Source organism: Nicotiana tomentosiformis, chromosome 8, assembly GCF_000390325.3.
Source record: "Nicotiana tomentosiformis chromosome 8, ASM39032v3, whole genome shotgun sequence".
Classification (NCBI taxonomy): Eukaryota; Viridiplantae; Streptophyta; class Magnoliopsida; order Solanales; family Solanaceae; genus Nicotiana; species Nicotiana tomentosiformis.
In genome coordinates, this window is record NC_090819.1 from 114,654,018 (window position 1) to 114,726,106 (window position 72,089).

Sequence of the window (72,089 nt, forward strand, 5' to 3'; positions counted from 1 at the left end):
CACCATCGGTCGGCAATCGTCCAAACCACCCCAAAATTACACGAATCCTCTCCTCTCTTCATCCTCTACCCATATCCAAATGCTAAATCCCCGAAATCACCCTCAATCTAGCTAAATCTACCTCTAAATCGAGAACCCCTAGCCGCCGCCACCTTAAACGCGAGATCTAACCTTCCACACCCCGTAATACATATATAAACGGATAGATCTCCTTGAGATCTATCTTTTCCTACCCATTTCACCCCCAAAAGCCCGTCCACCACCGGCCAGCCACCCCCACTGCTGCGACACCATAGCCCCACCACTGACCCCCTATCTTTTAGGCTACTCGACCCAAAGACCCATGTTTATTTAGAGTATGATTCCAAAACTTATTCATCTTGGCGTCTAATAAATGGAAACTTGCGTCTAGACAAGTATAAGGTGGAAAAAGGTTGCCCGTAAAGGTTGAGTTGGAAATTAATTTTTCAGAATAAATTCAGGGTGCATCTTATATATTATCCCTTAAATTTTAAATGCTCATTGATTATCATCAAGAAAACTGGAACAAAAGATTAATTTACATTTACTGTGGTAGAAAAAGTGGGCGTTCATGACCTTTTTTTTTTAAACAAACATCGCATTTTATTCGTCTCCAAAAGAGTACATTGAGCTGAGGGAGTAGTAACATCTCCTCCCTAGTTCATCGTGAAAGATAGACACACCTATCTTTTTACATTTTGAGATGAAGTAAATGCATTTGATCTGGGAAGGAAATAACATTGTGAAGTATACATAAATACTCTACCATATATAAAAGTTACCTCTAGTACTAACTACCTTACTACTATACAAAAACATGATGATCAGGATGGTTGAAATGAAATGTTGCCTTTATTCAATTTGGTCCTTCGAAAGGAAGGGAAAGACTATCTCTACATATTCATCAGGCCTCTAACTTGAGGAGGGAGTTCAACAAATTCATGAAAATTTTTAGAATGAGCGAGAGTATGGCTATAATTGACAAGTTTATTAGTAACTTGATTGCTCTCTCTGTAACAATACTTAAGACTATAGCTTGACTGAATCTTGAATTATTTTAGCTCCTCAACTTCTTTAGATATCCTCTAGGGAACTATACACTGTCCATTCACATAATCAATAAGCAATTTGGAAGCACTCTCAGCATTGATGTTCTGCACTCCATTTAACATGCGTCATTTTATGCAATAATGAAGAGCAAAAGCTTCTGCCCAGTTGCTAGTACCCGTGCCTAAAGATAAGGAGTAGGCAAAAATTACGTACCCTTTTTTGTCCCTAATCACACCTTCACCATCACAATTTCCTTCTTTGCAACTACCATCAGAGTTCAATTTGAGAAAGGGAATGGTAGGCCTGATCCATTTAACCACTATGGATTTTTCAATGTGAATTGAGATCCTCATTATTTGACTGATATCATCCCAATATGGACATAACTTAACCTGCTGGAATTGACATCTCACCAGTTGTGCAACAGAAAAAGCAATCAAAGAAAGATATCTTCTCACATTAGCTCTAACATTATCATATTTGGCATTGCACCTAGCTCTCCAGATTTCCCAAGAAGCAATGGTAGGCAAACATTTAATAATGAATGCTTGAACTGGATTATTTACCTTGCACCTCCACCAATTCACCATAAGTTGTCTGAAAGATATATATAACTGTATGTAATTCCCATAGGACCACATAATAATTTTCATATATTCTTTGCGAATGAGCCGGTGCAGAATAAATGAACAACATTCTCTACTCTTGGGGAACCACAACAACAATATCTAGAGGATATAGAATAACCCAACTTAGAAACTCTCGCATCAGTTGGTATCTTGTCCCTCAAAGCCCTCCATACAATGAAGTTCATCTTGAAGGGAATACCTTTCTCCCAATTCATAGCATTAACCCAAGCCTTTTGTTACTTTTTTCTAAACAAATGCGAGGCTGAGGCCACTGAAAATGTCCCACTGTTATCCGCACTCCATATTACTTTATCAGGAGTAGATGATTTCAGTTGGATCCAGAGACTATTTACTTTAAGCACAATATATTGAGGAAGAAGTTGATCATAACCTTCCCAGTTAATTTGATTGTTCAATAACATATCCAAGAGCTTCAAATTATTAGGTTCATGGCCCGGAGGAAGGTAGTCGTAAAGAGGACCAAGCTCAGACCAATTATCAAACCAGAAGGACACTTCTCCTCTTCCGACCTTCCACAGTATTCGTTTATCCACCACCTTTTTGATCTTGCACATGGCATTCCAAGATTGTGATTGACCTGAATACCATCACTTCATAACAGGATAGACTCTCTGACAATATTTGGCCATAAAAAACTTCTTCCATAGGAACTGACCAGTCCTAAAGTTCCACCATTATTTTGCTATGAAGGCATTACAAATGTCTTGAAGTTTTCTGAAATTTATTCCCCCCTCTTCATAAGGAAAGCAAAGTTTATCCAGGAAGACCAATAATATCTTCTCTTTTTCGCAGACCCTCCCCAAAAGAATTTGTTAATCATTCTTTCTATTTGATTAAGTACACCTTTGGGTGGATGTATAGCTGCCAGAAGATGTGTTGGTAATGCCAGAAGAACATGTCTAATCAGCACTGCTCTGCCACCAGACGACAAAAATTTTAGTGTGCCATCCTGAAATTTTGTTGATGACCTTGGTTATCATTTATGAGAAAATAACTATCTTTTTCCTCCCAACATATAGTGGGCATCCCAGATATTTGATAGGTAAAGCTTTGTGCTCCATCCCAGTGATGCTTTCTACCCTTGAAATTTTATCTGGTTGAGCATTTGGAGCTACAAAAATACAATATTTTTGCTTGTTGACCAGTTGACCTGAAACTCTTTGATAGTCAGTAAGAGTCTCTATTAGTTGTCCTAATAATTTCCTGCAACCACTAGAAAAAAGAATGGTATTATCAACAAAGCCAAGATGATTAATAATATGGCCTTTGTTATTCATATGAAAGGCTTTAAAAGCATTAAGAGAAGCAATGTGATTTAATTTTCTAGAAAGAAATTCAGCACAAATAACAAACAGAGAAGGAGAGATAGGATCTCTTTATCTTAGACCTCTTTCAGATTTGAAAAAAGCTTGTCTGGTGCCATTAACAAGTAGAGAATACCAATTACTAAAAATATATCTGAAAATGATGTCAATCAAAGTTCCACTAAAGCCCAAATTTCTCATTAGAACACATTGATATGGCCATGAAACTCTATCATATGCATTAGCCATATCTAGTTTTAATGCAATATTTCCTTTCTCATTAGTTTTTCCAATATCTTGAATGATTTCCTATGTAAGTAAAATATTTCAGTAATAGCTCTGCCTTTCATAAAATCACTTTGGTTCCAACTTATTAAATCTGGTAAAATAATGCTCAACATGGAGTTAAGTAACTTAGAAAAAAGTTTACTAATAATATTGCATAGGCTAATAGGTCTTATATCATTAAAATGCTGGGAGAGGGGACTTTGGGAAGCATGACTATGCAAGTATGTGTAACCCACTTAGGAAAATTAGCTCCACAGAAAATAGAAATGAAGTCTTGAATAATATCTGAAGCAATAATGGACCAGCAGTTTTGAAACGTTTTTGCAGTAAAACCATCAGGTCTAGGAGAACTGTCTAGATCCATAGAAAGGACACAAGCTTTCAATTCCTTCTCACTAGGTAATGAAGTCAAATTAGAGTTAACATCCTCAGAGATAGAAGGTTCTATGAAATCCAAATCAGAGAAATCATTATGCTCATCTTTCAGACAGAAGAGTCCTCGAAAATATCTCACTGCAGCTTCTGAGACATCTTTAGTCCCTTACACCCATTGGTAATGTTCATTTTAGATCTTGTGTATATTCAACCTCCTTCTCTTATCTTTGATGACATTGTGAAAATAAGCAGAGTTAGGATCCCCGTCACTTAGTCAGTTTACTGTGGCTTTTTGCCTTAAAATAGAGTCTTGGATCTTGAGGTATCTAATATACTCAACTCTAGTTTTATTCAAATTTGTTCTATTGGCATCACTGTTGTCATTTATGGTAAGAATTTCAAGATTGATGATTTCTAATTTCAATCTTTTACGCTCTTCATGAATATCTCCATGAGCCTCTCTGGACCAAGAGCTAAGTTTAGATGCAGTCTTTTTCAGCTTATGATGTAGGATCTATAGTGAATTGTCATTAAATTCTTCTTGCCAGGTGCTTTTAACCACATCAAGAAAGTCGATATGATTGGTCCAGAAATTGAGAAATTTGAAATATTTGACATGAGCCTCTTCATTATGGCTAAACTGAACCAAAAGAGGAATATGATCAGAACAAGCATTGGCCAGATGAGTAAAAGTGGTTCTATCGAATATGGTAAATCACTTTGACTTGTAAACCATCCTATCCAATCTCTTCTATATAGTACCAGGAGACCCTCTGTTATTGCACCAAGTAATAATATTACCAAGAAACCTTGCATCCTGTAAACCGCAATCTGAGAAGCATTCCATAAAGTCGAAGCTTTTGTCAATTCTACAAGGACTCCCTCCTATTTGTTCCTTGGGATCAGAGATGATGTTAAAATCACCTATAACTGCCCAAGGTCCATTGAGGGAACCAATAAAATTATCCAAATTAGCCCACAGTTATTTTCTCAAAATAGATCTACATTTAGCGTACATAGAAGTGACATGAAACTCAGTATTAGCAATGTTGTAGCTAATCTTGCAGGTAACTAGCTGATCAGTGTCCTTGACAATGTCAACATCAAATTCATTAGACCAAAAAATCCAGATTTTGTTGTTGATATTAGAATAACAGTTATACATCCCAAGTTCCTCATGTATTGATTCATTCTAATCACCTTGACTTTAGGTTCTTGTAAGCAAATGAGAAAAATATTGTATTGTTGTTTGAGAGTTTTGAGCCTCTCAAAGGCACTTTGAGTTTTTATACTCCTAATATTCCAACAAAGATTGTTAATCATTAGAGACTATTGGAGTAAAAACTATCTTTGACTTCTTGGTAACTTTTGTCTTCTGTGAGGAAGGCCATCCATTTAGATTGCTATCTAAACCCCTTGGAGAAATATTGTTCATATTAGCAATCATCCTTTAATCAATTTTTAAAATCCTATCTACTTTACAATCCATATTCATTGCATGTTTGTCTTTGGTGCAGGCTTCACCATCTGAAACTGAAGTTTGCTCTTTTTGGAATTGAGTCTCTTCAACTTCTACCTCTGATTCTGTTTCGAAGTGAGAATATTCATCTACTTCATTATCTTCATCTTGTAAATTTGACTCTATTTCTATATTTTCCGTAGCAATGTCCTTATCTCTGGCAATGGTATCAACTTGATTCTCGTCCGGATCTTCTGGTGGCTCTATTCTCTCAGCCACACCAAGTAAATTATGAGTCTGAGAATCATTCATCATAGTTTGTTGAATTTACTCTGTCTCCTACTTCCATGATTCTTCCTTTTTGGGTTTGCTATCCCTTTTGCTACTTGCTGGATCTTGTTGATGCTTGTTCCTCAAATAAGGTGGAGCTGCCTTTTCAAATAGGAAAGTTTTTCTTGATCATTTAATCTTCCTAATGTTCTCGGGTTGGATCATATGGAGCCCTTTATTACATTGATGTTGTTGTTCCCTCAATGAAGTAATTATGATCTGGTCGTTCACTGATGGCAACTCCTGGTAACTTTAATTTCTCTTGAAGCAAACATATTACTTCCATCACTATCCTTCTGAACCTCTTTTGTAGTGTTTAGGTTGGCAATTGTAAGAATTTTGCCTTGAGGATTATTTAAATTACTCCTAGCCTTATTCTTTCCTTTGTTACTTGTCACAGTAGTCCACCCTTACTCTTTATCCACATTCTCTAACTCCATAGAAACTAAATCTTGTTCTTTGTTGGCTCCACTAGAACTAGCCCTATTATCAATTTCTATTTTATTGTTGACCTTTCCCATGTGCCTTCTATGCTCATGTTCTCTAGGATATATGTATTATTAACTTGGTTTCCATATTTTGTTGGAGATTTCCTCAACTCAAGATGAAGAATACCATATTTTGTATCACTATGACCCTGCATTTTGCAATGACAATAATATTTATGAATAGTTTCATATTCAACCTTTCGAATAACAGTTTCCTTCTGGCCTTCCTCATTGAGAATGTCAATTAGGACCTCTTTAAGGAGAAGTCTAGTAATGTCAATTTCAACCTTGATTTTTGCTATAATAGGTCTAGTTTTCGATAAGGTGGCTTTGTCACATATGATTGGAATACCAATTAGTTCCACAATACGACAAAGAGCCGTCCATTTGAAGAATTGCCACCGGAGATTCGGTAAATTTATCCAAACTGAGACCATAATAGTCTCAATTCCAAGCTTAAAATCCATAGTCCATTTTTGCAACTTCATTTGCATACCACCGATTATCAGAGTAGTTCTTCCATAGAAACTTTTGTGATCTTCCTCCAAATCAAAATCAATGAAAATATTTTTGAGATTGTAAGCTCCTATTTTGATGGCACCTTTGACAGGTACAGTTCTAAGAAATTCAGCTTGATTCCGCTCAATAGATGGTCTAGTTCTTGGAAATATGCCCACAATAGTGAGACGACATGTTTCAGCCAACAAATCATGTTTCTTTTTTGTGAAACTGGCCACTATCTTTTCCTCGATAATCTCGTAATGTCTATATTTGAGATGGATCTTCTTCTTAGATGTGTTGCCATGGATGTCGGAACCTCCGAGTCTTGATGTATAATTATATTGATTATCACTTGTCATTGAAGGTCCAATGACCGGAATAGGCCCATTTGGGCATAGCAGAACCTGATTTGGAGCATAATTAGTCTTAGAAATTGTTGGATTTGTGAGGGTTAGAGGAGGAAAAGCATTAATTTGCATATTACATGGATCCGGCGGAGCCGATGGTGGGCCTAGCACTTTTTCTATGGTTGGGATTGATTGCATTATGCCCTAAATTGACCGTTATAAGAACGTTTCTTTTCTTGGGAATATTGAGACAAAGGGGAAAGACTACAGAATGCTTTTGTACTTGGTTTAAAATGCAGGATAACTCAATGGTTAAGAAAGGGCGTTCATGACTCTGTCTTCTTTGATCACCTATAAAGTGAGGAGTAAACTTCAAGTAAAAGGTTATGAACAAAGCCGAAGCGTGAATATCAACATATAGACATCAAAATGATGGAGAAGCGCATAGAGAGAATAATTTATATTGATTAATGGGATCTTTATACAAATAGTCAGCCGGATTTACTGTTTATTTTTTTAATCGGTATTATAAATACATATTACACATTTGCTGACTATTTCTAATTTAAGTGATTGAGTGATCGAATATTTTGGTTAATTCTTCTTACTTTTATGTAATAACTTTTTTTTCTTTTGAGTGGAGTAGGGTCAATTTGTCACATCCATTTTTACCCAAAAATGATATGTATTATGGATTGTGGGTTAAAGAGTTTTTCCAACTAAATTGACAAATTTGAGTAGGGATTATTTTATTTACAGAGTCACCGCTTGGAATTAATTTTGGGTGTTCGAAGTCAACTTTTATTTGAATCCCTAGTGTAACGACCCGACCGGTCATTTTGAGCATTTGTACTTCGCTCGATAATTTACGGTCGTGAGTAGCTCCGTATGATGTATTTTGACTTGTGTGAATCGTCGATTTTGGTTTTCAAGTTATTCGGGATTAATTTGGAAGAATGATTCTCAACTAGGGAGCTTTAAATTTGAAAGAGTTGACCAAACTTGACTTTTTAGTATTTTACCTCGGATTGGAATTTTGATGGTTCTGTTAGCTCCTTTTAGTGATTTTAGACTTAGGAGCGCGTCTGGATTGTGATTTAGAGGTCTGTGGTTGAATTTGGCTCAAAATGGCGAAAGTTAAAATTTTAAAAAGTTTGACCGGGAGTGGACTTTTTGATATCAGGGTCGAATTCTGATTCCGGAAGTTGGAACAGGTCCGTAATATCGAATGTGAATTGTGTGCAAAATTTGAGGTCAATCGGACGTGATTTAATAGGTTTCGGCATCAATTGTGAAAGTTGAGGTCCTGTGGGCCTTGGATGAGTTTCGGATGGGGTTCAGATCATTTTCATTTCATGTTGCATTGTTGAAGATTTCTGGTTCTGGTGTTTCCACTTCTGCAGAAGAGTGGGCGCAGATGCAAGTCCGCAAATAAGGATAATTGGCCGCAGAAGCGCAGCAAGATTGGTTGGAGGTCATCGCAGATGCGGATGAGGAGTCGCACATGCGAGTGCGCAAAAGCGGAAATTGTTCCGCAGGTGCGAGGGGGCAACTGGTTAGTGTGGTCGCAGAAGAGAAATAGTTATCGCATATGCGGTGGTCAAAGATGCGACTATTTGTCCGTAAATGTGTAAAATGTTGGGCAGAGGCTATAGAAATCGAGGTTTTTGGTTCTTTTATCATATTTTGAGATGTGGGATACGGATTGGGGCGATTTTTGGAGTAAATTTTATTACAAGGATTGAGGTAAGTATTCTACACTTGGTTTTGATCTTATTCCATGAATCTATCTTCATTTTTGATAATTAGTTGATGAATTTTAAAGAGAAATTGGGGGGTTTGACCTAAAGTTTCCTAATATGCATTTTTGAGTTTTAAATATCGAATTAGAGTCGGATTTGAGTGAAACTAGTATGGTTGGACTCGTAATTGAATGGGTTGTTAGATTTTATAAATTTTTTCAGGTTTTGAGGTGCGGGCCCGGGTTGGATTTTTGGCCGGTTTTGGGCTTTTGATTCAAGATTTGATCTTTTTCGATCGGGATTGGTTCCTTTAGCATTGTTTGATGTACTTGGGGTTATTTTTGGTTAGTTTCGAGTCGTTCGGATGTCAGAACGCGCATGATGGCATCTTTGGAGTACCGCTTGGCTTGCTAGACATTGGTATTGGCATGTTCGAGGTAAGTAACTCTTCTGATCTTAGTACTGAGGGTATGAAACTCCGAAATACGTGTTATGAGATTGGTATTAAAGTGACGCACATGTTAGGTGACGGGCGTGTGCGTGTGCGCCAGGTGAATTGGGACTCTGTTGTTTCCATGGCACTGTATAATGATCCTACTTTATTGATATCCATGTTTTCACCATGTGATAAAGTAGTTAAGCTGTCAATCATGCTAGATATCATGTTTAGGCATTATGCCGATATTGTGTGGACCCATAGTGGTCGTTTCTTACTGACATCTCACTGATTTTATTGATATTTTGTACTCAGTCATATTCATGCATTCATATCATATCTCAGTCTCAGTTATTTATTGATACATTATATCATTATTGTCGGGCTAGTTTCATGACATTATTAGTCCGTGAGTGAGATTGGAGAGATTGATGACTGAGTGAGGCCGGGGGCCTGTTTGTGAGGATATTGATACTATAGTACGTGAGTTGTCCGTGCAGCACGTGAGTTGTCCGTGCGGATTCAGATATTGATATTGTGGCACGTGAGTTTTCCGTGCGAATTATAGCGCTTGGGCTGTAGGAGCCCCTCCGGAGTCTGCACACCCCCAATAAGCGCTGTTGATATTATTGAGGGATAAATCTTCCCTATACATGAATCTTGTCTGAAGCATTATATACCTGGAGATGGATCTTCTCCACGTGCCGGATTGGCCTTCCTCGGTACTGAGTGACTGATGGTCAGTGATGTATATATTCTGGGATGGATCTTCCCTGGGCCGTATGGGCCATATACAGTACTGAGTGGTTGAGCACGATGAGCGAAAAGTGTGAGACAATGAGATTGAGTACTCTGAGTATGTGAGTACATGATTCATCTCTGAGCTACATGGAATTGGCATGCACATATGACATACGGGCATAGAGATGCATTTTTTCTCATGTTGTACGGTATCACGTCATTCATGACTTTTTACACACATTGATATGTAGGCATAGAGAGATATTTCACACTTGCTATCTGGAAAGAAAATAAAATATCTTATTTATTGTGGACAGGATATTTGGAAAAAAAATTATAGTTTTCAAACTTACTCGTATTTTTCGCTTTTTCGGTAAAAGATTTAGATTTTCACTAAGATACTTGAAAAGAAATGCCTATTTTTCTGGAACTGTGAACGGACTGAGCCTTTTATTTCTGAGATACTCTTTTGTTACGTGTACTATGCTGTTATGAACTGTTGTGGAATATTGGTGTTGGACCTGACCTTTATGTTAGTTCGTCACTACTTTCAACCTAAGGTTAGGTTTATTACTTATTGAGTACTTGGGGTCGGTTGTACTCATACTACACTTCTATACCTTGCGTGCAGATGTTGGCTGCTGATGTTGTTGTGTTCGATGGGAGCTGGATTTGAAGATGTACCTGCGTCCCGGTTGTAGCTACCTCTTGTTCGTGGTAGCCTTAGATCTATTAAACTCTGTTTATGTATTTTTCAAACAGATGATGTATTTATTTCATTTCCACTTTGTAAACTCTATTCTTAGAAGCTCATGATTTATGCTACCAGTTCCTGGAGAATATATTAGATTCAGATCTTCTTTATTAATTGTTATTGGAATTGGTTAGTGGTTAATTGGCTTACCTAGCGGCTTGGGTTAGGTGCTATCACGACAGGTTAGAGATTTGGGTCGTGACACCTAGTCAAAGGATGGTTTGACTCTATTATTATTGGTCTGCAAAAATAAAATCCGGGTAAGGAATTTTGTTGACCATGGAGAAGGTGTAAGGCATTCACCGAGTCTCGTGGTTCTAGCACGGTCGCTTTATTGACATAAATTTGGCTTGAAAGAATTTTGGATAAACTGTGCTTTATTTGATTTTTATATTTGGCCTATGTTCACTTTTATTGTTAAAAAACAATCTAGGATGAGTATCCTCGACTCTAGCTTACACAAACCAAGACAAGTATTTCTGACCTTAGTTCGTATACCGCGCCCTAAAGATTGAAGTCTACACGAATTTAATTAAATAACAAACTTTTAATTACTTGAAATAATTGAAACAAGGCATGTCCTCACGATTTTGCTATTTTATTTATGTCTTTATTCCGAAGTGAGTCTTCCCGGTATCGGTTAAGACGAAATTATTTATCTTAGTTAAGACAAATTACTATTGAGTTAATCATGATCACAAGGCGATTGAGTCATTTTTATAATTAAATAAATAAAGCATCTAACTTTATTGAATTTATTTAGTGGACTAAAAAAAAGTGACGTCAATATTTAAGGAAAAAAAGAAAAAAAAATCTTTCACTTCATTTTTGAAACTTAACTAGACTATTACTATTATTTTCCTAACCAAAAAAAAAAAAAAGAATTGACTAACCTTAGAGATTATGTTATGGAATTAGTCAAAAAAGTATTTTTCTTTTTTGTAGATTGATTGTTCATTTTCCAACTTAAGAAAAATATTTACAAATTCAAAATGAGTAGTGTATGACTAATTGAAATGGTTTTGCGGTTATTATGATAATTAATTTTAAAAGATGAGACTAATGCGGGAAAATTATAAACTTACATTATTTAAAACAAATAAAATGTGGACTTGTGGATCATTTGCAACTAGCTATTGATTTATATATTATACAACATCATTATCTTTGTTTTATATAATTAATATATATTCAAGTTAAAAGGATCTCTCTACGGACATTATTCAACCTATATTAAATGAAGATTCCAAAATTTTAGCAAAATTTAATAGAATTCTTAACCTTCCCTAAATTTAAGCTTAAGCAAATTGACTACAATTCAAATACAATTAAATTTTCCTAAAATATCTCTACATCCCTAAAATTAAGCCTAACCAAATCTACCCCAATTCAAATGAAGCCATTCAAATGAGTGAGAGATGTAATCTATATAATATGGAAGTCAAATATAATAATAAATTGAAATCTGTTATAGCATATTTATCTTATATTATTATATTATATTTGTATAATCTATACAATATACTATATAATGTAAGTATGAAATCTGTTATACTATATATACCATATAGTATATTCATTGTATACTAATATATGAGTATTTAAATAAATTAATTTATTATATTTTTCAAAGTATATTTATTTCTTGTATAGATAAATTTAATGTATAGAGGAAATACGATACATATATATATATATATATATATATATATATATATATATATATATATATATATATATATATATATATATATGTATGTATATATATGTATGTATTTGTTATACTATTGTCACGACCCAATTTTTCCCTCCGTGAACCGTCGTGACGGCACCTAGTCTCTATGACTAGGTAAGCCTAACACTTTGCGGAAATGAAACAAAAACTACATTAACTACTAACAGTAACAAATATCTAATAAGCAACTGAATGTTACTCGGCATATACAATTATCACCTCTGAAAATGTATAAAACAATTCCAAAAATCCGAAATAACGTAAGTCACAAGCTACTAAGAAGTCTTAACCGTTCTATACTTCATTTCTACAGAAAGAAGGTAAAATGAACATAGGGGGATAGAGGGGGACTCCGAGGATCTGCGGGCGCGAGCAGATGTACCTTGAAGTCTCCAATAAGAAGCAGCGACTGCAACTAGTGATGGGGCTGGTAAGATGAACCATGATCTACACACGAAAAATATGTATAGGAAAGGGCGTGAGTACACCACAACGGTACCCAATAAGAGCCAAGCCTAACCTCGGTCGAGTAGTGACGAGATCAGGTCAGGGCCCTACTGGTATAAATATAATGAAATAGGACAGAATGAAATATCGCAGTAAAAATAAATATGAAAAATCTAACAGGAATAGAATCAATGAAAGACAACATCTCAGAACATAATGATAACAATATGGGATCTCCCGAGATACCGTCTCGTAGTCCCAAATGTAAATGTGCAGGGGGATCTCCCGAAATACCGTTCCATAGTCCCAAAATAAATATGCAAAAAAGGAGGATCGCTCGGAATACCGTTTCGTAGTCCCAAAGTAAATACACAGTACAGGGGGATCTCTCGGAATACCGTTCTGTAGTCGCAAAATAAATATGCAGTGCAACCAACCGAAATAACAATTACAGAAAGAAATCCAACAGTTTAGACTAAGTTCAAGTCAAGGAAAGCAGGTAATTTCACTAAACATGCTGCACAAGGTTCAAATATGCAGTTAAACAAGTAGGCATGCTATTCTAGTGTAAACAGGATAGCTACATATGCTAGTGTGTTTCAAATAAAGAGAAAACAAGTTATGACTTAGTAAGAAACAGAGTTTTACAACAAATAGCCCGTGTATGTACTCGTCACCTCACGTATACGGAGCTCATATATCAAATAATACCAAATCCTAAGGGGAGTTTCCCCCACACAAGATTAGGCAAGCTACTTACCTCAAACCAAGCTCAAATCAAATCCGAAATCACGCTTTTGCAACGAGTATCCAACTCCGAGTGGCCCAAATCTAATCAAATCAATTACATAACGTAAATATAGCTACAAGTAACTAACCTAGCTAATGAAATCAAAGCTAAGGCAAGAAAATAGAAAAACGCCCAAAAAACCTCCCTGGGCCCACGTCTCGGAATCAGATAAAATTCACAGATTATGAACACCCATGCACTCACGAGTCTAACCATACCAAATTCACTCAAATTCGATACCAAAATCTTGATCAAAATCCCAAAATTCGGCCTAAGAACTTTCTCAAATTTTCCCCTATTTCCACCCGAAATCCGAAATTAAATGATGAAATCAAGTATAGATTAGTGGGATTTAATCATAAAGGAGTTAGGAATCATTACCCAATATCTTCCTCCGAAAACCTCTCCGAATGTCTCCTTCTACCGAGCTCTCAATCAAATTTTGTGATATGAACCTAAACCCTCGTTTTTGAACTTTAAATTCTGCCCAGTGGTTCCTTAATCGCGATCGCGGAAAAGGCCTCGCGATCGCGAAGAACAACTTCGCTGCCTGAGACATTTACTCTACACGAACGCGCCACACCTCACGCGAACACGATGCACTAGGTTCTCACATCTATGCGATCGCAATAGTCCTTACGCGACCGCGAAGAGTAACACTCAAACTCCACTGCTGCCTCACTTCTTCTTCGGGAACGCGGCATAGCCCACGTGTTCGCAGTGCACTGCCTGATAACCTTACGCGATCATGTCTTCAGCTTCGCGAACGCGAAGAGAAATTTTAGTTGACCTCTAAGATGATCTACACGATCGCGAGATCTCCCTCGCGAACGCAATGAAGAAAAATGTCTGCAATAACACCAGAAAATCTGCCAACTCCCTAAGTCCAAAAATGGCCCGTTGAGCATCCGAAACACGCCCGAGGCCCCCGGGACCTCAACCAAACATACCAACCAATCCTAAAACACCATATGAACATAGTCGATCCTTCAAATCACATCGAACAACATCAAAAACACGGATTATGTATGTATTCAAGCCTAATGAACTTTGAAATTTTTAAATTCTACAAACGACATTGAAACATATCAAATCTCATCTGAATGACCTCAACTTTTGCACACAAGTCATATTCAACACTACGGACCTACTCCAACTTCTGGAATCGGAATCCGACCCCGATATCAAAATTTTCACTACCGGTCCAAATCTCCAAAAAAAATTGGCTTACGCCATTTCAAGCCTAAATAAGCTATGGACCTCTAAAACACAATTCGGACACGCTCCTAAGTCCAAAATCACCCAACATAGCTAGCGGAATTGACGAAACTCCATTCCGGAGTTGTCTTCACATAGTTCCTACTACGGTCAAAATCTTAAGACTTAAGCTTTCGTTTAGGGACGAAGTGTCCCAAATCACTCCAAAAACCAAAACGAAACCCCATGGCAAGTCACAATAGCAGAAATAGATATGGGAGAAGAAGTTAATAGGGTATCGGGGCTATAACTCTAAAAACGATCGGTCGGGTCGTTACATCCTCCCCCTCTTAAAACAATCGTTCGTCCTCGAACGAGTATAGAGAGATACTTGAAGTGGTAAAAAGATAAGAATAATGGCTGCGCATATCCTACTCGGTCTCCCAAGTCACCTCCTCGATTGGCTGACCCCGCCACTGAACCTTTACTGATGCAATGTTCTTTGACCTCAGCTTCCAAACTTGCCTGTCCAAAATAGCCACTGGCTCCTCAGCGTAGGATAGATCCTTGTCCTACCGGACTGAGCTGAAATCCAACACATGAGATGGATCAACGTGATACCTCCAGAGCATCGAACATGAAATACCGGATGAACTCCTGCTAGGCTGGGAGGTAAGGCAAGCTCATAAGAAACCTCCCCAACTCGCCGCAACACCTCAGAGGGGCCAATAAACCTTGGTCTCAGCTTGCCCCTCCTTCCGAACCTCATAACGCCCTTCATAGGCGAAACCCGAAGCATGACCTGCTCTCCAACCATGAAGGAAACATCGCAAACCTTCCGGTCTGCATAGCTCTTCTGTCTGGACTGAGCTGTGTGAAGTCTGTCCTGAATCACCTTCACCTTCTCCAAGGCATCCTGAACCAAGTCTGTACCCTATAATCTGCCTCGCCCGGCTTGAACCAACCCACTGGGGATCGGCACCGCCTACCATACAGAGCCTCATATGGTGCCATCTAAATGATGGACTGATAACTGAATGCCCCGGTCAGAGATGATAGATACCGGTATGCTATGAAGTCTGACAACCTCACGAATGTAAATTCGAGCCAGCTGCTCAGAAGAATAGGTAGTCATCACATGAATGAAATGAGTTGACTTGGTCAGCCTGTCCACAATCACCCAAACTGTATCAAACTTCCGCTGAGTCCGTGGGAGTCTAAACAACGAAGTCCATAGTGATCCGGTCCCATTTCCACTCCGAAATCTCTATCTTCTGAAGCAACCCACCTGGTCGCTGATGCTCATACTTCACCTGCTGGCAATTTAGACATCTAGCCAAATACTCTACTATGTCCTTCTTCATCCTTCTCTACCAATAATGCTGCCTCATGTCCTGATACATCTTCGCAGCACCCGGATGAATAGAGTACCGTAAGCTGTCAGCCTCCTGGAGAATCAACTCATGCAACCCGTCCATATTGGGCACATATAACCTGTCCTGCATCCTAAATGCACCATCCTCCCCAATAGTGACCTCCTTAGCATCACCGTGCTGGACCGTGTCCTTAAGGACAAGCAGATGGGGGTCATCATACTGACGCTCCCGGATACGACCATAAAAACAAGATCGAGAGACCACACAAGCCAATACTCGAGTCGGCTCAGAAATATCCAATCTCACAAATTGGTTGGCTAAGGTTTGAACATCCAATGCCATAGGCCTCTCTACTGCTGGTAGATAAGCTAAACTTCCCAAACTCTCTGCCCGACGACTCAAAGTATCGGCCACCACATTGGCCTTCCCCGGGTGGTACAAAATAGTGATGTCATAATCCTTAAGCAGCTCTAACCACCTCCTCTAATGCAAATTAAGTTCCTTCTGCTTGAACAGATGCTGCAAACTCCGATGATCAGTGTAGATCTCACAAGGAAAGCCATAAAATAGTGCCTCTAAATCATCAAGGCATGAACAATAGCTGCTAGCTCAAGGTCGTGGACAGGATAGTGCTTTTCATGCACCTTCAACTGTTTGTACGCGTAGGCAATCACCCTACGATCCTGCATCAACATCGCGTCGAGTCCAACTCGCGACGCATCACAATAAACTTTATAAGACCCCAAACCTGAAGGCAATACCAATACTGAGGCTGTAGTCAAAGCTGTCTTGAGCTTCTGAAAGCTCTCCTCACACTCCTCTGTCCGCCCGAATGGAAAACCCTTCTGGGTCAGCCTGGTCATAGGTGCTGCAATAGAAGAAAATCCCTTAACAAACTGACGGTAATACCCCGCCAACCCAAGAAAACTCCGGATCTCTGTAGCTGAGGACGGTCTGGGCCAACTCTACACTGCTTCCACCTTCTTCGGATCCACCTTGATCCCCTCACTCGACACAATATGACCCAAAAATACCACGGAATCTAACCAGAACTCACATTTAGAGAACTTTGCATACCACTTCTTTTCTCTCAAAGTCTGAAGCACTATCCTCAGGTGTTGCTCATGATCCTCCCGAGTCCGGGAATACACTAGAATGTCATCAATGAATACGATGACAAAAGAATCAATATAGGGCCGGAACACAGTGTGCATCAAGTGCATAAAAGTTGTTGGGGCATTGGTCAGCCTAAATGACATCACAAGGAACTCATAATGGCCATACCGAGTCTTGAAAGCAGTCTTCGGGATATCTAGCTCCTGAATCTTGAACTGATGATAACCCGAACGCAAGTCAATCTTGGAAAATACTTTGGCACCATGTAGCTGATCAAATAGGTCATTAATACGAAGTAATGGATACCTGTTCTTCACTGTGACTTTGTTCAACTGGCGATAATCAATACACATACGCATAGAACCATCCTCTTTCTTCACAAATAAGACAGGAGCACCCCAAGGTGACACACAAGGCCGAATGAAGCCCTTATCAAGAAACTCCTGCAACTGCTCCTTCAACTCCTTCAACTCAGGAGGAGCCATACGGTATGGAGGAATAGAGATAGGTTGGATGTCGGGCAACAAATCAATGCCGAAATCAATATCTCTATCGAGCGACATGCCCGAAAGACCAGCTGGAAACACATCTGGATAGTCCCTCACTACTGGAAGTGACTCAACTGTAGGGGTATCAATACTGACATCTCTCACATAAGCTAGATACGCGTCACACCCCTTCTCAACTATTCGTTGAGCCTTATGAAATGAAATAACTCTGCGGGGAGTATACTCTAAGGTACCTCTCCACTCTAATCATGGTAAGCCTGGCATAGCCAGCGTCACGATCTTAGCGTGATAATCAGGAATAATATAATTGGGCGACGACCAGTCCATGCCCAAGATGACATCAAAATCTACCATGCTGAGTAATAATAAGTCAGCTCTGGTCTCAAAACCACTAAGAGCAATCAAACATGACCGATAAACATGGTCCACAATAAGAGAATCTCCCATATGAGTAGACACATAAACAGGGGAACTCAAAGAATCCCGAGATACGCCCAAATGTGGGGCAAAATAAGAGGACACATATGAATATGTAGAGCCTGGGTCAAATAATACCGACACATCTTTATGACAGACTGAAACAATACTTGTAATGACAGAGTCAAAAGCAACTGCCTCTGTACGAGCCGAAAGGGCATAATACCTTGCCTGGCCTCCCCCTTTAGGGCGACCTCCACCTCGAGCTGGATAAGCAGGTGGGGCGGTAGCTGGTGCTGTAATCATAGCCTGAGGACCCGGTGGAGCACGTGGTGGCTAAGAAGTCTGTGGAGGTGCAACCCTCCTAAGTCTGGGGCAATCACTCACCATATGGCGAGTGTCGTCACACTGTGGCTGCTGTGACTGACTCGGGCCAGGTCTGCTAGACTGGCTGCTAAAAGTACCCTGAGCAGAAGGCACACTAGATACTGGCGGTGCATAATAAGGCTCATGGGGCCTAGAAGGGGCTAGAACACCACTGGCAGCTGGAAGAGCCGAATGAACGGGGCGACTCACATAACCCCTACCATGACGGGCTGCTGGGGCACGAGCTCCAGAATAAGAACCAGTTTCTCAAGACCTCTTAGCCTCTCTCTCCTCTCGGTCCCGGGCAAGTATGCCCTCCAATCTCCTAGGAATACTCACAACCTACTAGTAAGGAATATCCATCTCCAGCTCCCTGACCATACTAATCCTGATACTAGGGTAGAGTCCCTCAATAAATCGTCGAACCCTCTCTCAAATTGTGGCAACCAAGGCTGATACATGCCGGGCCAAATCTATGAAGCGGACTGCATACTCTGACACAGTCATAGCACCCTAGTGCAACTGCTCAAACTTCGTGCGCCATGAGTCCCTGAGGCTTTGAGGGACGTACTCTCTCAAAAATATGTCTGAGAACTGAGTCCATGTAAGTGAAGCTGCCTCATCCGGACTACTCAACGCATAAGCATGCCACCACTGATAGGTTGCTCCTCTAAGCTGGAAAGTGGTAAAAGAAACCCCACTCGTCTCTGCTACGCTCATAGTATGGAGAATACGATGACACTCCTCCAAAAAACCCTGAGCATCATCTGTAGCCAATCCACTGAAATTAGGTAGGTGATACTTCTGGTACCTCTCAAGTCTAAGCTGCTCCGCCTCAGAAGCGGTTTTCCTAGTCTCATGCTGAACCGGGGCTACCGGCGGCATAAGAATGAACTCTGGGGCCTGATCAAATTGGACCCTCTTCTCAGGAGTGTGGGCTGTGAGAGTCTGTGCCCCTCCCCCACCCTGAGATGCAGCGGGAGCTAACAGAATCAATCCAGACTAAGCTAAGGTGTTGAATATGCTCATGAACTGGGCTAGAGTCTCCTGGAGGGATGGTGCAGTAATAGGAACCTCCGGTGCCTGCCCTCCAGCTGGAACTGCTGGGGCTCCTCTATTGCAGCTCACACAGGTGCTCTGGCTACACCGCGTGGCCGTACTCTAACCCGGCCCTGGCCTCTGGCAGCTCTAGTAGGGGGCGCAGGTGCCTGGTCATCATATCCTCCGGTACGGGTCCTCACCATCTGTGAGAAAGAATAGAATAGAGAATTTTTAGAATTTGATGCCAATAACTCGCACGACAAGGAAATCAAAGAAGTATGTTTGTTCCTAACAATTCCATAGCCTCCCGAAGATAAGCACTGACATTTCTGTACCGATCCACAAGACTCTAATAAACCGACTTGTGACTCACGACTCTTAAAAAACCTAGAGCTCTAATACTAACTTGTCACGACCCAATTTCTCCCTCCGTGAACCGTCGTGATGGCACCTAGTCTCTACGACTAGGTAAGCCTAACACTTTGCGAAAATAAAACAAAAACACGAAAATTAACTAATAGCAATAACAAATATCTAATAAGCAACTGATTGCCACTCGACATATACAATTATCACCTCTAAAAATGAACAAAACAATTCCCAAAACCCGTAATACCGTAAGTCACAAGCTACTAAGAAGTCTTAACCATTCTATACATCAATTCTACAGAAAGAAGGCAAAATGAACATAGGGGGATAGAGGGGGACTCCGAGGATCTGCGGGAGCGAGCAGATGTACCTTGAAGTCTCCAATAAGTAGCAGCGACTGCAACTAGTGATGAGGCTGGTAAGATGAACTTGGATCTGTACATGAAAAACGTGTGCAGGAAAGGGCGTGAGTACACAACAACGGTACCCAATAAGTGCCAAGCCTAACCTCGATTGAGTAGTGACAAGATCAGGTCAGGGCCCTACTGGTATAAATATAATGAAATAGGATAGAATGAAATATCGCAGTAAAAATACATACGGAAAATCTAATAGGAATAGAATCAATGAAAGACAATATCTCAGAACACAATGATAACAACATGGGATCTCCCGAGATACCATCTCGTAGTCTCAAACGTAAATGTGCAGGAGGATCTCCCGAAAATACCGTTCCGTAGTCCCAAAGTAAATATGCAGCGCAACTAACCGAAATAACAATTACAGAAAGAAATCCTACAGTTTAGACTAAGTTCAAGTCAAGGAAAGCAGGTAATTTCACTAAACATGCTGCACAGAGTTCAAATAGGCAGTTAAACAAGTAGGCATGCTATTCTAGTCTAAACAGGGTAGCTACATATGCTAGTGTATTTCAAATAAGGAGAAAACAAGTTATGACTTAGTAAGAAACAGATTTTTACAACAAATAGCCAGTGTACGTACTCGTCACCCCACGTACACGGCGCTCACATATCAAATAATACCAAATCCTAAGGGGAGTTTCCCCCACACAAGATTAGGCAAGCTACTTACCTCGAACCAAACTCAAATCATATCCGAAATCACTCTCTTGCAACGAGTATCCAACTCCGAGTGGCCCAAATCTAATCAAATCAATTACATAACGTAAATATAGCTACAAGTAACTAACCTAGCTAATGAAATCAAAGCTAAGGCAAGAAAATAGAAAAACGCGCAAAAAGCCTCCTTGGGCCCACATCTCGGAATCGGGTAAAAGTCACAAATTATGAACACTCATTCACTCACGAGTATAACCATACCAAATTCACTCAAATCCGATACCAAAATCTCGATCAAAATTCCAAAAATCGGCCTAAGAACTTTTCTCAAATTTTCCCCTATTTCCACCCCAAATCTGAAATTAAATGATGAAATCAAGCATAGATTAGTGGGATTTAATCATAAAGGAGTTAGGAATCATTACCCAATATCTTCCTCCGAAAATCTCTCCAAATTTCGCCTTCTACCGAGCTCTCAATCAAATTTTGTGATATAAACCTAAACCCTCATTTTTGAACTTTAAATTATGCCCAGTGGTTCCTTAATCGCGATCGCAGAAAAGGCCTCGCGATCACGAAGAACAACTTCGCTCCCTCAGAAATTTACTCTACGCGAACGCGTAACACCTCATGCGAACACGATGCACTAGCTGCACACACCTACGCGATCGCAATAGTCCTCACGTGACCGCAAAGAGTAACACTCAAACTCCACTGCTGCCTCACTTCTTCTTCGCGAGCGGGGCCTAGCCCACGCGTTCGCGGTGCACTGCCTGATAACCTTACGCGATCGCGTTTTCAGCTTCGCGAATGCGAAGAGAAATTTTAGTTGACCTCTCAGATGACCTACGCGATCGCGAGATGTCCCTCACAAACGCGATGAAGAAAAATGTCTGCAATAATACCAGAATATCTGCCAACTCCCTAAGTCCGAAAATGACCCGTTGAGCATCCGAAACACACCTGAGGATAGGCCCCCGGGACCTCAACCAAAATACCAACCAATCCTAAAACACCATACGAACTTAGTCGAGCCTTCAAATCACATCGAACAACATCAAAAACATGGATTATGCATGGATTCAAGCCTAATGAACTTTGAAATTTCTAAATTCTACAAACGACGTCGAAATATATCAAATCTCATTCGAATGGCCTCAAATTTTGCACACAAGTCATATTCAACACTACGGACCTACTCCAACTTCTGGAATTGGAATCCGATCCTGATCTCAAAATTTCCACTACTAGTCCACATCTCTAAAAAAATACGACTTTTGTCATTTCAAGCCTAAATAAGCTACGGACCTCCAAAACACAATTTGGACACACTCCTAAGTCCAAAATCACCCAACGGAGCTAACGGAACCGACGAAACTCCATTCCAGAGTCGTCTTGATACAGTTCTGACTACGGTCATAATCCTAAGACTTAAGCTTTCGTTTAGGGACTAAGTGTCCTAAATCACTCCAAAAACCAAAATGAAACCTCACAGCAAGTCACAATAGCAGAAATAGATATGGGAAAAGTAGTCAATAGGGGATCGGGGCAATAACTCTAAAAATGACTGGCCGGGTCATTACAACTATATCCACCGTATACTAAATATGTAATACTTAATATATCATTGTGTCACGATCCCAAAAACTCTAACCTGCCATGATGTCGCCTATCGATGGTACTAGGCAAGCCGACCTTTCAAAATACTTCAATATTTCATAAAAGGATAATTCAAAGCTTTTTCATACTAGAAATATTTACAAAAAACGGAGTTGAATTCAAAATAAAATACGGAAAGATAGCCCCAAATATCGGGGTGTCACCAAGTCATGAGCATCTAGATATCCAGTCTAATAAAAACAGTGTCTAGTATCATTAGAGGAAAGAAAGAAAACATAGAAGAAGAGACAAGGTCTGCGAATGCCGGCAGCTACCTCGTAGTCTCCGATACTCGATCGCGCACGAACTCAACAGCCTCCGTGATCAAACACACCTGGATCTGCACATGAAGTGCAGGGTATAGCATGAGTACAACCAACTTAGCAAGTAACAGAAATAAATAAGGAATTGAGAAGCAGTGACGAGCTATACAATTACAGTTCATTTTCAATAATTCCAGTAAAGAATAGACATGCTTTCGCATCCGACAGTTTAAGTCCAATCAGTTTTATACAGTTAAAGTTTAGGTAATTCAGATATAAAATCTTTCAGGAATTTCACAACAATGACAGATAGAAACTAAGTGCATCAACAAATGAAAAAAAAGCAAGTACAACCTCTCAGGGCAACAGTCACTTAACTCATCATAACAACTCAAATCACTCGGCTCTCAACCCTCAGTACTCACACACAATAGGTACCTGCGCTCAATGGGGGTGTGCAGACTCCGGAGGGGCTCCTTTAAGCCCAAGCGCTATATCCGCACGAACCACTCACGCGCTGCACAGACAACTCACATGCTATAGTATCAATATGTGGAACCGCATGGACAACTCACGTGTTGCACGGATAACTCACTTGCCGTAGTATCAATACCTCATAGACAGGCCCTCGGCCTCACTCAGTCATCAACCTCTCTAGTCTCTCGGGCTCTCGAAAATCACAAAGATCGGCCCAAACAAAGATAACATAGTTTATCAACAAGAATCAAGAAGAGGCTGAGATATGATACGCAAGTAAAACCATGACTGAGTACAAGAAAACAATTAGCAAGTAATTCAACAAGTATGCGACCTCTACGGGTCCCAACAGTGCCATCACATAGCCTAATCATAATTTATAACATGATTTGCAGTTAAATTTCTATAACACAGGGAGAGCATATAGCTAGCAATAAGTTATTCAACTTTATAGTTTCACGGAATGGACCAAGTCCCAATTCCTATGGTGCACGCCCATACGCCCATCATCGAGCATGTGCGTAACCTACAAAAATACTCACATAATCCAATAATCTGGGGTTTCATACCTTGATGAGCAGATTTAAAACTGTTACCTACCTCAAATCGCGCAAAATCCTACTCCGAAATGCCTTTGCCCCTCCAATCAATCTCCAAATGCCCCGAATCTAGCCACAAATTGTACGATATAATTAATATAGGCTAAAAGAATCAATTCCACAAGAAAAACACGAAATTATAAGCCAAAATCCGAAATAGGCTCAAACCGGCCCCGGGCCCACATCTCGAAATCCGACAAAAGTCAGAAAAATGTGAACACCCATCCACTCACGAGTCCAACCATATAAGACTTACTCGAATCCAACCTCAAATCGCCTTCCAAAACTCAAAATTTTAGCCTATGAAGTTTCTACCATTTTTCCCCAAATTTACAACTCAAACCCCTAATTAGATGATGAAAATAGTAATAGATTCATGAAATATAGTCCAATCCGAGTTAGAATCACTTACCCCAATAATCTTCTCGAAGAAACCTCAAAAAATCGCCTCATACCAAGCTCTCAAAGTCCCAAAATCGAAATGGGAATCAAACCCTCAAAATTTCATTTTCTGCCCAGTTCTTCTGCATCTACGAACATACTGTCGCACCTGCGATGCCACAACTGAAGAATTTCCCTTATAGGTGCGGAAATGACTTAAGGGACTGGGTCCGCATCTGTGAGCAAGTGGTCGCACCTGCGTGTGCGCACTTGCGTGTGTGCACCTGCGGATAAAGGCCCGCTTCTGCGATCTTCCCCTCCATCTCACTCTCCACATCTACGGAACTTCGAGCGCATCTGAGGGCTCGCAGATGCGGAAATGTCCTCGCACCTGCGACACCTGGCCATCTGCTCAACTCCCACTTCTGCGCTCCTTCATCCCGCACGTGCGAGTACGCACCTGCGGTCTCCCCAACTTCACCCATTTGCCTAAGTCTAAATTTAAACCGTTAAGCATCTGAAACACCCCCGAAACCCCCTGGATCTCAACCAAATATACCAACAAGTTCTAAAACTCCATAAGAACTTAGGCGAGTCCTCAAAACACGACAAACAATAACAGAAACACGAATCACCCTTCAATCCAAACTTAATAAATTTTGAAATTTCCAAATTCTACAAACGACGCCGAATCATAACAAACCACATCCGATTGACCTCAAATTTTGCACACAAGTCATGTGCAACATTACAGACCTAATCCAACTTCCGAAATCAGAATCTAACCCCGATATCAAAAAATCAACCCCCTGGTCAAACTTTTCAAAATTTGACTTTCGCCATTTTAAGTCTAAATTAGCTACAGACCTCAAATTCATAGTCCGGACAAGCTACTAAGTCCAAATCACTCAACGGAGCTACCGGAATAGGAGTACCTCCATTCCGGAGTCGTCTTCACACAATTCCGCCTACGGTCAAAATCCTAAGACTTAAGTTTCCGCTTTAGGGACTAAGTGTCCCAAAACACTCTGAAACCAAAAACATGACCTCCCTGCAAGTCACATAAGCAGAAAGAGATATGGAAAAAGCAGTAAACAGGGGATCGGGGCTGGGTCGCTATTCATTAATTATGTAATAGAATATTAACATACTAGTATAATATATGGTTACTGATTTGAGTATACTAATATATTATATTTATTAAAAATATATGTAATATAGTACGTTATATATAATAATGTTATATAATTTTTAATATTGGAAAATTAATAGTCTACATGGATTAGGTGAGAGAGAACTGTGAGATTATTTTGAATTTAAGGGATTATGTATTAGTTGGCATAATCCCTATTTTCAAGTTCCATAATGAGATATTTTAGGCATATCAAAAGTTTTATCTAACTTAATTAAAAAGTTAAAAAGTTGTAATAATTTGTATATAAAGTAAATTTTTAAATGTGGTTGTATTTCTTATAAATAATTTTTAGATTGTTGTATTCCGAGTTAAATTCTCATATTAAAATGAGGCATCCCACTGCTGGGATGATGGAGCCAACGGGCTCATGTCCAAGATAAAATTCAAGAGGCCATGTGCTCTTGGACTTCAAATCTGCATATATGGCCTTTTAGAGCCACATTACAAATCTGGCCCTATCTTGCCATTTGCAATCCATAGCCAGCTATTTACAAAAGTAAATTTGTGGAGAATCACTTTCTATTTACAGCTTAACTATCTTACTAAAATAAATCTTTTCAAGAAATAAGCAAGATTATTGGGACTCTAATCAATGAATAAAAAGTTTAGCTTCGCAACAACAGAGTGACAAATATAAAGCTACATGGGTTCAAAATTTAATACATACTCCTTTCACATAACCAAGCAACTGAGGGCAAAGCAGAATTATGTCTAAATCTTTGGCATACGATTAAAGATGCTTGATACAGTTTAATTAATTAGCATATAATCATAACATTATTCAGCATTCAGGAGCATGTAAAAATGAATTACAATAGACGAATGAAGCTACTAATATTTTTCAGCGTTATAATCTTTCATTCCAACTCGATTTTAGGAGTTTACATGGTCCGAAAGTTATCTGGATAGCAGAAAGAAGAACAAATACAGAAAAGTTAGCTCTTTTCAAAATAAAGAAGCGGACACTGAAACAGTTAAATGGGCAGCAATGCAGCAAAAGACAGCGATAACCAGCAGATTTCAACCCCAAGAAAATGAACCAGGAATATCCAACAAAGAAGTTGAAACCAGCAACTGTGTAACTCCAGAAAAAGCTTTCAAGAACCCTCTATTTTTCTTAAAGTTTTGCACTTAAGAATCAACTCACAAAAGCTCACAATTTTTCCAGCTTACTATTAGATATGTTCAGATGATATTTTGCTCTCATATGGTGTTCTTTGTTGTGTAAAAGATTATCTTCTCAGTCTAAGATAGTGTGTGATAATGAGCTCTTAAGTAGGAAATAAAAGTACATTTTGGATAGATTTTGGTTTGCCAAAAGTATGCCCAAAAGGACTAACTTTTACTACCAAATACGTGCCCAAAAGACTCACTTTTGTGTGCTAAAAATATATCCAAGGACTTTCCAAAAAGGGGAAGACAACCCTTTCAACAATTGTGGCAGAAGCATGAGGTGAGGGTACTTTCAGTCACGCTAGTACTAAAAGCAGGCTATCACGTACCTTAATTCATGATCAATTAACTAATCTTCAGCTTAAAACCAATCAATACCAAACCTATACCAAAACGAGAAACAAGTAACTAGAACTTAGTTAAACTACCACAAATATGTAACTAAACCTTAACACTAAAATATTAATCAATCAAGAGAACTTAAAACCTAATGACTAAAATCAAACCAAGAAAGACACATGTTAACAATGAAACAATTTAGTTAAAAAGTTTAATTAAGCGAAGACGAAACTGAAAACTAGATAGAAAATGAACTAAAATCGACCAATAACAGAATTTACACTGCTAAAACAACTACAATAAAGCAGTAGGCAACAGAAATCAGAAATCTAAAGAAAGGATTCAGGTTTCAATTAGAGTCTTCGAAACTTTAGTTAAAGTCCGGAGACATAGCAACACACGACAACTAAACACTATTGATTCTGAACTGACTAATAAATAATCAACAAAGCAAAACTAAAAAGAACCAGAAAGAAAAAACAGAAGCGACGAAGAAATATTAACTACGAATCAAATCAATGTAACCAACTAAAAGATTAATGATTCAAGAAGTAGCTTAATTGATCTTAGTCGCCTACCGATACATCTAAACTAATCTCTACGAGCAATAAAAGGAATGACTGGAAGGAACGTACAATATCATGAAAATAATAGCAAACAACAGATTACTAATTAAATTTATACGAACAACATAAACGTGATTGAAAATTAAACTCTAAGCCTAGTGCCAAAAAACAAAAAAAAAAAATCAAAAAATGGAAAGCGGAGGCAGGATTTTACCATACGAGGCATTCGATGCTAACTCGAGCCACCAAAAGATGACGGAGACCATTCATGAAGCAAGTCGAGAATGTGTATGGTTGATGTCTATAATACATCTTATTCAAGATAAATGTAGTTTGAAGTGTGACAAACTACCCACAATTTTGTATGAAGACAGTGCAACATGCATCGCCCAATTGAAGGGAGGATTCATAAAAGGAGATAGGACAAGGCACATTTCACCAAAGTAAGTTTTCACACATGATCTTAGAATAATGATATTAATGTGCAACAGATTCGTTCAAGTAATAATATGGCTAATTTGTGAACCAAATATCTATCGACATCAACCTTCAAGAAACTAGTATACAAGATTGAGATGCGAAGGCTCAGGAATGTGAATTGATGCCCTCATCAGGGGGAGTTAATACTGTCACGACCCAAAATCCAGCCATGGGGGTCGTGATGGCACTTAGTCTCAAAGACTAGGTAAGCTGATTATAATAACAATTCAAGCCATTTTTTTTATATAAACCAACAGCGGAAATAATTACAAATATAACAACCTCCCAAGACTGGTAATACTGAGTCACGAACTCTAACTGAATACATGGAATGATCTCAAAGATCGAATACTCAATACTGTTTGATTAATAATTAACAGTACAATAAAATAGAAAGACTCCAAGAGACTGCAATGACCAAGTAGCTCTACCTTGAATCCTTGCGATCATACTTTAACTCTGTCCGAGACCGATATCTCCAATACCTGGCTCTGCACAAAAATATGCAGAAGTGTAGTATGAGTACACCACGGTCGGTACCCAGTAAGTATCAAGACTAAGCTCAGTGGAGTAGTGTCGAGGTACAGTCGAGACACTCACTAGTCTAATAACCTGTGCAATATAGTATGCAAAAATAATAGGAAATAAATAACAATGATGGCAACAATAATCCACCAGTAATATATACAGCAGGGTGACAAGAACACCATAAATATTGCGCAACCAATTAATCAAGTCCTTCCAATATAAATCTTTCGCCTATATATTTTTCAAATAGAAATCTTCAGGATATAATACTTTCAAATAAATCTCTTTCAAATAAATCTTTTTCAAATCTCTTTCCTTCAAATAAATATCTTTCAAATAAATCTCTTTCAAATAAAAGTCTCCCTATGACACAACATTTCAAAATCATAAAATACGGGTCTCAACCCACTTTCATATTTCCACGGTATCTCGTGCCAATTTCTCTATCACAACTGCACAGACAACTCATGACCAAATATTATCATCACTTAACCACGGCACCTCGTGCCCACATTTCATATCACAACAGCACGGACAATTCACGTACCAATATCATCATTATTTACTAACGGTACTTCGTGCCCATATTTTATATCACAACTGCACTGACAGTTCACGTGCCAATATTATTATTATTTACTCACGGCACCTCGTGCCCACATTTCATTTCATAATCCTCCCGACAAAAACCACAGGCTCCCAATTTCAACATAGATCAGACTATTATCAATTTACCAACAACAACATAAATTGCACAAGGTATAAAACTAAACACAAGGAGAATTACAACATCACATAAAAATTACCAACGCAATAACCCCACATTATCACATATCATCCCTGACAATAGCCACCCTTATCTCTCCTATAGCCACCCATATCACTCCTATTATAGTCTCTTTTATCCCTCTGCCCTGACAATATCAATAGCCACCATTATCGCTCCTATAGCCACCATTATCTCTCCTATAGCCACCCTTATTGATCCGTCCAGACAATATCCCAACACACATAACAATAGTGAAATGCCATCCTTATACCCACATAATATCAACAGTGAAATACTACCCTTATATTCTCAAAATAATAACTCAAATAACACAGCAATTTACACGGAATATTATCACGGCAACATAACAAAATCAATTCATATCACAATTTGCCCAATGGCCACAACCAATTTCAAATATATAACAAAATCAATTAATTTCGCAACAAATAGCCGAAGGCTCCACACAATGTGTATAAAACCTCAAAACAACAACAGAGATGAAAAATACTCAGTATAGGGCAACGCCTTCATTAATCCAAATTCTTGATAATTATATAACGCCTCGGTTTAAACTTATTTTGTTAATTATTTGAAAATAAAAAATTCATAATATAATTATTTTCAGAAAATATCAAATCACCAAACTCACGTAATTCACATAAATATACAAGCAATAACCACATCAAATTGTCATATAAAAATAAATTCAACAAACGCGAATTGAGGCATGGTAAATAGATGATTTAATAAATGTCAATAATTATTACTACACAATATGCCTAAGAATTTAACCCAATTAATTTTGCACATAAAAGCTCGAGTACGTACTCGTCACCTTGCGTACACGATTTTTCAGATTTCACAAATGGCACATAAGACTCGATGCCTAAGGGGTAATTCCCCCACTCAAGGTTAGGCAAGATACTTACCTTTTTGAAGTTAGGACGATATTCCAAAATCGCCTTCTTGCTTGAATTCACTTCCGGACAGCTCAAATCTATCCAAATTAATTGTATAACTTCATTAAAATTTATCGGAAATAATTTCGGATAATAAAACTTTGACTTAAAATTTTATTCTAAAAAGTCAACTAAAGTCAACGCGGGACCCGCCTCTCGGAACCCGATATAATTTTCATGAAATCCTAACACTCATTCCGATACGAGTTCAACCATACCAATTTTATCGAATTCCAATATAAATCGTCCTCCAAATCTTGAATTTTTTGTTTTTGAAATGTTTTACAAAAATCTCAATTTCCTCCATTAAAACTCGAATTAAATGATGAATATAGCAATGGATTCATGAAATATAATCACTTTCAGGTATAGAACACTTACTTAGATGATTTGTTTGAAACACCCATGAAGAATCGCTCAAAACCGAGCTTTACAACTCCAAAAATGAAAAAATGGCTAACCCTCGAAATAGAGCACTTTTATGTTCTGCCGATGTGTTTGGATATTGCGATCGCGGAAGAACTAATGCGATCGCGAAGAAGAAAATAGCTACTTCCTCAAAATATACTACGCGATCGCGGAATGATGCATGCGATCGCGTAGAAGAAATGACACTATCCACAAAAGGGCTCTACGCGAACGCGGAAGGAGGGAGTACAAACGCGGTGAAGTAAAATTCAAAGGTTCACGATCGCAAACCTTACTGTACGAACGTGATGAAGAAAATATGGTACGTCAACAATACACTACGAGATTGCGCGAGATAGCATGCGATTGCAGAAGAGAAGAGGAAATCATCAGCTGTTATAGTTGGGCTATGCGAATGCAGGCAGTGAGGTGCAAACGCGGAGAAGAAAAAGGCACACTTCTGTGATCGCGGACTGGCCTGTGCGAACGCAAAGAAGGAAAATGGTCAGCTCCAAACAGCCTTCATGATCGGGCCTTCACCTACGCGATCGCATAGAAGGGAACACCAGATATCATAACAGCCATCCAAAATAAGAGAAAATGATCTGTAGCCTATCCGAAACGCACCCGAGACCCTCGAGACCTTAACCAAATATACTAACACATCCCAAAATACAATACGAACTTAGTCGAGGGGCTCGAACCACGTCAAACAACACTGATTTGCCGAAACATATCAAATCAATCCGGAATGACTTCAAATTTTGCACACATGTCATAAATGACGTAATGGAGATATTCCAATTTCCGGAATCGAAATCTGATCTCGTTATAAAAAATTCAACCTTCGGTCGAACTTTCCAAAAATCTTCTATTTTTCAACTTTCGCCAAAATGCGTTGAATTGTCCTACGGACTTCCAAATCCAAATCCGAATATACTCCTAAGTACAAAATCATCATACGAAGCTATTGATACCATCAAAATTTCATTCCGGGGCTGTTTGCTCAAAAGTCAACTCTCCGGTCAACTCTTTCCATTTAAGTTTCAAAATGAGAATAGTTCTTTAAATTTAATTTCAAATCTTCCGAAAACTAAACTCGACCACACATGCGGGTCATAATACATATTACGAATTTTCTCGAGACCTTAAGTCTCTGAACGGGGCGTAAATTCTTAAAACAACAAGTCGAGTCATTACAAATACCTGTTGTACTCTTTTTCCCTTACAAGCTTTTGTCCCACAAGGTTTTCCTTGCAAGGTTTTTAACAAGGCAACCACAAGGCATATTTCTAAACATGTGTACTCTTTTTCCTTTACTGAAATTTTTTTTCCCATATGGTTTTTTCCTAATAAGGTTTTAACGAGGCACATTATTTATGGACATCCAAGGGGGAGTGTTATAAGAAAATTAAATTATGGTGGATGTTTACTCTTCTCTATTATCTCCATAACTCCCAAGACTCTAATAATTATGAAGCTATAATTGTAACTCCATAACCTCCTCCATGATCTTCCTCTCAAATACTTAATGACATTCTCAATGATATATTATGCAACAGTGATCCTTCACTTTTCATGCCTATATAAAGGCCTTGTAATATATAGGAATATATATACACAATTGAAGAAAAAATGTCTTCCTTCTCTCTATCTCCATTTCTTGTTCATGTTTTGCTAAATTGCTTTTATTTCATAACAACATGTAACGACCCGACTTGCCATTTTAAGAATTTAAGTCTCGTTCGGCGGCATAAATCCCTGAGCAGCTTCATATTATGTGTATTGACTTGCATGCGTGGTTGAATTCAGTTATCGGATGATTCGGAGTGATTTGGGACACTTGGTCCTTAAAATGGAAGCTTAAGTCTTAGGATTTTTGACAGTAGTCGGAACTGTGTGAAGACGACTCTGGAATGGAGTTTCGTCGGTTCTGTTAGCTCCATTGGGTAATTTTGGACTTAGAATCGTGTCTGGACTGTGAATTTGAAGTCTGTAGCTGATTTAGGCTTGAATTGGTGAAAGTCGAATTTTTGGAGTTTTGGACCGGAAGTGGACTTTTTGATATCGGGATCGGAATGCGATTTTGAGAGTTGGAACCGCTCTGTTATGTTATTTGGGACTTGCCTGCAAAATTTGATGTCATTCTGGGTTGGTTAGATTGGTTTCGGCACGCGTTTTTGAAGTTGGAAATTTTGGAAGTTCATAAGTTCGATTCATGGTGCGATATATATTTTTGGCATTGTTTGATATGATTTGAGACCTCAAGCGAGTCCGTGTTAGGTTATGAAACTTGTTTGTGTGTTTAGACGGGGTCCCAGGGGCCTCGGGTGTGTTCCGGGTGGGCTACGGGTCCCTTTTCCCTATTTTTGAACTACTGTTTCTGTCTTCTGGTGTTCTTCTTCGCGATCGCGATGTGCCTCTCGCGTTCGCGAAGTGTTACTGCTGACCACTTCATAACTCTTCTTCGGGTTCGTGTTCAACCTCTCGCGTTCGCAAAGATTTGCCTTTTTCTTAATCGCGTTCGCAAAGAGTAATTTTGGAGGAGGGAATATTTGTTCTTCACGTTCGCGATAAAGCTGTCGCGTTCGCAAAGGTCTGCTTTTCCTTTCTTCGCGTTTGGACCCGTATCTTCGCGTTCGCTAGCTATGCCATTTCACTCTTCGCGTTCGCATACTGCTTCACGCGTTCGCGAAGAGCATTCGTTGGGCTATCAGACTTTTCCTCTACGCGTTTGCGGACGTGTTGTCGCGTTCGCAAAGCACAACTGGGTAGCTTTCATTTTTCTTCTTCGCAAATGCGATCCTTTCTCCGCGTTCGCGATGCACAATCACCTGGGCAGAATATAAGATTTCCAAATCGAGAGTTAGGCCATTTTTATCATATTTTGACTTGTAGAGCTCGGTTTTGAGCCATTTCTTGTGGTTTTTTTAAGCAAATCGATTGAGTAAGTGTTCTTCACCTAGAATTGATTTATTTCCATGATTCTATCTTTATTTTTATCATTTATTTTGTGTTTTGAGTTGAGAAAAATGGTGGTTTTTGAAGAAAACTTTTAAAATGAAAAATCACGATTTGAGGGACGAAATGGTATCGAAATTTGATGATTTTAGTATGGTTAGACTCGTGAGTAAATGTGTGTTCGTATTTCGTAACTTTCATCGGATTCCGAGACATGGGCCCCATAGGCGATTTTTGGGTTAATTTCGGCTTTTTATTGAAAAATATAGTATTTTCTTATGGAATTGATTCTATAAATTTTGTTGACTTTATCGAATTAATTGTGACTAGATACAAGGATTTTGGAGGCCAATTCGCGCTGCAAAGGCACAACAGAGTAAATGATTTCACGGATATAGGGAAGTGTCTTGCATAACCTTGAGTGGGGGAATTACCCATTAGGCATCGAGTTTTATGTGCTATTTGTAAAATATGAAAAGCCGTGTACACGAGGTGACGAGTACGTACTCGGGCTTATATGTGCAAATTTAATTGGGTTAAAGTCTTAGGCATTATTGGGTAGTAAATTGGATAATTATTGGCATTTGTTAAATCATCTATTTCCCATGCCTAAATCCTTGTTTATTGAATTTATTTTTATATGACAATTTGATGTGATAGTTATTTGAATATCTATGTAATTTCATGAGTTTGTTGGTTTGATATTTCTTGAAATTTAATTTCATTATGGATTTTTCCTATGCAAATAATTAATTAAATGAGCTTAAGAAGAGGTGTTTATATAATTATTAAAAATTTGGATTAATGAAGGCGTTGCCCTATGCTGGGTAATTTTTATCTCTGTTGATTGTTTTTGAGATCTTATACACATTGTGTGGAGCCTTCAGCTATTTATTGTGAAATTAATTTATTTGTTATATCTTTAGAATTTGTTGTGGCCATTGGAAAAATTGTGATATGAATTGATTTTGTTATATTGCCGTGATAATTTTTCGTGCAAATTGTTGTGTTGTGTGAGTTGTTATTTTGAGGATATAAGGGTGGCATTTCACTGTTGATATTATATGGGTTGGGATATTATCTGGGCGGAGTGATAAGGGTGGCTATAGGAGCGATAAGGGTGGCTATAGGAGAGATAAGGGTGGCTATAAGAGCGATAAGGATGGCTATTGATATTGTCAGGGCGGAGAGATAAGGGAGGCTATTATAGGATTGATAAGGGTGGCTATAGGAGTGATAAGGGTGGCTGTTGTCAGGATGATATGTGATGATGTAGAGTGGTTGCATTGGTGATTTTTATGTGATGTTGTGATTTTTCTTTGTGTTTATTTTTATACCTTGCACAATTTGTCTTGTTGTTGGTAAATTGATAATAGTCTGATTTATGTTGAAATTGGGATCCTGTGGCTATTGCCAGACAGTTGTGATAAAGAAATGTAGGTACGAGGTACCATGAGTAAATAATGATGATATTGGCAGGTGAAATATCCATGCAGTTGAGATATGAAATGTGGGCACGAAGTGCCGAGGAAAATATGATGGTTTTATTATTGGCACGTGAACTGTCCATGCAGATGTGATACGAAAAATGGGCATGAGGTACCGGAAAAATATGATGATTTATTTATGGGCACGAAGTGCCGTGAAAATTTGAAAGTGGGCTGAGACCCGTGTTTACGAAAAATATGAAAAGGGTTGAAACCCGTATTTTTATGATTATGAAATGAGGTGTCACGTGGTGACTTTTTATTGAAAGAACTATATTCAAAATATTTATTTGGAAGGATTTTTATTCAAAAAGTATTTATTCAAAGAATTATATTTGAAAGATACCTAATTGAGGAAATTATGTTTGAAAGAGATTTATAGAAAGAATTATATTTGAAAGATATTTATTTGAGGAAATTATATTTGAAAGAGAGTTATTTGGAAGAATTATATGTGAAAGATATTTATTTGAAGGACTTGATTTAATTGGGTGTACTTGTATTTATTAATTGTTGAGCGATATTACTGGTTGATTTGTGTTGCCCTTATTGTTATTTGTTTCCTATTATTTTGTATATCATATTGCACAGGTTATTAGATTAGTGAGTGTCTTGACTGCACCTCGTCTCTACTCCACTGAGGTTAGTCTTGATACTTACTGGACACCGACTGTGGTGTACTCATACTACACTTCCACACATTTTTGTGCAGCGCCAGGTGTTGGAGATATCGGACTCGAACAGAGCTAAAATATGATCGCAAGGATTCAAGGTAGAGCTGCTTGGTCGTCGCAGTCCCTTGGAGTCTTTCCATTTTATTGTACTGTCAACTCTTATTCGAACAGTATTGTATATTCGATCCTTGAGATCATTGCATGTATTCAGTTAGAGTTCGTGACTCAGTACTGCCAGTCTTGGGAGGTTGTTTGATTATTTTCGCTGTTAGTTTTGATTACTTAAAAAAAATGGCTTGAAATGTAATTGAAATTGGCTTACTTAGTTTAGAGACTAAGTGCCATCACGACGCTTGTGGTAGGATTTTGGGTCGTGATAAGTTGGTATCAGAGCTCTAGGTTCATAGGTTATACGAGTCACGAATGAGTCTAGTAGAGCCTTGCGGATCGGTACAGAGACATCTGTACTTATCTTCGAGAGGCTACAGAGCTAGTAGAAAAATTTCCACTTCTTCCATTCCTTATCGTGCGACATTTGTTGAGCTTGAAGCATATATCTTATGTTCTTTTGCATCCACTCGTCTATGAAATTGTGCACTCGGTATCAACTATACGCCAATGGTTCGTGATACTACAGAGGGGCTATAAGGGAGTCAAGGTTGCTCAACCATTGTTATAACGTGTCGTCTAGATCGAGGATGCAGAAGTATTGAGAGATCATTCAGTTGTGCACATGGGGGTGCAACAGGTTCTGACATCTAGTTGATAAGTATGATCTTGAGAAGGTTTAATTAATTGCCTAATCGTCACAATCATGGTAGGTTCACGAGGTGGATGTAGATCTGAAGATAGTTGGTGGTATTAGAGACTATGTAGTTCGTATGGGATTTCTATTTAGCGAAGGGTACATACTAGCAGCCAAGGCACCGGAGGAAGCGAGTTTAACTGTCACGAGGATGACATCCTCCAAATAAATGGCTTGAGGTGTCTTATGACCGGTGTCGTACGAGCGATGAAGGTTAGTGTTGTGGATCATCGGACTGTGTCCTATAGCTTCGCGCCAAGTGAGGGGAGTCCACTATCAACGATCAGATTGTGGGGTTATCTGTTATATCAGTTTTGGCCTGAGATGTAATTATGTGGTATTGAAAGGTTCTCCGAAATTTGTATATGATTGAGAGTTAAGATTTGTATGGGATGATGCTAGGACTTGCGGTATTCCCGCTTCCTTAATAATTCTACATTTCAGTACTAGCGAGGTCACAGAAATAATTTCTGAATACTCGGGGTGCTACAATAAGTTCTTTTAATGCACCACCGGCACGGGGTTCCTATAATGGTTATTCCAGTTATCCGACAGAAACTCAGTATGAGCAGTCGAACCCGCAGAGGGGTTTTTATCACTGTGATTGTACTAGGCAATTCATGAAAGAATGTCCCAGACTTGGGAGAGACGGATTTCATCAGAATACATAGGCTACAAGCTTTATTCCAGTTAATACTCCACATGCACACCCAGTTATGGGTGGAGGACAAGCGGGTTGAGGGCACCCAATAGGGGGAGGCCCGGCCCATTGATATAATTGTTATGACTTGGTTGAGGCCAATACACCAGATGGTGTCGTACAAGCATGATTTAATTTATAATAAAAGGAGCACTATTCTTATTTTGATTCAATTCTGATTATCGAGGTGAGACCTCCTATCGTGCTCCATATAGACCGAGTTTGTGATTTGTACACCACTCACGTGTTTACCCATGTTGGGAGATTTGATGATGTTAGCCCGTGTCTATCATTTTTATTTTTGTTCACTATTGAGGGCTATAAGTCCAAAAATCACTTTCTATTACTCACTACAGTGGGTTTTGATGTGATTTCAGAATAATTGATTTTAATTTTATGAATTATATGCCCTATTGGTAAGGGGGTTCATTATGTGTTGTAAAAACTGTTTACGGAATTTGTTAGAAAGAAGAAAGAAAGGAAAGTGAAAATTTCAGTTGGCACAATATGCAAAATACTTGTGATTCGGAGTTGAGGACGAGATCCTCGCATTTTTATATGATGTGAAATATTGAAACCTGGCTACAAGCCACAGTAGATGTTATATAAGGACGAGGTCCTTGTGGTGAAATATTTATGAGTTTAAATTGTCCCTTTGTGAAGTTTAATTTGTACTATAGTACTAATAGGGAGTTATGCCTGATAGACTTATGTGATAATTCTTTTATGTGTTTCTGTGCCATAATTGTGCTGTAATTATTGAGTTTTAGCCTACGAGGTAAGTGCCTAGGTGACGTTAAATGTGACTCGTTAAATCGGGTAAATAGTTATGAGGTCTTTATGCCTCACATTTTGCTGTAAGTATTGTGAAAATTCGAAATGAGGTTTTGGTTAATATGAGGTTAATTGGCGATGTTGTAATCGATTATGAACAACTATTAAGACCAGAGATGTGGTGATGGGCATACATATTATGTGCTTCATGTCCTGATATCATTATGATAACGCAGTGCTTGTAATGCTCAGATTAGTGTTATTGATATATGCATTGTGGTGCTTTGATGGGTTGTGGATGTGTTGTTAGGAATTGTTTTGGTGTTAATCTGGAAGGTGGATAGACCCAATTATAGGGGAGACTCTACCAAAATTTCTAAAAAATTTGGGAGTTAGTAAAAATTTGGAGGATTGAGACGTGCAAAAGAAGAGATAACTTATGTTATGTGTTTGAGGGTGAATGATCCTAAGCGGGGGAGAATGTAACACTATCAAGAAAGTTGATGTGTGCGTAGGCACGAGTTGCTATAGCTAGTTGAAACTAATACCGGGCGTTGATATAAAAATCATGCCTTTTGGAAATGTTTGGAGTGTAAGAAATTGGTTTTATGACTTATAAATATGTGTAAAAAGGAATAATCTCCACTAAGATGATGTTGTCGGACCCGTGTTCAATTTTTGGTGACGTAGAATCACTCGTGAGTATGTGCGATATAATGCACTCAGTAATTTAATATCATCAGAATAGTTCTTGGCATGTTCGAGGACGAACGTATGTTTAAGAGGAGGAGATTGTAACGACCCAACTTGTCATTTTAAGAATTTATGTCCCGTTCGGAAGCATAAGGCTTTGAGCAGCTTCGTATTATGTGTATTGACTTGCGTGCGTGGTTGAATTCAGTTACCAGATGATTTGGAGTGATTTGGGACACTTGATCTTTAAAACGGAAGCTTAAGTCTTAAAATTTTTTACCGTAGTTGGAACTATATGAAGACGACTCCGAAATGGAGTTCCGTCGGTTCCGTTAGCTCCGTTGGGTGGTTTTGGACTTAGGAGCATGTCCGAACTGTGAATTTGAAGTCTGTAGCTGATTTAGGCTTGAATTGGCGAAAGTCGAATTTTTGGAGTTTTGGACCGGCATTGGACTTTTTGATATCGGGGTCGGAATGCGATTCCGAGAGTTGGAACAACTCCGTTCTGTTATTTGGCACTTGCCTGCAAAAATTTATGTCATTCCAGGTTGGTTAGATTGGTTTTGGCACGAGTTTTCGAAGTTGGAAGTTTTGGAAGTTTATAAGTTCGATTTGTGGTGCGATATGTATTTTCGGCATTGTTTGATGTGATTTGAGACCTCGAGTGAGTCCGTGTTAGGTTATGAAACTTGTTTGTGTATTTAGACGGGGTCCCGGGGGCCTCTGGTGTGTTTCGGGTGGGCTAGGAGTCCTTTTTCCCTATTTTTGAACTATTGTTTCTGTCTTCTGGTGTTCTTCTTCGCGATCGCGAAGTGCCTCTCGCATTCGCGAAGTGTTACTTCTGACCACTTCATAACTCTTCTTCGCATTCGCGTTCAACCTCTCGCGTTCGCGAAGGTTTGGCTTTTTCTTAATCGCGTTCGCGAAGAGTAACTTTGGAGGAGGGAATATTTGTTCTTCGCGTTCACGAAGGTCTGCTTTTCCTTTCTTTGTGTTCGCACCCGTATCTTCGCGTTCGCGTAGCTATGCTATTTCACTCTTTGCGTTCGCATACTGCTTCACGCGTTCGCAAAGAGCAGTGGTTGGGCCATCAGACTTTTCCTCTACGCATTCGCAGATGTGTTGTCGCGTTCGCGAAGCACAACTGGGCAGCTTTCATTTTTCTTCTTCGTGAACGCGATCCTTTCTCCGCGTTCGCGATGCACAATCACATGGGCAGAATATAAGATTTTGAAATCGAGGGTTAGGCCATTTTTATTATATTTTTACTTGTAGAGCTCGATTTTGAGCGATTGCTTGTGGGTTTTTTTAAGCAAATTGATTGGGTAAGTGTTCTTCACCTAGAATTTATTTATTTCCATGATTCTATTTTTATTTTTATCATTTAATTTATGTTTTGAGTTGAGGAAAATGGTGGTTTTAAAAGATAATTTTCAAAATAAAAAATCACAATTTGAGGGATGAAATGGTATCGGAATTTGATGATTTTAGTATGGTTAGACTTGTGAGTGAATGGGTGTTCGTATTTTGTAACTTTCGCCACATTTCGAGACGAGGGCCCCGCAAGCGGTTTTTGGGTTAATTTCGGATTTTTATTGAAAAATATAGTATTTTCTTATGGAATTGATTCTATAAATTTTGTTGACTGTATCGAATTAATTGTGACTAGATACAAGGATTTCGGAGGTCAATTCGCATTACAAAGGCACAACAGAGTAAATAATTTTACAGTTAGAGGTAAGTGTCTTGCCTAACCTCGAGTGGGGGAATTACCCCTTAGGCATCGAGTTTTATGTGCTATTTGTGAAATGTGAAAAGCCGTGTACACGAAGTGACGAGTACGTACTCGGGCTTATATGTGCAAATTTAATTGGGTTAAAGTCTTAGACATTATTGTGGAGTAAATTGGATAATTGTTGGCATTTATTAAATCATCTATTTGCCATGCCTCAATCCTTGTTTGTTGAATTTGTTTCTATATGACAATTTGATGTGATTGTTATTTGAATATCTATGTAATTCCGTGAGTTTGTTGGTTTGATATTTCTTGGAATTTAATTTCATTATGGATTTTTCCTATGCAAATAATTAATTAAATGAGCTTAAGAAGATGTGTTTATATAATTATTGGGAATTTGAATTAATGAAGGCGTTGCCCTATGCTGAGTAATTTCTATCTCTGTTGATTATTTTTGAGGTCTTATACACATTGTGTGGAGCCTTCGGCTATTTATTGTGAAATTAATTAATTTGTTGTATCTTTGGAATTTGTTGTGGCCATTGGGCAAATTGTGATATGAATTGATTTTGTTCTGTTGCCGTGATAATTTTCTGTGTAAATTGTTGTGTTGTGTGAGTTGTTATTTTGATGATATAATGGTGGCATTTTACCGTTGATATTATGTGGGTATAAGGGAGGTATTTTACTATTGTTATGTGTGTTGGGCTATTGTCTGGGCGTCGTGATAAGGGTGGCTATAGGAGCGATAAGAGTAGTTATAGGAGCGATAAGGGTGGCTATAGAAGAGATAAGAGTGGCTATAAAAGCGATAAGGGTGGCTATTGATATTGTCAGGGCGGAGAGATCAGGGAGGCTCTTATAGGAGTGATAAGGGTGGCTATATGAGAGATAAGAGTGGCTATTGTCAGGGATGATATGTGATGATGTGGAGTGGTTGCATTGGTGATTTTTATGTAATGTTGTGATTTTTTCTTGTATTTATTTTTATACCTTGTACAATTTGTCTTGTTGTTGGTAAATTGATAATAGTCTGATTTATGTTGAAATTGAGAGTCTGTGGCTATTGTCAGGCGGTTGTGATAAAGAAATGTGGGCACGAGGTGCCGTGAGTAAATAATGATAATATTGGCACGTGAATTGTCCGTGCAGATGAGATATAAAATGTGGGCACGAAGTACCGGGGAAAATATGATGGTTTTATTATTGGCATGTGAACTGTCCGTACAGATGTGATATGAAAAATGGGCACGAGGTGCCGGAAAAATATGATGGTTTTATTATGGGCACAAAGTGCCGTGAAAATATAAAATTGGGCTAAGACCCGTGTTTACAAAAAATATGAAAAGGGCTGAAAACGCGTATTTTTATGATTATGAAATGAGGTGTCACATGGTGACTTTTTATTGAAAGAATTATATTCAAAATATTTATTTGGAAGGATTTTTATTCAAAAAGTATTTATTGAAAGAATTATATTTTAAAGATACCTAAGTGAGGAAATTATGTTTGAAAGAGATTTATGGAATGAATTATATTTGAAAGATATTTATTTGAAAAAATATATTTGAAAGAGAGTTATTTGGTAGAATTATATGTAAAAGATATTTATTTGAAGGACTTGATTTAATTGGGTGTACTTGTATTTATTAATTGTTGAGCGATATTACTAGTTGATTTGTGTTGCCCTTATTGTTATTTGTTTCCTATTATTTTGTATATCATATTGCACAGGTTATTAGACTAGTGAGTGTCTTGACTGTACCTCGTCTCAACTCCACTGAGGTTATTCTTGATACTTATAGGGTACCGACTGTGGTGTACTCATACTACACTTCTTCACATTTTTGTGCAGCGCTAGGTGTTGGAGATATTGGATTCGGACAGAGCTAAAGTGTGATCGCAAGGATTCAAAGTAGAGTTGCTTGGTCGTTGTAGTCCCTTGGAGTCTTTCCATTTTATTGTACTGTCAACTCTTATTCGAACAGTATTGTATATTCGATCCTTGAGATCATTGCATGTATTCAATTAGAGTTCGTGACTCAGTACTGCCAGTCTTGGAAGGTTGTTTGATTATTTCCGATGTTAGTTTTGATTACTTAAAAAAATGGCTTAAATTGAAATTGAAATCGGCTTACTTAGTCTTAGAGACTAAATGCCATCACGATGCCTATGATGGAATTTTGGGTCGTGACACAACATTTATCGTTCATTTCATAACAATTTTCAATTTTTTCCTCTGTTTTATCTTTTTATCTATCGTTTTCTCCTGTGGGAAAAAGAGAAGCATTTATAACGTTCATGCCAGACACCTAAACTTCACGTACCATACATTGCTACTTCTGTCAACCGACTGATTTCCCTATCAGTACTGGAATCAACAAGGAGCTTTTGATTTTTCTTTCTTTTTGCCCTGTTTTTTCTTTAAAAATGCAGACGTTTTTTTTAAAAAAAGGAAGAAGAGGAAACTTTTCTCCCATTGAAATTGATTATTCTTGCTGCCTTCATTGATCAGAATCTAACAAATTAAAGCTCTAAACAAACTTGAAATTTAATTCTTTTCTTTCGTTCTTTTGTTAAGTAATTGTAAGAACTAAAAACTACAGCGAAGCCAACCCCTGTTAATCTCTTTGTATGTGACTGACAGAGTTATCTATATATACGTCCATATATGCAGGGAGTCGGAGTTATTAAATATCTGGTCCAAAATAGTTATTATTTTAGAATATCAAGGTATAATTAATTACTTTTTTTTTATTTTGCCCTTAGTATTAAATATTTTTGAAAGTAAAAAAATTGACTACATATCATAGAAAACTTAAATATTAAATAAGGGTACAGTAATTAAAAAGCTCTCTTATTATTTCTTAATCAGTGTAAAAGAAAACATGACTAAAATAGACCGGAGGGAGTAGTGTACTGAAAAAGTTGGTATGAAAGAGCACTTCTTCCTTCGCTATTTTCCTTTTTCAAGACTTTTATATTCTTTCCTTTGATTCTTTTGCAGCATGAATGCTACTCTTTTATGGGTGACCTTCCTCTCGTAAGGATCCTTTGGCTTGATTCCCTTATTTAGGGGCGGAGGCTAAGCATTTGGCCAAATTTAATAGTTTTGATTTAAATGTTGTATTTATTTGTAAATGTTTATTGAATATGTATAAAATTTTCTTGTACCTCTTTAACACCCAAAGACTGAAGAAAAATCAAAGAAAAGGTCAAGAATGATATGTGAAATTCCAAACGTTATTTAAATTTTGGGAAAATACATAAGATGCACCCCGAATTTATCCTGAAAAATCAGTTCCCAACTCAACTTTTACAGGTGTTCTTTTTCTACCCTATACTTGTCCAGACTGAATTTAATTCCTCCCTATAAATACATAACCAAGCTTGTGGAAGGCTGTGTTCTCCACGCTCCGCCACATGTCAATTTTAAATTTATTTTAGTATTTCAGGTATTGTTTCATTTTTTAATTATTTTTTAATCCCAGTCCACTCATGTCACCGTTATTTTGAAACAAACATTGGGTTTTCATGGAGTTATCACTATTTTCTCTCCTTTAACCATAACCATTAAAGACCAGCAAATCAGACCACCAAATCAGTTGTTTCTAATCTAAAGAATGAAGTTCGGGCAGAAAAAGATGGAGAAGAAAGACCCACCAAAGCTCTTTGACTGAATATTAACTGAAAAAATTATCCGATAAAATGACCGGCAGAGACAATGAAGACGGCTAGAAAAAAACTCTCCAATGATGATTTTATTTGATCTTTTGGGACGAGCTAATGAAAATGAGATTGGAAAAATATTGGAAGCATGGGTCAGGTGGAAAAGAAAATGGTAAGGGTGAATGAGAAAGGGTGATTAGGTGGTCCAGCAATAGTGGGAGTGTAGCACTAGCTGTGTATTTTGGGTTGGAGAAGAGGAGATAGAAGAACGGATTGAGAGAGAAATAATAAAATAAAAATATCTCAGCATGATTAGATGAAGTAGCCACGATTAATTTCTTAGTCGATCGTCACGATATGACAATGCCTCCACATGTAAACACATAGCCATAAAATAAGCCCATATCGGTAGTCCCTTTTAAATACTGCAATATGTGTTTGATTCCATTCCAATGTCTCCATATTGGAGCAGGGCTATATCTTGCTAAGATATTAACTGAAAAAGTTATGTCAGGCCTTATAGTATTAGCAAGATACATAAGTGCACTAATTGCATTAAGATATGGTACTTCAGGACCAAGAAACTCTTCATTATTTTCATGAGGTCAGAATGGATCTTTATTTTTATCGAGTGATCTCACAACCATCAGGGTACTCAATGGATATGCTTTATCCATATAGAATCGCTTTAAAATATTTTCAGTTTATGCTGATTGATGGACAAAAATTCTATCTTTCATATACTCAATTTGTAGACCAAGACAAAATTTTATCTTTCCAAGATCTTTTATTTTAAATTATTTCTTAAATAGTCTACTGATTTAGGAAGCTCCCTAGGAATTCCAATAATACTTAAATCATCAACATACACGGCGATTATGATAAATTCAGATCCAGATCTTTTTATAAAGACACAAAGACAATTTGAATCATTCTTGTACCCTTCTTCAACAGGTACTCACTCAGGCGATTATACCACATGCGCCCTAATTGTTTCAATCCGTATAAGGATTTTTGAAGCTTTATTTAATAAATTTTTTGAAAACCTTAATATGCTTCAGAACAATTTAAATCCTTCAATGATTTTCATTATACGCATATCAAGTTTTTCATGTATTGCCAGATTAAAACCTGAAATGACTACATCCACCATACAAGAACATATCTCTATATAACCAATGCCATGATATTTACAAATCTTCTTGTGATACAACTTTTCTTTATGTCTATCGACTTGACTTTTGTTTCGCACAAGAACACATTTATACCTTCAGTGGATTTATACTTTCAGGTTTTGGGATTATCCGTCTAACTTCACATTTTGCAGATGAAATCAATCTTGATTGCGTATTTTTTATTTTTATTTTGGCCAATCATTTATCTGTCTACATTCCATGATAAATTTGAGCTCAAGATCCTCATCAATATTAATAATATAGAGCTCCATATTATATTAACAACATCGTCAATGATTATTTTATATCGGTTTCATTATTACCCAATAAAGACATAACTTATTGAAATCTCTTTATCTCATTATTTTCAGGTACCTGAGCCTCTACCATGAGGTGATATGAAGTGTTATGTCATGGTGCTCTTCTAGAGCACTTGTCTGTTTATTATGACCATCTTGAACATCTGCTCCTCTCCTTCTTCAAGGAGTTTTATCTTTGGAACCGATTAGTCTATTACGCTTTATACGTGCCATAAAATCTGTCCATCAGGGATGTTATTCTATTTGGAGAATTAGCAGCTGAAATATAATATTTAGCTTTGGGTCAGCAAATGCGTCTGGCAATAATTTACAAATGATTATCACTTGAAATTCAAGTTCATATTTTCTTGTACGAGGATCTATATGTATTCATAATAATTCATTCCAATTATCAATTTCTCAGCTGTCCATTTTCTCTCCCTAATATTGGGATCACCAACACATTTCTCAACATTCTTTGAGAATCCATCTTTGTACATAGTGGTGGCATAATTAAATCATATAGCTCATCCATATTTCTAGATGGAAATTATTTGGTTCCTGACGCTGAACCGATTGTGATAGGGAGAACTTTTCATAACTTGGCTAGATGCGTACAAGTGTTGCTGTATATTAAACAATACATCTCATACCAAATTTCGTTTTGGGAGTTTTGTTCTCATAGCCAATGGTTTAGCTATAATTGGAGGCATATAATTTCTGCTAAATCAACTTGGATTTAAACAAGTATTATCAAGATAAATCATATAATTTATATTCTGGAACTTTGCTCTAATAATTTGAGCAAATAACCTTGCAAAAGTCAAAATGCAAGTTGAACAAATGCACATGTGACCATAGAATAGATGCATCTATTAAAATCATATAATAATAAAAGGTCCACATGGCAGGTGACTGGGCCCATATATTTTATCACGACCCAAACCAATGGACTATTACGAGTGCCCGAGGTTTACCCACTGAACACCCCTAAGCATACGTCTAAGATATAAACATGAAATAAGTGTAGGTTAGGCATAATATCTGCCCCTAAACTGTTGTATCATGTGAATAACATACGTGAGGAGACATACTCAAAAGACATATATACATATATATACGGAATACAGTAGGGCGAGCCGACAAGGCCATACTATCCAACTATACATGATTGTCTACAGACCTCTAATAGAGTGTAAAACTGTATAAAGGATTGAACTGGGCCCCGTCATACCCTTATATGTATACAAAAGTATCGTACCAAAACCCAATTGCAGCTTCGGATCAAATGAGCACACCAATTCTCGCTGAGCTAGGATCCTAAGGAGGGGACCGCCAGCCTGTCTACCTGCACCTTCGGGCATGAAACGCAGGCCCCCGGGCAATAGGGGCGTCAGTACGAATAATGTACCAAGTATGTAAGGCATAAAAATCAATATATAAAAGGCATGAAAGAAATATAGAGTAAATAACTCAGCCTGTAAGTCTGAATAGCTCTGTGAATCATGAAAAATATTTATAATACCATGCGCATGCGTATAAATGTCATATCATGCATAGGTATATGCGTACATAACATCATCAAGCCTCTAAGGGGCATCCCATCATATCATCTCAGCCTCTATGTGAGAATTCATGAATGTATACCAGCTGATCAGGTGGTGGTGCTTATATAACGCCATTATCTTTCCCTCATACCCCATATACATATACTATACGCGTATATAATGTCATCTGGTCATGGATCAATATACATGTATAAATGAATGCAGTGCATAATGAAATAAGTTAATAAGATCTCTCGGAATGTCATGAGACCCATGAACAGACGATATGATAGTAGGACATATGGGAAATCAAGAACATAGGTAACCTTAGCACTTCTAGGAATAGAATCATTCGTGAAAGTGGCGTGCTTGCTCGATTTGTTGTATCATATGAATCATGCCAAAAGGAAAGAAGGGATAGCCTTAACATACCTGTATGATCTCTTCCTTATTACTCAACCAAGCTTAACACAACTTCTTGCATCTATAACAAGTGAAATGATATTGCCGTTAACATATAATATCGTACCATCGTATTTGGCTAGCGTATGGCTTAAGGAAAATCGGGCAGCAACTCCCCTATTTTTAATACATCCCAAAGACCACTAAGGGCCATAAACAGCCCAACAACAACAACTATAACCCACAATAGCAATAACAATAATATAATCCAATATGAGTTTCTCTGATTATCTTAACAATCATATTGAGCGGCAAGCTCGTTTTTTCTCATAACAAGATATAAATTAAATCCAACTCTTATTCCATAAATTAGTTTACAACCTTCAGAACATCATACTTATATGTACTATATTATTTCTAGTTCAAAACATTCACAAAATGCCTTCCAAAATAGCCCCATACGTCTAGCACCTTAATTTTTATCGTCAATCACTTGTTTTTCATCTTTTATTCTTCAATCAACTTAATTAACACCTAGAAAAACTTAACAACAGAAGACACAACATTATCAAATTATTTCTCACAATTTCCAGCACCACAAAGCATATATTTAGCCACAAAACAGTCCAACCAAAAAGACAATCATATCCCATGTTCTTTCAAGTGCTATCATATGGTTTTTCACTCAAACAACACAACCAACACAAGATTAACCTTAGGCACAATCAAGAAGATTTTATATATATACCTTGGACAGAAGCTACAACTCGAAACCATATCTCATCTTAGCTCACAATAACCCTCAATCACACCACAACATCATAGAAGCATTCTCTTATAGTCTTTAACAACTTTGATGATGATTTGAGTTGATTTCGCTTGAGTTTGGTTCGTTGGATCTTGGGATATGTTATGGAGGGTTTTGGAGAGCTTTTGGATGAAATTTAGGTAAGAAGTGACCCGAAATGAGGCTGAAAAGTCTTTTAAAAGACGTAAGGTCGGTGGCCATCTCAAGTGGGTCCCAATCGAGCTGCTTGCGCAGTCTTGCAAAAACGCGAATATCTCACTACTCCGATGTCGTATCGACTAACGGTTAAATGCGTTGGAAACTAGACTCGTAGATATTCAATTTGTTATAAAATATGTCCCAAAAATACCCCATATATTACACGAAATGTATTGCTCAAACTTTATACTTTCTATCCAAACATCATATATAGCCATATTATGACTTTAAACTCATTTAAATCATGATTAACAAGTCTAATATTCATTACGTCACCTTGGGACGCACGGGGTATAACAATCTTCCCCCCCGTAGAAACATTCATCCTCGAATGTTAAACTCCCAGAAATCTATAGAAATTTTGGCAGAGTCTCCTCTGTAACGGTACTACTACTAACCTTTCACACAGCAAACCCAAAAATACAAAGCCACATAGGGCCACAATCATCAATAACACCAATGGCCTCACACGACCAATAATAATAACTAACATAAGAGTAAAGAATCATATACATACCTAAAGGTTGTGATGTCACAGTCACATCCTCCTCCGGAAGCGAAAACAAGTGAGGATCCCTAGTCTTCATTTCTTCTTCAGCTTCCCAAGTCATCTTCTCCACATTATTGTTTCTCCAAAGTACTTTAATCGAAGCTACATATTTAGTTCTCAATCTCCGAACTTGTCTATCTAGTATAGAAATGGGAGGTTCCTCATATGATAGATGCTCTGTAACATGAACATCATCAACTGGAATGACTTTAGAGGGATCTCTAATACACTTACGAAGCATAGACACATGAAAGACTAGATGTACAGACTCCAAGTTGGAAGGCAAGTCTAACTCATATGCTATTTGACCTACTCTGCGTATAATCTTATAAGGTCTAATGTACCGAGGGCTAAGCTTTCCTTTCTTACTGAATCTCATAATGCCTTTTATCGGTGATACCTTTAGGAATACCCAGTCATCTACCTGAAACTTCAAGTCTCGTTATAAGCTTAATCTTCTCAACTGCCTGTTATACCAACTCTAGTCCTGCTAACTTAGTTTCCCCAATCTCGAACCATCCGGTAAGAGACTCCCTAATCTCGAACCATCCGATAGGAGACTTACACTTCCGTCCGTAAAGAGATTCGATTGGAGCCATCTGAATGCTTGAATGATAACTATCATTATATGCGAACTCAATAAGTGGAAGATGATCATCCCAGCTACCCCTGAAGTCTATCACACAAGCCTGTAGCATATCCTTCAGTGTCTGAATAGTACTCTCAGCCTGACCGTCTGTCTGGGGATGAAATGTTGCACTAAGACTTACCTGAGTCCCCAGTCTTTTTTGGAAGGACCTCCAGAAATTAGTTGTAAGTTGAGCACCTCTATCTGAGATAATAGATATAGGAACACCATGAAGTCGTACTATCTCCTTAATGTAAAGCCTTGCATAATCCTCTACTGAATACGTAGTCCTGACAGGCAGAAAATTGGCTGATTTTGTAAGTCTATTAACAATAACCCATATAGAATCGAACTTACACTGGGTATGAGGTAAGCCTATGATGAAATCCATATTAATCACTTCCCATTTCCAAGTCGGAATCTCTATAGCTTGAAATAATCCACCGGGTTTCTGATGCTTAAACTTAACCTGCTGACAATTAGGGCATTGAGCAACAAACTCTGCTATATCCTTCTTCATTTCGTCCCACCAGTATATTCCTCTGATATCATGATACATCTTCGTCGCTCCTAGATGAATAGAATAACGAGAATAGTGAGCTTCTCCCATAACCTGCTGGCGCAACCCTGCCATATTATGAATACATAATCGACCTCGATATCTGAGGACTCCATCTCAAATGGTGTCTTCTCCTTTGGAGGGGTTGTATCTCTACAGTGAGCTAGCACATGATCTTCATACTGACATTCCTTCACTTCAGTTACTAGAGAGGATGTTGTTGTGTCCTGAATAGTAACTTCGGTACCACCTGAATCTGGTAATCGAACTCCAAGATTAGCTAGCTGATGAATCTCACGAGCTATCTCACTCTTCTATGGATGTAAATATGATAGGCTACCCATAGATCTACGGCTAAGGGCGTCGGCTACTACATTCGCCTTCTCTAGACGGTATAAAATATCAACATCATAGTCTTTCAGTAGCTCTAACCATCGCCTCTGACGTAAATTCAATTCCTTTTACTTGAATATATACTTAAGGCTCTTATGGTCCATATAGATATCAACATGAATGCCATACAAATAGTGTCTCCACATCTATAGTGCATGAATCACCGCGGCTAACTCTAAATCGTGGGTCGGGTAATTCTTCTTGTGGTTTCTTAGTTGTCTAGAAGAGTAAGTGACAACCTTACCATGTTGCATCAATACACAACCTAATCCAATGCCTGAAGCGTCACAATAGATAGCATAACCATCGGTCCCTTCTGGAAGTGTCAGAAATGGTGTTGAAGTCAATCTGTCCTTCAATGCCTGGAAACTCCGCTCACAAGAATCAGTCCACTGAAACTTAGTTGCCTTCTGAGTCAACTTTGTCAATGGTGCTGAAAGAGAAGTAAAACCCTCTACAAATCTCTTGTAATAACCTGCCAAACCCAGGAAGCTACGAACCTCCGTCGGTGTCGTGGGTCTAGGCCAAGTCTTCACTGCCTCAATCTTTTGTGTATCAACCCGGATAACCTCACCTGAAATAATATGACCAAGGAAGGCTACAGAATTCAACCAGAATTCACATTTAGAGAATTTTGTATACAACTTCCTTTCTTGTAGAACTCTGAGTACAATACGTAAATGATCTACATGCTCGGCCTCTGAACGGGAGTAAACCAAAATATCATCTATAAATACAATCACGAGCTGATCTAGAAAGGGTCGGACCACACGGTTCATCAAGTCTATGAATATTGCTGGGGTATTGGTCAACCCGAACGACATAACTCGAAACTCATAGTGCCCGTATCTGGTCCTAAATGCTATCTTTGGAATATCTTTCTCTTTAACCCTTACCTGATGGTACCCAGACCTCAAGTCTATCTTCGAGAAATACCTGACACCCTGCAACTAATCAAATAAATCATCAATTCTCAGGAGCGGGTACTTATTCTTGATCGTTGCCTTATTCAACTACCTGTAATTAATACACATCCTCAAGGAACCATCTTTCTTTCTTACAAATAACACAGTTGCTCCCAACGGTGATGTACTGTATCTGATAAAGCCTTTATCAAGCAAATCCCTCGGTTGTTCTTTCAACTCTCTCAGCTCTGCATGTGCTATTCTATACGGAGGAATATATATTAGCTGGGTATTTGGTAATGTGTCAATAGCAAACTCAATCTCCCGCTTTGGCAAAAGGCCTGGAAACTCATCGGAAAAAACATCGGGAAACGCATTAACCACCGGGAAAGACTGAAGGGTCGGTGACTCTGCTTTCACATCCTGTACCCAAACTAAGTGATAAATATAGCCCTTTCTGATCATCTTCCTTGCCTTGAGGTAGAAAATAAACCTACCTTTTGGTGATGCAGTATTACCTTTCCATTCCAGAATTGGCTCCTCTAGAAACTAGAACCGAACCATCTTTGATATACAATCAACGTTAGCATAACAACAAGACAACCAATCCATACCCATTATAACATCAAATTCTACCATATCTAACTCAATCAGGTCTGCTATTGTAGAACGACTGTGAACTACTACTACACAATCCTTATATACTTGTCTAACTATCACTAGATCCCCAACATGTGTAGACACCTCAAAAGGTTCAATCAACTCAAGTTATATCCCAAACTTACTAAAAACCAACAGAGTGATGTACGATAAGGTGGAACCTAGATCAATCAATGCATATACATCATATGAGGAGACTGATAATATACCTGTAACAACATCAGGTGATGACTCTTGATCCTGTCGACCCACTAATGCATTAATACAATTTTGAGGACCGCTCGAGCTAGATGCTCCACTTATGCCTCTACCACGACCAGCCGTTGCCCATGAAACTTGCCCAGGGGGGCGTACTGATGATGAAAAATGGGCTACAGATCTCGCTGACTGAACTATAACTGCACCACCTCTCATTGGACAATCTCTCATAACGTGTCCTGGATAACCACAAGTATAACAAACACCCAACCCTACAAGACACTTCTCGGCATGCTGCTTATCACACTGAGAACATCGTGGCAAGGGTGGCCTCATCTGACTTGACTCACCCCTATACTGAGAACTAGAGGCCCTGGAACTCTGACTGGGCCCTGAATATGTGGAACGATCAAATCTCCAACCAGCAAACTGAGAGGGTGCACTAGCCAATGGTTGGGCTAGATACTAGATACATCAGGTACTGTTGTCGTTGACCACCTCGAAACTCACTAGAAAGACCTAAAGATCCCGCTCTCTTACTCTGGCCCCTCTTATGCTCACGATCGGCCCTCTACTTATGCTTACGCTCCTCTACACCCTGAGTGTATGTCTGAATACGAGAAATATCAATGCCTGGCTGAATTGAGACCGACATACAGTCATTAAGTAGGTGTGGCTCCAACCCCATCACGAACCGACGAACTCGATCCTCCATCTTAGCTACAATATTGGGAGCATACCTAGCCAAAGAATCAAACTGAAGGTTGTACTCCCAAACACTCATATTACCCTTCCGAAGGGTCAAGAACCTATCAACTCTGGCCCGTCTAAGCTCTAGTGGAAAATAATGATGAAGAAAAGCTTCTGTAAACTCTTGACATACTGCTGGAGGGGCATCCTCACCTCTAGATAACTACCAAGACTCGTACCAATTAACCCCAATATCCTGAAGTCTATAGGAAGCTAGCTCAAATGACTCAGTCGAAATGGCCTTAATTACCCTCAAAGTTCTCTGCATCCTATCAATAAATACCTGAGAGTCCTCGTTTGGATCTGCTCTAGTGAATACGGGAGGGTCAAAATTAATGAAATCGCGAACCCTCGCACTGATGGCCCTATCTGCATGACTGATACCTACCTCCTGGCGTCGAGCCTGGGCGGTCACTAATCGAGTCAATAGCCGAATATCATCTCTCATCTCCAGACCCTGTGCATATGGCTGAGGAACTGGGGGTACTGGGGCTAGAGCTGGTTCCCCTCGGATATCTTTCGGAGAGGGTAGGGTATGTGAAGTCTGAGATGGAGTCTTACTGTGTGACTCTCCCTGAGCCCTGATAACTCGTGGCACTCAACTTGTAGTCTCTTCATCCACCGACATGCCCTTCTGGGCGGCTGTAGCCTTCATGGGCATTGCTGAAAACATAACATAATGTAAGGAAAATGAATTCCTATATGTCCTGCAACCTCCTGTTTATAAGTGTGGCACACAACACAATCATAAACAAGACTCTACTACGGTGTGTAGACAACCCTAGGATGGAACTGCTCTAATACTACTTTTGTCATGACCCAGACTAATGGACTATGACGGGTGCCCGAGTTCTACCCACCGAACACCCCTGAGCATACGTCTAAGATATAAACATGAAATAAGTGAAGGTCATGCATAACATCTGCCCCTAAACTGCTGAATCATGTCAATAACATACGTGAGGAGACATACTCAAAAGACATATATACATATATATGCGGCATATAGTAGGGCAAGCCAAAAAGGCCACATACTATCCAACTATACATGACTATCTACAGACCTCTAATAGAGTGTAAAACTGAATAAAGGACTGGGCCCCATCATACACTTATATGTATACAAAATTATCGTACCAAAACCCAATAGCAACTCTAGATAAAATGGAGCACACCAACTCTCGTTGAGCTAGGACCCTAAGGAGGGGGGCCGTTAGCCTATCTACCTGCACCAACGGGCATGAAACGCAGGCCCCCAGGCAATAGGGGTGTCTATACGAATAATGTACCAAGCATGTAAGGCATAAAAATCAATTTATAAAAGGCATGAAAGAAACATGGAGTAAAGAACTCAACTTGTAAGTCTTAATAGCTCTGTGAATCATGAAAAATATTTATAATGTCACGTGTATGCGTATAAATGTAATATCATGCATAGGTATATGCGTACATAACATCAATAAGCCTCTGAGGGTATCCCATCATATCATATCAGCCTCTGTGGTCGAAAAATAAACGTATACCAACTGATCAGGTGGTGGTGCGTATATAACGCCATAACCTTTTCCTAATACCCCATATATATACTATACGCGTATATAACGCCATCTGGTCATGGGTCAATATACATGTATAAATAAATGCAGTGCATAATGAAATAAGTCAATAAGATCTCTCGGAATGTCATGAGACCCATGAACAGACGATATAATAGTAGGACATATGGGGAATCAAGAACATAGGTAATGCTAGCACTTCTAGGAATAGAATCATTCGTGAAAGTGGCGTGCTTGCTCGTTTCGTTGTATCATATAGATCATGCCAAAAGTAAAGAAGGGATAGACTTAAGATACCTATATGATCTCTTCCTTATTACTCAACCAAGCTCATCACAACCTCTTGCATCTATAACAAGTGAAATGATATTGCCGTTAACATATAATATCGTACCATCGTATTTGGCTAGTCGTATAGCTTAAGGAAAATCGGGCAGCAACTCCCCTATTTTTAATACATCCCAAAGACCACTAAGGGCCATCAACAACCCAACAACAACAACTTTAACCAACAATAGCAACAACAACAATATAATCCAATATGAGTTTCTCTGATTATCTTAACAATCATATTCAGCGGCAAGCTCGTTTTTACTCACAACATGATATAAATTGAATCCAACTCTTATTCTATAAATTAGTTTTCAACCTTCAGAACATCATACTTATATGTACTATATTATTTCTAGTTCAAAACATTCACAAAATGCCTTCCAAAATAGCCCCATACGTCTAGCACCTTAATTTTTATCGTCAATCACTTGTTTTTCATCTTTTATTCTTCAATCAACTTAATTAACACCTAGAAAAACTTAACAACAGAAGACACAACATTATCAAATTATTTCTCACAATTTCCAGCACCACAAAGCATATATTTAGCCACAAAACAGTCCAACCAAAAAGACAATCATATCCCATGTTCTTTCAAGTGCTATCATATGATTTTTCACTCAAACAACACAACCAACACAAGATTAACCTCAGGCACAATCAAGAAGATGTTATATATATACCTTGGACAGAAGCTACAACTCGAAACCATATCTCATCTTAGCTCACAATAGCCCTCAATCACACCACAACATCATAGAAGCATTCTCTTGTAGTCTTTAACGCCTTTGATGATGATTTGAGTTGACTTCCTTTGAGTTTGGTTTTTGGGATCTTGGGATACGTAAGGGAAGGTTTTGGAGAGCTTTTGGACAAAATTTGGGTGAGAAATGACCGGAAATGAGGCTGAAACATCTTTTAAAAGACGTAAATTCGGTGGCTATCTCAAGTGGGTCCCAACCGAGCTGCTTGCGCAGGCTCGCAAAAACGCATATATCTCTCTACTCCAATGTCGTATCGATGAACGGTTTAATGTGATGAAAAATAGACTCGTAGATATTCAATTTGGTATATAGTATATCCCAAAAGTACCCCATATAGAATACGAAATTTATTGATCAAAAAGCGGTTTTTCCGCAACTTTAATCCGATTTTTCTCAAACATTATATTTTATATCCAAACATCATATATAGACATATTATGACTTTAAACTCATTTAAATCAAGATTAACAAGTCTCATATTTATTACGTCACCTTGGGATGCACAGGGTGTAACATATTTATCACCTTTTATTTGCTCCAGAAATCAAGTGATTCAATCCCAACCTTATTTGGTATATCATGATAATAAGCAGCACAAGAGAATTATTGAAGAATCTTCTATTTCTTCAATATATTCCAACGTAAATCTCAATTAAGTTTTGTAATGACCCGACTTGTCGTTTTAAGAATTAGCGTCCCGTTCAACGGCTTAAGATATCGAGTAGCTTCGTAATGTGTATTATGACTTATGCGTGCAATCGAGTTTGGTTATCAGATGGTTCGAGATTTAATTGAAAGAACAATATATTCTTGCTTTGGAAGCTTAAATGAAAAGAGTTGAGCGGAGTTTGACTTTTGTTCAAATGGCCTCAGAATGGAACTTTGATGCTTCCAATAGCTTTGTATGGTGATTTCAAACTTAGGCGTATGTCCGGAATTGGAGTTGGAAGTCCATAGAATAATTCAACGTACTTTGATGAAATTAGAAAATTGATGTGCGCTAATTAAATTATTCTGTGTGCAGACCAGGACTATTAATATGATGTATATCAATTGGATATGATAATAAGTGTACGAGCCATATTATAAGTGATATGGGGTCTAAGGACAGGCCTAAGCCTAAGTCAAGTTGGAAATTTCATGATAGACCAAAGTTTCAAGTGGTTATAACTATCACATTAAAGCCCGTCGAGTCTAGTTTCTAACACTTCAAACCGTTTGTCATTTGGACACTCTTACAAGAAGTTATGACCCAATTACTAAATGCTGGCAGAATGCAATTCTGCGGCCAATTCTGCGACCGCAGAATCATTCTGCGGGACGCAGAAGTGGTTATGCGACCGCAAAATGGTCGCATACCTATCCAGTGAAGCCCATTTCTGGGCATCAGTTTTACGGTGCATTGTGTGACCCGCATACAAATTGTGCGGTCCATTATGCGACCGCAGACCTGAGTTCGGATGGTTAATTTTTTTATTTTCATAACCCGACCCCATTTTGATAAATAGCCTTTTGGGCTTATTTTGGGGTGTTTTTATAAGGGTTTTAGAGAGAAGTAAGAGCATTTTAGAGAGAGAAGGAGGGAACCTAACATTATAATCATCCAATCTTGCACCAATATTCAAGAATCAAGGAAGTCAATCACAAGATCTTCATCTAAGAATAAGATTCAAACCCCTAGTCTTCAATTTCGAGTTTGGGGTAAAAGATGGGTGATTGAGAGTATGATTCTTGGGTGTAAGAGTATTATGCATATATTCTTGTACCAATAAGGTTTGTGGAAAGATTGTTGAGCTCAAATAAGTAAGGATTGGGTTGTGGAGTGAAGGAAATCTTGTAGAAGAACCTTGTAACCATATTTGCACACCTAGTGTTTAATAAAATGCTCAAATGAGCTGAAACCATGCATATCTTCCTAATTATGGTTCAATTTTGTTATGTTTCTAAATAGATTGAAGTTTCTAGGATTTCCGAAATATTGTAGTAATGTAAGGAAAGCTCAAGAAAGATTGGAGCCGTCCGAAGGTCAATTTACATGAGAATGCTATTTCGGAATATCAGCCTAACTCCGTTAAGGTAAGTGTCTTGTCTAACTTTGTGTGTGGAAAACTACCCCTTAGGATTTGAGATGATTGTGTCATTCGTGTTATGTGAAGGTCGTGTACACGAGAAGACGAGTGGGTACACGACCTATATGTGGGATTTGATCGGTTTGGACCGTTAGGCTCCTTTTATACACTTGTTTGTAAATATACTGTCATGATTATATCTTTTGTTAGTAGAATTATTTGTACGTGCTTTACTTGAAATTGTTATCACATATTCCATCATTGTTGTCAAGTTCACCCTTATATGCTAATTGTTGATTATAGCCACTTGTTGAATTACTGCTTTGTCTGCTACATGCCTTAATTGTTAATTGATGCTCATAAACTGTGCCTTGATTGTGGATTGTTATTACCTTGCTATTTCACTTCGTGAGCTATCGTGTAGCTTTTTCATTAATTGTGACTTCTTTGTGTAGACTCGTTCTTCCTTTTGATTTTGTGGTACACCGTAGTTGGTTATAAATTGGTTGTTTAATTTGTATTGTTAGAGGAGCGGGTTGCACGCCGCAATGAAATTTATTTTAAGTTTATATTGTTGGAGTGGATTGTACGCCGCAACTGTAACGACCCGCCCGGTCATTTCGAGAGTTATAGCCCCGTTTTCCCCATTTATGCTTCCATTTGTGCTTTTTAGCTATATTATGATATATCGGGTTAGTTGGTTCGGGTCCGGAGTGGTTTCAGAGTGGATTGAGACACTTAGTCTCTAAAGTAGAAGATTAAGTTGGAAAAGATAACCAGACGTTAACTTATGTGTAAACGACCTCGGATTTAAATTTTGATGGTTACGTTAGCTCCGTTAGGTGATTTTGGACTTAGAAGCGCTTCGAGAATGTGATTTGGGGCTCCATGGTAGAATTAGACTTGAATTGGCGAAAGTTGGAAATTTGGCGATTTTGGTCGGTAGTGGAAAATTTGATATCGGGGTCGGAATGGAATTCCGGAAGTTGAAATAGGTTCGCGGTGTTATTTTTGACTTGTTTCTAAAATTTGAGGTCATTCAGACGTGGTTTAGCGGGTTTCGGCATCGTTGGTGGAATTCGGAAGTTTAGAAGTCCTTAGGCTTGAATCCGAGTATTATTTGGTGTTTTGATATCGTTTTGAGTGTTCCGAAGGTTCGACTAAGTTCATATGTTAATATATTACTTGTTAGTGTGATTGGTGGAGATCCCAAGGGGCTCTGGGTGATTCCAGGTGGTTAACGGATTGTTTGAAGTTGGAAAATGCAGCTGAAGCTGCTGCTACTGGTATTTCCGCACCTGCGGATGGGAGCCGCAGGTGCGAGGTCGCAGGAGCGCGCAGGAGTTTGCAGGTGCAGACGGAGTTGAAGTAGGATGGGTCTGCAGGTGCGTAGGGGAGGTCACATCTGCGGGTCCGCAGATGCGGATAGGTGCCCGCAGAAGCAGAAGTGAGGAGGTCAGACAGCGTCCGCAGGTGCGAGGTATTTTCCGCACCTACGTGGTCGTAGATGCGGATATGGAGCGCAGGTGCGAAGTTGGGGGAATTAATGATTTTCCGCAGGTGCGGAGTTTCTTGCGCAGATGCGGCATCACAGGTGCGCATAATTGGCCGCAGGTGCGAAAGCCCTGGGCAGAAAGTATAAAAAGAACACTTCGCGAATGTTGGTTCATTTTCACCATTTTCAAGTCGGTTTTTGGAGCTTTTGGAGTGATTTTGAAGAGAGATTCAGGGGGTTTTCATTGAGGTAAGTTGCTTGAGCTCTAATACTCATATCTATGGTAATTTTTCGTTGTTTAATCATTTAATTAGTGAAAATAGGGGTTAGGGTTTGGGATTTTGGAGAGTTTAATTTAAGGATTTGAGGGACCAAATGATGTCGGATTTTGATAAAATTCATATGTATGGATGCGTGAGTGAATGGGCTTTCAAGTTTTGTAATATTTGTCGGATTTCGAGACGTGGGCCCGGGGGCCGGGTTTGAACCAATTTTCGGTTTTTGGTCTAAATAGGTAGTTTTTCTTGTGGAATTCATTCATTTAGCATAAATTGATGGTATTGTACTGATTGTGAATAGATTCGGAGCATTTGGAGGCAGAATCGAGGGCAAGTGCATCGCGGTGTAGGGATTTGATCGGTTTGAGGTATGTAATGATTGTAAATCTGTTCCTGAGGGTATGAAACCCCGGAATTTTGTATCATATTACTATTTGGAGGTGGCGCACATGCTAGGTGACAGGCGTGTGGGTGTGCACCGTTGGGGATTGTGACTTGGTTCGTCCTGGTATCAACTGTAAAGTTGAATATTTTTTCTTGAAACTATATGATTATTATGTTTTTTAGAAAGAATTTCTATAAATCTGGCTGGATGCCATGTTTAGGCCTTATGCCAGTGTTGTTTGGACCTTAGAGGTCTTTTCTTGCTATCCTCTCATTATTTTTGATTGAAAATCTATACTCAATCATGTTTATACATATTTACAGCATAACTCGGTCTCTATTACTCTATTTTGATGCATCATATAAATGTTGTTTGGGCTGAATACTTTGTTTTCTAAGAGCTCGAGAGGTTGGAGAGGTTTATGACTGAGTGAGGCCGAGGGCCTGATTTGTGAGGATATTTATAGGATCGGGCTGCACGCCACAGCATGTTTGATATAGGTCGAGGGGCTCATTGATTTATGCCATGATTGGCTTGATATAGCGCTTGGGTTGAAGGATCCCCTCCGGAGTCTGTACATACCCCCAGTGAGCGCATGTACCTACTAAATGCGAGTGCCGAGTGCTGAGTGACTGGGAGGCATGAGTGATGGTGAGGTCTGCCCGATGGGCTGTATACGAGTGATTGTGAGGTTTGTCTTATGAGCTGTATATGAGTGATGTTGCCCGAGGGGCTTATTATGATTTCATTATTTTTGCTCACATTTGCATTGAGCCTTTGTTTGAAAACTGTTGAAAGATGTCTTTAAATGATTTTACTAGAACTAGATTTAAAAGAGCTGATTTGATTCAAACTCTGGTTTTAAAAGCATGTTGTATTTTACTGAATTTTTGGGATATGAACTTTACTTGCATTATTGCTCGTCACTACTTCTCAGTCTTTATTTACTATTGTTACTTACTGAGTTGGCGTACTCACGTTACTCCCTGCACCTTGTGTGCAGATCCAGGCATATCTGGACACGGTAGCGGCTGTTGACTATTCCGGTTGCAGATTTTCTCGGGGATAGCAAGGTAGCTGCCTGTCGATCGCAGCCCTGCTCTTCTCCCTCTTATCTTCCTTTAGTTGTATTTAGCTATTTTCTAGAATATGTTAGTCTCAATATTGTTAGACAAATTATAGTAGATGCTCATGTCTAGTAACACCCCGATGTCGGGCTTTTCTTATTCGCACTTTTGTTTTGATTTGAACTCCTTTACAAAGGTTGTATTGTTAAATAGCCTTGAAATTATCTTTGAAATAAAAATATCGATTTGTTTTGGAAATGAGTCGGCTTGCCAAGTTCCACGATAGGCGCCATCACGACAGGGTTAGTTTGGGTCGTGACAAGTTGGTATCAGAGCCTAGGTTACATAGGTCTCACGAGTCATGGGCGGGTTTAGTAGAGTCTTGCAGATCGGTACAGAGACGTCTGTACTTATCTTCGAGAGGCTGTAGAACCTTTAGGAAATCTCACATTCTTGAATTCTTGTCGTGCGAATTTGTCTATTCTGGTAACTAAACACATGTTGTTTCATTCTCTCATAGATGGTGAGGACTCGTGCTACCGGTCAGGAGGGCCAGCCACCAGTACCACCAGCCAGGGTCGCGAGAGGCCGAGGCCGTGGTAGAGGCTGTGGTAGGGGTAGAGGTGCAGCATGTAGAACAGCTGGGGCAGTACCTGCATATCCACCAGTTGCCCCAGATCAGGACCAGATTCCAGTTGTTGATGCACTAGCTCAGGCACCACTTGTGCCTATTGTGATTCCAGGCCTTTAGGAGGCCCTAGCTCAGATTCTGGCAGCATGTACTGGCCTTGCTCAGGCGGTCTCTCTCTCGATGGCTACAACCACTTTTCAGGCCGAGGAGGCACTCAGACTCCCGCCGCTCGCACACCGGAGCAGGTTGTTTAGGGGCTTCAAACACCGAAGGCACCACCAGCCCAGCCAGTTGTAGCTGCTCAGGATTATGTAGTTCCTGTTATGCCTGAGGATGAGCAGCACAGATTGGAGAGGTTTGGGAGACTCCAGCCTCCATCTTTCAGTGGTGCAGAGGGTGAGGATGCACAGGGTTTCTTAGATAAGTGTCAGAGGATGCTCCGGACAATAGGTATTCTGGAGACCAGTGGGGTCTCATTCACTACTTTCCAGTTCTCGGGGGGCTGCATTCAGTTGATGGGAGGCTTACGAGAGGCGTAGGCCAGTTGGCGCAGTTCCCCTTACTTGGCAGCAGTTCTCCGTTCTCTTTCTGGAGAAGTTTGTACCTCAGTCCCGTAGAGAGGAGCTGCGCAGACAGTTTGAGCAGCTTCGTCAGGGTGATATGTCTATGACACAGTATGAGATGTCTTTCTTTGAGTTGGCTCGTCATGCGATCTGGTTGGTTCCCACAGACCGAGAGAGGATTAGGAGGTTTATAGATGGCCTTGATTTTCAGCTTCGATTGCTTATAACCAGAGAGAGAGTGTCTGGTGCTACTTTTGATGAGGTTGTCGATATTGCTCGACAGATTGAGATAGTTCGCGGTAAGGAAAGGGTTGAGAGGGAGGCCGAGAGGCCTCGTGGTCAGGGTGGATTCAATGGTGCTCCTCATGGGGGTCAGTTCCAACACGGTAGAGGCCGTACATTTAGCATGCTCAGTCAGCTCGACCAGTTCACCGTGGTGCATCATCGGGCCATGGTTCTCACAGTTCCCATCAGGGCTACTCATCACTTAGTGCCCTCCCAGCCCAGATTTTGTCCCGTGCTCCATCAGTTCAGGGCTCCTCCATGCTAGGTTCTTCTACCAGTTATCCCGGTGCTAGGGGTTCCCTTCAGTCCCCGTCTCCAGCACCAGGGGGTTATTTTGAGTGTGGGGAGTTTGGGCATATGTGGAGGCAGTGTCCTCGTTTTCATGGGGGTCCGCCTCAACAAAGGAGTTAGCCATCGACTTCAGCACCAGTTACTTCACCACCTGCCCAGCCAGCTAGGGATGGAGGTCAGTCATCGAGGGGTCGCCCTAGATGGGGAGGTCGATCAGGTGGTGGTCAGGCCCATTTCTATGCACTCCTGGCCAGACTAGATGCTATTGCTTCAGATGCCGTAGTTACAGGTATCGTCTCAGTTCGTCACAGAGATGCCTCCGTACTATTTGACCATGGTTCCACATATTCATATGTTTCCTCATATTTTGCTCATTTTCTAGATATGCCCTGTGAGTCTTTAGTTTCATCTGTTCATGTATCTACTCCTGTGGGTGATACTATTATTGTGGACCGCGTATATCGGTCATGTGTGGTGACTATTGGGGGTCTGGAGACCCGAGTAGACCTTTTGCTGCTCAGTATGGTTGACTTTGTTGTGATATTGGGTATGGATTGGTTATCTCCATGTCATGTTGTTCTAGATTGTCACGCTAAGACCGTGACGTTGGCGATGCCAGGATTTTCGAGGGTTGAGTGGAGCGGTTCTATAGGCTATGTACCTAGTTGGGTAATTTCATACTTGAAAGCTCATCGTATGGTTGAGAAGGGTTGTCTATCCTATTTGGCTTTTGTGAGGGATGTTAGTGTAGAGACTCACGCCATTGATTCTGTTCCGGTGGTGCGTGATTTTTTGGATGTGTTTCCTGTAGACCTACCAGGCATGCCGCCTGACAGGAATATTGACTTCAGTATTGATTTGGTGTCGGGCACTCAGCCCATTTCTATTCCATCGTATCGTATGGCACCGGCGGAGTTGAAGGAGTTGAAGGAACAGCTTCAGGAACTCCTTGATAAGGGGTTTATTCGGCCTAGTGTGTCACCTTGGGTTGCACCGATTCTATTTGTAAAGAAGAACGATGGTTCCATGAGGATGTGTATTGATTAAAGGCAGTTGAACAAGGTCACAGTCAAGAACAAGTATCCCTTGCCTCGTATTGATGATTTATATGACCAACTTCAGGGAGCGAGGGTGTTCTCCAAGATTGATTTGAGGTTCGGGTATCACCAGTTGAAGATTCGGGATTCGAATATTCTTATGACAGCTTTCAGGACCCGATATGGCCATTATGAGTTCTTGGTGATGTCTTTTGGGATAACCAATGCCCCAGCAACATTCATGCATTTGATGAACAGTGTATTCCAGCCCTATTTGGACTCATTCATTATTGTATTCATTGATGACATCCTGGTGTACTCTCGTAGCCAGGAGGAGCATGCCCAACACTTGAGGATTGTATTACAGAGATTGAGAGAGGAGAAGCTTTATGCAAAGTTCTCCAAGTGTGTGTTTTGGCTCTGTTCACCAGCATTCTTGGGGCACGTGGTGTCCAGTGAAGTTATTCAGGTGGATCCGAAGAAGATAAAGGCAGTGCAGAGTTGGCTTAGACCGTCCTCAGCCATGGATATTAGGAGCTTCCTTGGTTTGGCGAGTTATTACCGTCATTTTGTGGAGGGATTTTCATCTATAGCATCACCCTTGACCAAATTGACCCAAAAGGATTCTCCATTCAGGTGGTCGGATGAGTGTGAGGAGAGCTTTCAGAAGCTTAAGACTGCCTTGACCACAGCTCCAGTGTTAGTTCTGCCATCAGCTTCAGGTTCTTATACCGTGTATTGTGATTCCTCGAGGATAGGCATTGGATGTGTTTTGATGCATGAGTGTAGGGTGATTGCCTATGCCTCTCTCCAGTTGAAGACCCATGAGAAGGACTATCTTGTCCATGATCTTGAGTTAGCAGCCATTGTTCACGCCTTGAAGATTTAGCGTCATTATTTGTATGGTGTTCATTGTGAGATCTATACTGATCACCGAAGTTTGCAGTATCTGTTGAAGCAGAAGGATCTTAACTTGCATCAGCGAAGATGGTTAGAGCTTCTTAAGGACTACGATATCACTATTTTGTACCATCTGGGGAAGGCCAATGTGGTGGCCGATGCTTTGAGTCATCGGGCGGAGAGTTTGGGGAGTTTAGCATATCTCCCAGCAGCAGAGAGACCCTTGGCATTGGATGTTCAGATCTTAGCGGGCCAGCTTGTCAGATTGGATATTTTGGAGCCGAGTCGGGTATTGGCTTGTGTGGTCTCCAGGTCTTCTCTTTATGACCGTATCAGGGAGCGTCAGTATGCTGACCCCCACCTACTGGTTCTTCAGGATAGGCTTCAACGAGGTGATGCTAGGGATATGACTATTGGTGATGACGGCGTGTTGAGAATGCAGGGCTGGATATGTGTACCTAATTTAGATGGGCTTCGGGAGTTGATTCTTGAGGAGGCCCACCGCTCGTGATATTCCATCCATTCGGGTGCCTCGAAAATGTACCAAGATTTGAGACAGCACTACTGGTGGAGGCGGATGAAGAAGGATATAGTTGGGTTTGTCGCTCGGTGTCTCAACTGTCAGCAGGTTAAGTGTGAACATCAGAAATCGGGTGGCTTGCTTCAGAGGATAGCGATCCCAGAGTGGAAGTAGGAGCGGATCACCATGGACTTCGTAGTTGGGCTCCCACGGTTCGAGGAAGTTCGATCCTATTTGGGTGATTGTGGATCGGCTGACCAACTCCGCGCACTTCATTCCTATTGGTACTACATACACTTCAGAGCGGTTGGTTGACATTTATATCCGAGAGGTTGTTTGCCTGCATGGTGTTCCAGTTTCCATCATTTCAGATAGGGGTACTCAGTTTACATCACAGTTTTGAAGGGTCGTGCAGTGAGAGTTGGGTACTCAGGTTGAGTTGAGCACAGCTTTTCACCCTCAGACGGACGGGCAGTCTGAGTGCACTATTTAGATATTGGATGACATGTTGTGCGCTTGTGTCATTGACTTTGGGGGTTTATGGGGTCAGTTTCTGCCGCTCGCGGAGTTTTCATATAACAACATTTATCAGTCGAGCATTCAGATGGCTCTGTGCGAGGCATTATATGGGAGGAGGTGTAGATCTCCAGTAGGATGGTTTGAGCCGGGTGAGGCTAGGCTATTGGGTACAGACTTGGTCTAGGATGCATTAGATAAGGTGAAATTGATTCAGGAGCGGCTTCGCACGGCGCAGTCTAGGCAGAAGAGCTACGCGGATAGGAAGGTCCGTGATGTGTCTTTTATGGTTAGGGAGAAGGTTTTGCTGAAGGTATCACCCATGAAGGGTGTTATGAGGTTTGGGAAGAGGGGCAAGTTGAGCCCCCGGTTTATTGGGCCTTTTGAGGTGCTTCAGAGGATAGGGGAGGTGGATTATAAGCTTGCCTTGCCACCCATCTTGTCGAGTGTGCATCCAGTGTTTCATGTTTCCATGATCTGGAAGTATGTTGGCAATCCGTCCCATGTTTTGGACTTCAGCACGGTTCAGTTGGAGGGTGATATGACTTATGATTTAGAGCCAATGGCCATTTTAGATCGGCGGATTCGGAAGTTGAGGTCAAAGAATATAGCATCAGTGAAAGTGCAGTGGAGAGGTCAGCTGTGAAGGAGGCCACCTGGGAGACCGAGCGGGAGATGCGGAGCAGATATCCACACCTATTTGAGACTCCAAGTACGTTTTTAGACCCGTTCGAGGACGAACGGTTATTTAAGAGGGGGAGGATGTAATGACTCGGCTAGTCATTTCGAGAGTTATAGCCCCATTTTCCCCATTTCTGCTTCCTTTTGTGCTTTTCAGCTATATTATAATATATCGGGTTAGTTGGATCGGGTTCGGAGTGGTTTCGGAGTGGATTGAGACACATAGTCTCTAAAGTAGAAGCTTAAGTTGGAAAAGTCAACCGGGCATTGACTTATGTGTAAACGACCTCGGATTTGAATTTTAATAGTTCTGTTAGCTCTGTTATGTTATTTTGGACTTAGGAGCGCATCCGAAATGTGATTTGGAGGTTCGTGTTAGAATTAGGCTTGAATTGGCGAAAGTTGGAAATTTGGCAATTTTGGTCGGCAGTGAAAAATTTGATACCGGGGTTGGAATGGAATTCCGGAAGTTGGAATAGGTTCGTGGTGTTATTTTTGACTTGTGTATAAAATTTAAGGTCATTCGGACGTGGTTTAGCGGGTTTCGGCATTGTTGGTGTAATTCGAAAGTTTAGAAGTCCTTAGGCTTGAATCCGAGTGTAATTTGGTGTTTTGATGTCGTTTTGAGTGTTCCAAAGGTTCGACTAAGTTCGTATGTTAAAATATGACTTATTAGTGTGATTGGTGAGATCCCGAGGGGCTCGGGGTGATTCTGGGTGGTTAATGGATTGTTTGAAGTTGGAAAATGCAGCTGAAGCTGCTGCTACTGGTATTTCCGCACCTCTAGATGGGGAGCCGCAGGTGCGAGGTCGTAGGCACTCGCGGGAGTTCACAGGTGCAAACAGAGTTGATGTAGGCTGGGTCTGCAAGTGCGTAGGGAAGGTCGCATCTGCGGGTCTGCAGATGCGGATAGGTTCCCGCAGAAGCGGAAGTGAGGAGGCCAGACAGCGTCCGCAGGTGCAAGGTCTTTTCCACACCTGCGTGGTCGTAGATGCGGATATGGAGCGCAGGTGCGGAGTTTCTTGCGCATATGCGGCACCGCAGGTGCGCATATTTGGCCGCAGGTGCGAAAGCCCTGGGCAGAAAGTATAAAAAGAACACTTCGTGAATTTTGGTTCATTTTCACCATTTTTAAGTCGGTTTTTGGAGTTTTTGGAGTGATTTTGAAGAGCGATTCAGGGGGTTTTAATTGAGGTAAGTTGCTTGAGCTCTAATACTCCTATCTATGGTGATTTTCCATTGTTTAATCATTTAATTAGTGGAATTTAGGGGTGAGATTTTAATTTAAGGATTTGAGGGACCAAATGATGTCGGATTTTGATAAAATTCATATGTATAGACTCGTGAGTTAATGGGCTTTCAAGTTTTGTAATTTTTGTCGGATTTCGAGATATTGGCACGGAGGCCGGGTCTGAGCCAATTTCGGGTTTTGGTCTAAATTAGTAGTTTTTCTTGTGGAATTCATTCCTTTAGCATAAATTGATGGTATTGTACCGATTGTGAATAGATTTAGAGTATTTCAAGGCCGAATTAAGAGGCAAGAGCATCGCAAAGTAGGGATTTGATTGGTTTGAGATAAGTAACGATTGTAAATCTGGTCCTGAGGGTATGAAACCCCGGAATTTTGTATCATTTTACTATTTGGAGGTGGCGCGCATGCTAGGTGACGGGCGTGTGGGCATGCACCGTTGGGGATTGTGACTTGGTTCATCCCGTATCAACTGTAAAGTTGAATATTTTGTTGAAACTATATGATTCTTATGTGTTTTAGAAAGAATTTCTGTAAATCAGGCTGGATGCCATGTTTAGGCCTTATGTCAGTGTTGTTTGGACCCTTAGAGGTCTTTTCTTGCTATCCTCTCATTGTTTTGATTGAAAATCTATACTTAGTCATGTTTATATATATTTACAGCATAACCAGTCTCTATTAATCTATTTTGATGCATCATATAAATGTTGTTTGGGCTAAATACTTTGTTTTCTAAGTGCCCGAGAGGCTGGAGAGGTTTATGACTGAGTGATGCCGAGGGCTTGATTTGTGAGGATATTTATGGGATCGGGCTGCACACCGCAGCATGTTTGATATAGGCCGATGGCCTCGTTGATTTATGCCATGATTGGCTTGATATAGCGCTTGGGTTGAAGGAGCCCCTTCGGAGTCTGTACACACCCCTAGTGAGCGCAGGTACCTGCTGAGTGCGAGTGCCGAGTGCTGAGTGACTGGGAGACATGAGTGATGGTGAGGTCTGCTCGATGGGCTGTATACGAGTGATTGTGAGGTTTGCCCCAGGGGTTGTATATGAGTGATGTTGCCCGAGGGGCTGATTATGATTTCATTATTTTTGCTCACCTTTGCATTGAGCCTTTGTTTGAAAACTGTTGAAAGATATCTTTAAATGATTTTACTGGAACTAGATTTAAAAGAGCTGATTTGATTCAAACTCTGATTTTAAAAGCATGTTTTATTTTACTGAATTTTTTGGATATGAACTTTACTTGCATTATTGCTCGTCACTACTTCTCAGTCTTTATTTACTGTTGTTACTTACTGAGTTGGCTTACTCACGTTACTCCCTACACCTTGTGTGCAGATTCAGGCGTATCTGGACAGGGTAGCGGCTGTTGACTATTCCGGTTGCAGATTTTCTCGGGGATAGCAAGGTAGCTGGCTGGCGATCGCAGCCCTGCTCTTCTCCCTCTTATCTTTATTTAGTTGTATTTAGCTATTTTTCAATCTATGTTAGTCTCGATATTGTCAGACAAATTATAGTAGATGCTCATGACTAGTGACACCCCGATGTCAGGCTTTTTTTTTTCCGCACTTTTATTTTGATTTGAACTCCTTTACGAAGGTTTTTATGTTAAATAGCCTTGAAATTATCTTTAAAATAAAAATTTCGGTTATTTTTGGAAATGAGTCATCTTGCCTAGTTCCACGATAGGCACCATCACGACAGGGTTAGTTTGGATCGTGACAGCAACGGAAATTATTTGATAATTTATATTGTTGGATCGGGTTGCACGCCGCAAATGAAAATAAATATATTGGAGGATCGAGTTGCACGCCGCAATGGAATTAAATAAAAATTAATATATTGGAGGATCGGGTTGCACGCCGCAACGGAATTTAATATGAATATATTGAAGGATCGGTTTGCATGTCGCAACGGATATGCAAATATAAAATTATTGTGTTATTAAGGTTAATTTCGATTATGATTCTCATGATGCATTACATGTTAGGATGGTTATTATGGTTTTTTAAATCACTTCATTATATTTTGAACATAATTAATTAACTGTCAATATATTCAAAATGGAACAATATGGACTTCTTGGGTGATTCATGCATCATATGTGATATGATAAGTTGCTGAAAACTTAGTAGATTTAAATGAAAAGAATTTTTAAGTTGTTCTACTTGTATGTCTTTCAAAAAAATAAAACTCATATCTTATTCGGAGATTTACTAATTTAAATGGTGATTATATTTTTACCTAAATTGATATCAAATTTACTCATTATCTTATTGTCGAGTAATTTACACGAAAAGTTTTATTTTATATTACTTTAATAAATCCCATATTTATCTCGTTAAGATTTGATTGAATGTCTTATTTGTATAAATATAATATTTTATCGGATATCATATATTTTTAAAATAAGTTCAATTGATATTCTATTTGTACAATCTATCCACTATTTTACCTTATTTAAATCCTAAATTGGCTTAATAACTCATTAGACACTTTACTATATTCAAATTGGAATTATATTTAATTGTGTTTAAATTATTCATCATTTCATGATAAGGACGAGAATAAGAGCACGATGGATGATGACGTACTGTGTTTATATTATAGTTATACTCTGACTGTGTTGTTGCTTAATTGCTTGATTGTTTGCTCGATGTCATCCGTGTTATTATTGTTTTCGTTGTTGAATTGAATTGAAAATTCTTCTATTATTGGCCTTATATTGATATTCTTTCCTTGTTAGCTTTATGTAACATATTGTACATGTTTATATATCTGGTAGGTGTCTTGACCTGGCCTCGTCACTACTCTACCGAGGTTAGGCTTGATACTTACTGGTACCGATGTGGTGTACTCATGCTACACTTCTGCACATCTTTTTGTGCAAATCCAAGTACCTCAGTGTTGTTGATAATCTTACTAATTGATCGGACATTGCTGTGGAGACTTAAGATATACCTGTTGTCACGTTCATAGGCCTCAGAGTCACCTTCTGATATTTTTCTTCACTGTTGATTCTATTCTGGAACAGTTGTATTTAGAGATTTTTTAGTAAACTCTGCAGAGCTTGTGACTTGTACTACCGGTTTTGGGATTGTAGGAAAAAAATTTATTTCATATTTATTCCAGACATTTGGTTGATTTATTATCATTTCAACTGAATTTTTTTAAAATGGATATTTTTTTTTAACGTTGGCTTGCCTAGCAAGTGAAATGTTAGACGCCATCACAGTTCCGAAGGTGAGAATTTCGGGTCGCGATAATTTTTCGCATCATAATTGAACCGGAATGGCCAATCGGTCATGCCAACTAATATTTATTTTAGTAAAGCTCTAGTTTACTTGTGGCATGTGATTGTATCATCATGCACATACATTTGTGTAGTACAAATAGAAGAAAAGTCAGGTAACCTTTCATATTTACCCGGTATGATTATAGTAATATAAGTATATTCAATCTTCTTTTTATTTATAGTCTTAACATGCCAACCACTTTGGCTAATATATTTGTAAATCAAAATATTTTTTTTGAGACTTACTACAATATTAATGTCATGACTAATTTTATTCATCCGGATAGTAATAAATTAATTCTTTTAGAGCTCTTAACTGCTTTTGTACTATAAGATCTTTTGTCACACCATCCATATAATGAATGTCTCATTCACAAAGAGAATCATATCATAATAATTGTCATGTTTAAAATCATCATAAGCAAAATAATTTCTTGCTTTAATTTTGCTTTTAATAACTTTCATAAGGTATGACAAAATATTTTCTGGCATATCACATGTATGTGACCAATGATATATTCATGTAACTACACAGTAATATTCATTATCTTTCTTTGTCTCAAACCTCCCTTAGAGGTGAGTTGTAGTATTTATCCAACTATGTATAAGTACATTATTATCCATAATCTTTATCACATATATATTTTCACATTCACTTTCAGGAATGAGTCTGCATTCTCAATATTTATCACAAGTCACATTCTCTTCAAAGAATAGAGTATAATCACAACGATGTGCTTTATTATTATTTTTTTCATACCAATTTAATGGTAAACATTGCCTTTTTCTCCCTTTTTATAATTATCATAATGATAACTATTATTATTTTGGTCTTTCGCACGCTCACATTTATTGGTCAACCACTTGTCT

The 72,089-nt window shown here is 39.1% G+C and overlaps 2 protein-coding genes across 2 annotated transcripts; both read right to left on the bottom strand.

Annotated features, from left to right (window-relative positions):
- Window positions 1–16,025: 16,025 nt before the first annotated feature.
- On the bottom strand, window positions 16,026–16,373 carry LOC138898019 (uncharacterized). The gene has a single exon (XM_070184049.1). The coding sequence runs from the start codon at window positions 16,371–16,373 to the stop codon at window positions 16,026–16,028; it is 348 nt and encodes a 115-aa protein (XP_070040150.1).
- A 233-nt stretch (window positions 16,374–16,606) lies between these two features.
- LOC138898020 (uncharacterized) lies at window positions 16,607–52,886 on the bottom strand. Its single transcript, XM_070184050.1, has 6 exons — window positions 52,562–52,886; window positions 51,849–52,033; window positions 51,032–51,149; window positions 50,481–50,650; window positions 19,195–19,405; window positions 16,607–16,899 (listed from the first exon to the last, which is right to left on the bottom strand). The coding sequence occupies exons 1-6, from the start codon at window positions 52,884–52,886 to the stop codon at window positions 16,607–16,609; spliced, it is 1,302 nt and encodes a 433-aa protein (XP_070040151.1).
- Window positions 52,887–72,089: the final 19,203 nt, after the last annotated feature.

Excerpts from the sequence above, each read along its gene's own strand:
- LOC138898019 (XM_070184049.1), bottom strand. The coding sequence starts at position 16,373 with ATGGCATTGGATGTTCAAACCTTAGCCAACCAATTTGTGAGATTGGAT.
- LOC138898020 (XM_070184050.1), bottom strand. The coding sequence starts at position 52,886 with ATGAGGCCACCCTTGCCACGATGTTCTCAGTGTGATAAGCAGCATGCC. Across the intron at positions 50,651-51,031 it reads TTGTGTATTGATGCAACATG|ATTCAGGTGGTACCGAAGTT; the intron begins GTAAGGTTGTCA and ends TTCGATTACCAG. Across the intron at positions 19,406-50,480 it reads CAGATATCGAGGTCGATTAT|GGTGGGGGAGGGGCACAGAC; the intron begins GTATTCATAATA and ends GCTGCATCTCAG.